Here is a 72,089-nt window from a genome sequence, read left to right on the forward strand (position 1 = left end):
AAAACAAAACAAACAAAAAGAAACAAAACATTTATTCAAAAAATGAATGAAATAAATTTTAAAAAAACCAAGAAACAAAACAAACAACTACAAAAAAACAAACACACAAAAGATGCCACACTTCGGCATAACATATTCAGACTGCAGAAAACCAAAGAAAACAGATACAAGTGGCATTTAAATAGCAAGAGATGAATAAGTTCACGTTTACATACTTACTTGCCAGTCAATCCATGACAGCAGTGAGGCTGGTGATAGAATCAAAACAAGGAGTTTGGGGATGAGTTTCACGTGAGCCACAGCATCCATGTTATTTCTGAATTCGTTGCACAGTGTGGGTGTGACCTCGATTCAGACAAATAAGCAGTTGCTAAGGACAACAGTATTAAAACTGCTTACCTTGTTATTTTTATTTATTTTTATTTATTTTTATTTTTATTTTTTTTTCAGTACGCGGGCCTCTCACTGTTGTGGCCTCTCCCATTGTGGAGCACAGGTTCCGGACGCGCAGGCTCAGTGGCCATGGCCCACGGGCCCAGCTGCTCCGCGGCATGTGGGATCCTCCCGGACCGGGGCACAAACCCGTGTCCCCTGCATCAGCAGGCGGACTCTCAACCACTGCGCCACCAGGGAAGCCCTACCTTGTTATTTTAAATAGTCTTTAATAGAACAAATTCAGAAGATTCAAAGGGAAGGTGTAGGAAGAAATTTTTGTCTCAAAGCTGAGTTGCTAAGTAGCCATTGCCGGGCGTAAACGAACACCTTTCCTGGATGGGAAGCTCCGTAAGGGGAGAAGTGGCTTTGCTTTACCCGCCAGGGCCAAGCACAGTGTCTTGAGTATGGCTGGTGCTTTAGCAATATTAGTTGTGGGTGTTAACGGCACAATGACCACTGGCCATGGTGAGATGATCTGCCTCGCTTCTAAGTGAGCATGGAACTCAGTAACAAACTGAGTGATGAACTTTTTGGTACGATGCCTGCAGGCCTGAATTCAAAGAGCAGCCCAGAGTGAGAACATTCCTCACCAGGAATGTGAATGGTGGTGGCATAACCCAGATGGAAATGGGTTAAGCTAGGAGCATGAGTGGGCATGTTTCAGGTCTTCAGTGGGTTAAATTATGGTGTAGATTATAGACCGATTGTTCTCATGAATATACATACAAAAATCCTAAACAAAAATATTGGCAAATCAATCCGATGATACACAGGAAGGATAGGTAATACATTACAACCAAGTGAAATTTATTCTGGGAATGCAAGGCTGGTTTAACATTTGAAAATCCATCAATGTAATTCACTATATTAAAATTAAAAAGGAGATTATTCATGTAATGCTGTCTATAGATGCAGAAAAAGCACTTGAAAAATTCCACGCCCATTCATGATAAAACTTTCAGCAAACTAGAAACAGAAGGGAATTTCCTTACCCAATAAAAGGTATATACGACAAATGTACAACATATAATTAATGGTGAGTTATTGAAAGTGTTCCCTTAGAATGCAAACAAGACCAGGATGTCCACTCTCACTGTTTTCAGTTGACAATGTACTGGCAGTCTCGGCCTTGCAAGGAAGCAATAAAAAGAAACAAATGGCATAAAGATTGGAACGCAAAAAATGACACCATCACTATAAATGACATGACTCTGAACATAGAAAAGCCAAATGAATCTACAAGTTATTAGAATTAACAAGGAATTTAAGTATGGTCATTGGAATCAAGGTCAATGTGTAAACGTAAATTATATTTCTATCACCAGCAACAAAGAAATTAAAAATGAAATTAAAAAATATCATTTTCTGGGTTTTTTTAAACATCTTTATTGGAGTATAATTGCTTTACAATGGTGTGTTAGTTTCTGCTTTATAACAAAGTGAATCAGTTATACATATACATATGTTCCCATATCTCTTCCCTCTTGCGTCTCCCTCCCTCCCACCCTCCCTATCCCACCCCTCTAGGTGGTCACAAAGCACCCAGCTGATCTCCCTGTGCTATGCGGCTGCTTCCTACTAGCTATCTATTTTACGTTTGGTAGTGTATATATGTCCATGCCACTCTCTCACTTTGTCACAGCTTACCCTTCCCCCTCCCCATATCCTCAAGTCCATTCTCTAGTAGGTCTGTGTCTTTATTCCCGTTTTACCCCTAGGTTCTTCATGCCCTTTATTTATTTGTTTGTTTGTTTGTTTGTTTGTTTTTGGCTGTGTTGGGTCTTCGTTTCTGTGCGTTGGCTTTCTCTAGTTGCAGGGAGCAGGGGCCACTCTTCATCGCGGTGTGCAGGCCTCTCACTGTCGCGGCCTCTCTTGTTGCAGACCACAAGCTCCAGACGGGCAGGCTCAGTAGTTGTGGCTCACGGGCCTAGTTGCTCCGTGGCATGTGGGATCTTCCCAGACCAGGGCTCGAACCCGTGTCCTCTGCATTGGCAGGCAGATTCTCAACCACTGCGCCAGCAGGGAAGCCCCATGACCTTTTTTATTAAAAAAAATACCACAGCAAAATATCAAAAAACCCGGAAGTCAATGGAAAGAAAGATGTGCAAGACCTCTATACCGAAAACTACTAAAATTACAGAGAGAAATCAAACAACTAAACAAGAGATAGGGATACACCACATACATGGACAGGAAGACTCAATATTGTTAGGTTGTCAATTCTTCCCATAGATTCAGTGCAATCCCAATCAGAATCCCAGTAGCTTTAAAGTCATTTTTGTGGGGAGTAGAGGATTGATAAACTGCTTCTCAAATTTTTATGGAAATGCAAAGAGCTGAGAATAGCAATAGCCAGGGCAATACTGAAGAACAAGAAAGTTGAAGGACTCACTATAAATGTACAGTAGTTAGGATAGCATTGCATTGACACAAAGATAGACAAGCAGATGGAACAAATGGAAATTCAGCATATGACATACTTGAGCGCATGGTGCTTAAAAAAATTATAATGGAAAATGTTTAAAGACATTTAATGCATTTTATTGGAATTGGAATTGAACAACTAGGGAACACTAACACAATTAGGAAACCACTGGTGTAGTCTGGTTCCTGAAGACAAACTGAGATGAAGAGACATGATCCGCTCAGGTCACAGAGGAAGTCAGACATCCAAGCAGGGAACAAAAGCCAGGACTCCGGATGCCGCAGCTGGTCGCTGTCTCCCCTTGACTGAGGAAAAGGCAGGTCTGGGGAAGAACCTTTCAGTAAATAAGCTCAGACAGGTGACCTCGTGGCATGACATCAAGCCCCAGGACAAAACTATGATCGCTGTCCTGTCCGCACCCAATCTTGATCGTCATCCTTCTCTTAAACACAGAGCTGCAGCTGCAAGCATCTGACCGCACCCCAGTGAAAGGAAGGTACGTGGACTTTGGGGGCTTGGTCTGAATGCAGCAGAGTGGCTGGCAGTGAGTGACAGCTGGGACAGGTGGGGGGCTCAGGTCCCTGCTCAGGGGCCAAGGTACCTGCTTCCCAGCAAAGTCAGGATTAGAGAATCTGATGCAAGAGGGAGAGACCAAAGGATCACATATTCCTTTTTGATGTGCTTGAAAAGGTTTTCCTTATTATTATTTTTAATTTTTTTGGCCGCGCCGTGCAGCTTGCGGGATCTTAGTTCCCCGACCAGAGATTGAACCCAGGCCTGGCAGTGGCACCGGCGAGTCGTAACCACTGGACCGCCAGGGAATTCCTGTAGAGGGTTTCCTTAAACAGCATCTTGTGGGCCAATACTGAGCAGCCTCGAATCACCGAACAACAGGCCCAAGCCGTCACCCACCCATCTGTGTGTTGGGGTCGGGGGTGGTCCTGGTCCTCATCTGCCCCTCGGGGGCAGCTCCTTCCTAATGGCCTAGCTGCCCGGACCTCAGGGGACCAGCGAGCTGGACCTGGGATCATGTGTCCTGGGGAGACCAAGAGAGCCCAGGAGAAGCTTAGAGGGTTCGTGCTGAGGCTGACATTTGTTTCAGATCACACAGTCTGTCCTGGTGCTCAGAGGGGAGCAGAAGAAGCCACCAAAGCAGTCAGAAGCCCTGGACTCAGTTACCAGTCTGAGCTGCCACTGTCTGAGAGCTTATGATAAGCCAGATGTCAAGGGCTTTACATACGTGTCATTCAATCCCACCTCAGCCCCGTGATCGGGGAGGTAGTTATTATTCCCGCTGCAGGTAAGGAGACTGTTGAGTGAGTAGTAGAGCTTGAGTTTGTACCTTTAAATCTTCCAGTCTGTGCCCCCGGTGGGCTGAACCTGTTAGGTCCCTCTAGAACCAACTTAGGTGTCCCTCGCATACGTGTCTGTCCCCGGAGTGGCAAAGTGGGCCGGTTTTGCAGTCTGACTGAGGTCTGAGCCCTGCTCTGTCGCCTCCATAGCCAGGACTCTGGCAAGAACCTGTTCAAACCTGTTTCCTCATCTCCCAGGTGGGCCCCCAGGGCCAAGAGGCTCTTACGGGAAAGTAAGGTATTGGCTGTTCTTGTTACTTGCAGTGTGATGCTCTATAAAGTTGCAGAGAAACTGGACCAGCGAATACTGAACCCTTGCTCCTCAGGGAAATACAGGCTCACCGCATTTTTTCACCAACCAACCAGCACAATAACTTTGCTTTATGTGTGTTTCTGTTTAAAGCCATCTTATTTAATATATATCGTCGATTCATGAACGTTGAACTCACAGCCAGCAGCACTATAACTCATGCTTGAGCAAAGCTTATCTAACACCTGTGTCTTCTCTGTAAAGGACATCATTAGACAGCACTTCGCTTAGGGGTCATTTTAAACGCAAAATAACCAAGGGAAAGCACAAAAATGCAAAATACACGGCACTGAAGAGACTGCCGGGAGGACCCTTGCTTGGAACAGGAGCCGGAACAGGAAGGCAGACTGTTTGCCTGGTTCATTTCAGCTGGGAACACGAGCAGCGGGCAACTCAATTTTTTTTTTTTTCTTTTCTGGGAATGACCACAAAAGTGTGGTGAGTGTTGATTTTAAGGTTATAAATAAATTTTAGTGAATAGGTGAATTTGCAAATACGGAATCAGAGGTGATGATTGACTGCAATGCAGTGACGGGGCCTGACCCGTGGTTGGCACACGGCACTAACTTTTAGGGCTGTGTCCTCATCCTATCAACTGTCTCACTTGGTGGTGATGGCCGTGTCCCCCTGCTTGACCATGAGCCCCCTGTGGGCAGTCGTGATGCTCTCTGTTGAAGGCCTAGGTAAAGGGCAGCACAGAACTTGGCCCAGAACCCCACGTACTTGTGTGGATAAGGGCAATTGACTTAGCTTTGGACTCTGAGCCCTCGTCTGTAAAACGGGAAGAACAGACCTGCCTACCACCCTAGGTGTGGAGAACCCCAGCAAAGGAGAAGCCTGGAAAGGGCCAGAACGTTCTTGGTAGATGCTACTAAAAGGCCCTCAAGACAAAGGCCAGTGAAGATTCCCATTGTTTCAGGGCTGTCTTCACTTGCCCTTCCACCCACCCAAGATGCGGACCCAGGACCAGCACGCCCCGCGGAATTGAGCGTCAACCCACTTTCTGGCCATTAATCTCGAAGAGTCTATCAGGGCCATTTGCATTAGCCCATCTTAAAAACCCCAGCTGGGCCCCAGTGGGCCAGAAGTGGGCTCGGGAAACAGTGCTGCTGTAGCCAGCTAGAGGCTGAGGCCCCCTGGCGTCCAAACTCCCTCTTGGACCAAAGCCCTGCAACACGCCATCTGTACCCCAGCCAACCTGACTGCGGGGGCTGCAGGAGGACATCGTGGATGGTCACCACTTGAGAGGGACACTGGGAAGACTGCACCTCCTACCTGAGACCAGGGTTAGTGATGGAGGCACACTGGCTGGCGGACTCCCTGCCCTCAGCCCAAACCCTTGGGTGGGTTGGGAACAGCCCAGCTGGGTCCTTGGATCCTGAGTTTGGGCAGAGCCCAAGCGTGCAAGTGTGCTGGAGTATGGGAGGTGGGGCGAGAGTCCTGCAGACAGACTGGGCACCCGCCCTCCTCCCCTGCCTCCCCCAACACACAGACTGTCCCTTCCGTGATGACCATGCAGCTTTCTTAATGGAACACAATCGCTGAACTTGGTACATTTCAAGCGCTTCAGCCTTCCAGGACACCAGACTGCTGATGAAAACCATCTTCCGTGGGCGCCATGTTAATGAGAGGCCAAATTTCATATGCTTGCAAACTTTCCCCCAGCCTCCTGCTGGACTGCACCCCGCCTCTCCTCCCCCGTGCCTCAATAAAAGGCTGCATCAGAGAAACAGAGAGAGAGAGAGAGACAGAGAGAGAGAGAGAGAGAGAGAGAGAGAGACAGAGAGAGAGAGAGAGATTTCCATAATTTATAGTATGGGCATTTCACTGGGGACAAGCGCTAATCTGTACTCACCGATACATTTAAGAAAATGCATCCTCCTGCAAGCCTGCACCATTTATGACTCTTGGCACAAACCGCAATGCTCAGTCTTCAATTAAGGGACACCTTAGGGTTCATTATCACACAATCACTCCCTGTGAACCATGCCAAATGCTGTTTTGGCACAGCGCTTGGAAGATGAATTAGAAGGAAGCCTTCTCTGTAATGCCCTCTCTCTAATTCCCTTTCCCATCATCAGCGTTTATGCCCTCCTCTGGCTCGACCCCTCCTTCCTTCCAAGTGGCTTTTACTATTCAATTTCTCAACGTCAAACTCGATTCTCTAGAGGTGTAGTTAAAGATGCCACATCTCCTTTTTGTCTTCCGGCTCTCAACAGGCCTCGGAATGGCTGCAGATGGGCTGCTCTCCATACCCCTTTTTGGCCTAAAGGAGCCACAGATGCTTTTTTTCCCCTCCTCTTAGAGCCTGGGGTAGAGAAGAGAAAAGGGACCAGAACTGCAAACACACACACACGAGAACGAGCCATCACGAGGGTTCTAACAGGATCCTCCTAGCAGCACTGTGTCTGAATGAAGAGATGCCCCCGTGTACAGCGAGCAGCAGAGGCAGGGCACGTTCACAGTCAAGGGGAGAGCTGTGCTCAAAGCCGGCTGCTTCCGTCAACGGGCAAGGAAGCAGGAAAACAGGGAGTCGAAGGCCGATCTCCTTTGCTCCTCAATAACCCTGCAGTGCAGGGCCCACACTGTCCCCGTGTGTCCTGAAACCACAGGACCCTCCATGGTGGTTTCAACCTATGGGTAAGGACACCCCCTTTTTGTTTCCTTAATGAAAACAGTGAAACAAAGTGCAGCTCTCTCAGCAGCTCAGGGTCCCACAGCCGGTCCAGGGCTGAGAGTAAACAGCACCCACACAGGGAGGGAGCAGGCCGCGGGCCAGACCGACCACTTCGGTCCCCACTTCTCAGGCACACGTGTGGGGAGGTGTGTGGAAGGCAGAGGGTGAGCCGCGCTGACCCCCTTCAACGAATCTTCCGGCTCCACCTGGGATGGCAGCACCTCTGCGCAAGGAACCTCGTGCTTGACTTCTTGGTGTCACACCCACGTCAAGAGATGAGCAGATGTGACAGGTAAGAGGGGCTGAGGTGACCAAGGCTCTCAAGTTAAACTGTTAGATTATACAAAGCCGTGAAGATAAAATTAGCTTAACGAAGTAGCTACCAACGTAGGCTGTGCACCAGCTAGGTCGGGCCGACGTAGCGCAAGACGATCGGCCAAGAGCGGCCAGAATCCTCGCCTTTATCTCAGGGGGCAGCGGGCAGGGGCAGCGGGAGGGACAAGCAAACAGAGAGCAAACAGACTAAAAATACTTTGCCCACAAGATGTCTTGTGGGAATTTTATTATGTAGAGTGTAAAATGAATTGTCAGTCCAATAAAAACAACACTTTTTTAAAAAAAACAACATGCATAACATTTTCCAATTGCCTTTTTTAATAGTTAGACATTTCAAGCATTATAAGGAAAATAAGGAGAAAAACCCCAGACACTGTAACTTCAGTGTATCTCAAACGGAATGTCCCCCAGGTCAATTGAAAAACGCAAGAAAAAATAGCTTCAATTCCGTTTTTCTTTCCTTTAAAAATACATGTTATCTGTACAAGATACACTACAGTAAACACTGGAAATCATATTATCCCTTTTATTAAATCAAAATTATTTAATTCATATTGTGGTTAATGCTAGATTTATTTATCCACCTAGTTAATTTGACAAATATTAAGAAAATATTTAAAAGAAAAAAGCAAAAAACACCTTGGAATTAAAAAATAGTCACTACATTTTTATGCGGTTTAATGTTCCACAGTGTTAAAAGTTATATTGAATTTATTTTTAATATTAAAAATAACAGTATTTATATTTCTGAGAGAATAGAGAAAGGTTTTTTTGTTTTGTTTTTAAAACAAGCTTGGAGGTCTTAGATACACAATTGCAATCGGTAGGTAATGGAGACATGAAAAAACGTCTGCTAAACACACAAACACATTTTTATATTATTACCCCTTTAGAACTCTAGAAATTATACAAACCCTATAAAATGCCCCCTCCCGAGCCCTGTTGGACAGCAATACAATTATCTGTCTCAATTCAGAATTCACATAATTAATTACAATACATAATAGTTCAGTTTTTTAAAAAATGCAATAAAACCAGACAGCCAAGATACAAGAAATTAGAAGTAAAACATTTAATGAATTTACACATTTAAGAATATTTAAATACTGTTTAAATTTTTTTTTAAAGAATTTGTTACAAGCCACCTAAGACTTCCAAGCCACTTTCTGTTGCAACAGAAAAAACTGTAAATAAAAAGACATGCAAACAAAACAAAACAAAAACACACCATGTTGAAATGTCACTGCTCTGTGGCACATTCTGGTGCCCGAATTTGCAGGTATTGCTCCAAAAAGAATCCCAGAGCTTACACATTTGAAGTAACAAACAAAAATAACAAAACAAAAATTATCAGCAATTTTTAGTAACTGATTCTCCCGATTTTTAGAAAAATTCTGTTAATCTAAATATAGTGTTTCACAGAACAAAACAAAGGTTCTTCATCAAAAGGTTTGCACATCTAAAAACCTCTGTTACAAATAGGTTTTGCTCACAATGGTTTGTGGGGGGTGCGGGGAAGGGAGCTGCAGGCCACTGTCCTACTGTTCCTGTGGAAGGAAGCGGGAGAGCAGTTAGTCTGACGGCGAGTTCTCAAGTGCTGGCCTGGGCTCGGGGGCTGTCTGCAGGGAGGTGACAGGAGCTGACACACGTGCACGCACGCCCGCGGGCACACGCCACCCTTCCGGGCCTCGTCATGGGATCTGGCCCAGACAGAACCTCTCTTGTACAGGAGGCCCCGGGGCACCTCCTTCCACAGGGGACGCTGGGCGGGGAGAGGGGAGAGAGCGAGTGATACTTCTCCTCAGTCACCTACCACCCTGACACCTGTTCCCACCAGGCCCAGGCCCAGAGGGCCATTCTGGCCGTGAGATGAACGACTGGCCTTGGGTCCAGGGCCTGTGGTAACTGACACACTGTCCACAGGGACCTGACTGGCATCGGGTCGCCTGAAAAATGCACCTGAAATGTGACCTGCGGGAGTAGTTGGTCCTCTTCCCTGCGTTTGTTAAGAAAAGCCTTTTGGGCCTCTGATGAGACAGAGCCTCCAGGCTTCCAGGCAGGGCCTGGCCTTCAGAGGGTGCGGACCAGCCCTGCTCCTGCTGGCCCTCACTGCCGACTGTGGACGAGCGTGACAGCCTGGCCACACCACCCTTGTCAAGAACAGGCCCGGGGAGTGACCCCAATGCTAGTCTTACTCCCTAGGCACAGTGCCACACTTGCCCAGGGTCAGCTAAGTTTGGCACGCTCCTTTATAGCTGGGGGACCTGGGGTCCAGAGGAAGAACTGAGTGCCACTCAGCACTGTGCTCTGGGTCTGGATCTGAGGGAAGATCAGGCCTGTCCTGGTAGGGCTGCCCAAACAATTCTTCCACTTGGCTCAAACCTGTCCTGTCTGGGGCGAGGAGGGGGCCAGGGAGGCGGCCGCGGGGCACTCTGCAGACGGCGGCCATGCTGAGCAGTGCCGGGGCCCAAGCGGTTCCTCCACAGCCCAGGGGCCCCGTGCTCTGGCCCCGGGGTCAGGCACACACAGAAGGCTTGGGAGGGGGGTCAGGGTTGGTCTGGGAAGTCTTGGCAGTGCTGGCGATCGGCTACAGACCTGGCTGTGGGCCTGAGCTTGCCCTAATGTTTGCCCGTAGAACGCGACCTGCTGTCTGTAATACTCCGCCCAGGCCATTGTGTAGTCCGGCGGGGAGCTGGCCTGAGGAGCGGCGCTGGCAGCGTGACCTGATCGACAAAGCAAAGCACGGGTTATTGGGGGCAGGGACGCACTTGTGGGAGGCAAGGACACCATGAGCCTGGAGGGATCCCTTCCCCAAGCCTCAGGGGCGTCCGGAACAAGTGCCCGACGCTCACGCTCTCCCTCCAGACCCCTCAGCGAGCTGCACCAGGACTGGTCTGCCCGAGCACTGCTGCAGAAAGTGCGGTTATCAGCCTCTCCTCGCCCGGTCCCCGCTCCAATCCTACAAGACCTTCCTGTCTGTCTTCTCTCTCCAGAATCACATTCTCTGCATCTGTCTGCCTGTCCTGCCAGCTCCCAGTCAGTGCCCCAGGCCGGAGGGGGAGGAGGGAGGGCGAGAAAGCGGGTGCCCCAGCACGGGGGTGTGTGCACCTGCGCAGGGCATCCCGGCCCATGCGTGTCTGGGAATCTGGATGGGGGGCTCTGGGAAGACTTTCACCAGGGGCTCCAGGTGACGGTGACCTCCCTGACCCCCACTCTGGCCCCCAGAAGGGTGCTGACCTTGTAATGATCCCAAACACAGGGTGAACATTTCTTTGACGGCCTATGACCTGAGCTCTTCCAACTAGCAAGTAAGTAACACCCTTCAGACTCAAGATACGTGAGACACCTCCTTCCAACAATACCCGAACATTCTGCTTCAGCAGTTTTGGGATTCACACCAGAGACCTTAGTACTAATTTTAAATGATTCACTTAGGGTATTTTTTTGTTTGCTTTTGGTTGTTGTTACTAGGTTTCCTCCTCCTCTTTTTAAAAAGACTGGCTTAATTAAGCAAACTGGCACAGTTAGGAAAAGAGCTTACTTTGGAAGAAAAACAACTGAGCACCCGTTCCGACCCTGGACCCCCTGCTCTGAGCCTCACCGTCCCCTTCCTCTTCACCTGTCCTGAAACGGCCAGAAGGAGCCGGGCGGTGGCAAGACCGCAAGGCAGTCAGGAAACGGCTCGTGGCTGGCCTGAGTCCTAACCAAGTGGTTCTCAAGTGGACGGCCAAGGCCGGGACTGTCCCTGAGGGGAGGTGCCATGCCCTTCGGGCCCTTTGGAGTCCAGAAGAGAAGCACGAGGAGGAGGAGTGGAGGACGGCAAAGGACGACTGCGCATCTCCCCTGACAGGCACACGTGGGGAGAGGGCGGCAAAGGTAGACGCGCAGATCCGACTCACACAGGGAAAGCGGGAAAGAGAAAAAGGGGTCAGGGAACCACGGACTCTGAAGTCTACAGTCTTGGGGGCTCTGTGGCTGGGGAGCTGCTTGTTAAGAAGGCCAACGCACTCACTCTGTTTTTTGTAATAGTCTTCCCAGGCCTTGCTGTAGTCGGGCTGGCTGCTCTGCGGCTGGCTCTGCTGGCCTGGGCGAAGAACACAAAAGCAGTCAGGCCTTCGGGCTCCCGGGGCCGAGGCCCCCAGCCCGCAGGCTCCAGGCCCTGCTCTCTGCACTCACTCCCTTGCCCCTGTGGCCCGGGGTGGGGGTGGGGGAGGAGCCAGGCAGACCCCCAAGAGGGCCTCCACCTAGGCCAGCAAGGCTGGGGCTGGCAGACAGCTGCCCCGCAAGGGCGACCAGTAGGCAGGGCCTCAACTCCCTTTAGTCGGGGACCCTGGGCTGCCACGAGCAGAGCCCCCGGGGCCAGAGTGCTATCTGCGGCTCCCTGGATTGGCCTGCAAACCGACAAAGAATCCAAATGGCGCTGACCACTCCCTTTCCCTGACCCTTCTGTTCAAGGACTGATGGCTTTGCCTTTGCACGAGGAGAGGTATAGGGGACACACAGGGAAGTGTCCAGAGACTGCGCTCAAGGTGACGACAGAAGACGGGGTACACACCTGACCCCCAGCCTCGCACCTGTCCGGGGTGAGGGCGAGGATGTGTTGGGGGTCGTCCCCGCCCTCCTCTCCACATCACTGGGGGCAGAAAGGCTGGGCTGGGGGGAGCACAGCAGCAGCCTGCCCAGGGGCACGGGGGGCGGGTAGTGTTTAAAAGACTTGACCACAGCTGCAAGTCGGGACCCTCTGTCTGCCGAGGGCCGCCCCCCACCCCCCAAGTCCTTTCTTGGGTTAGAATCACAGCCTGCAGCAGGCAGGAAGGACGTGCTCAAAAACACATCTCATGGCACAATGCTTTCCCCAAGAGTTAATTTCCTCAAGGCTGAGGAGGGGCGCAGGCACGAGGACACTCGGTGTGTGTGTGGGGGACCCCTCCTCCCCGCACTGCGGCAGGATGGGACTCGGACCTGGACGCTGGCGCCAGGAGAAGGCAAGGCCTGGGCAACAGGCAGCAGGAACTGCCCCCTCAGACACGGAGACTGTGGGCAAGTGGGATTTTTCTTCTGACCAAAGCCAATTCTCCATTCCCCTGAACGAACCAAGCGACACCACAGGTGAAGGCTGGTGCACGGTGCAAGGGGCAGGCGCTAGCTGTGTTTTCTCTCGCTCAGCCCATGTGCCTTTACCAACTCCCCGCCCGCCTAGCCTGAGGAGGCAGCGGGGCGGGCTCTGTGGGAACCGCCCCCCGCACGGAGGTGGACGTGTCCCCTGCAGCTTCAACGCAAAGCCTCCCCACAGTCTAGGACTTCTCCCAGGTCCTCTGTCCTGGTCGATGGGCACTGGGGAACCCCATCTGGGTCGCCTCCCACCCTGGGGGTGCCCTCTGATGGAACAGGAGGAAACAAAACACGCCCGGGCTGCGGGATAAGTGAGCACAGTGAAATGCGGAGGGTAGAATCTGGGTGGTGTGTAGGTGTTTGTGGTGAAGTTCTTTAAGATATTCTGCACGTTTAAGGTATTTCGTAAGAAAGTATGAAAGGGCGAAGAGAGGGAACAAACACAACCATGCAATTTCAGAGCTCACAAGTACTTTAGAAATCAAATCCAAACCCTTCATTTCACAGATTGCAGAACTGGAGCCCCAGAGAAGCGGGGACATGCCTCAGGCTGCCCAGCACTGCTCCAGACGCGTGGGGGGGCTTCTCCAGCTGTGAACCTGACCAGGCGCCCCGGGGCAGGGTCTCACACCCAGCACTCTGCTCAAGGGGAAAGGGGTGGAACTCCGGGACCAGCCCCTTGTGGGCAAAGCTGCCTGGCGCTCCGAGGAGAGCCTGCAGACATGCTGAAGAGCGCTTTCCAAACACCACCAGGCTGGCCCTTCAGACGTCAAAAGAACCTAAGGTAAGGTTTTTGTTTTGTTTTTTTGTTTGGAAGGCTGTGCAAGATGGGCTCTACCAGCAGTAGAACTCAAGAATGACTCCTGAAGTGGACGTGGGGGCCGGAGAGTGGGAGGGGGTTTAATTCCAAGGAGAAGCACCTTCTCTTTACAATCAGTTTTCTTAGAGAGCAAATTCTCGAATCGTGCGCTTTCTGGACGTTCAGGAGATAGAGAGTCCCCTTCTAAGATGGTGCTGGGGAGGAGAGGGAGAAGGCCACCTTGAGGCCAGAGGAGGGGAGCAGGCGCAGCACCCATTAGGCACGGCTGCTTGAAGAGGCTGCGGCGGTGGGAGGGGCCGAGGGGCGGGAGGGGCTCAGGTCAAACCACACTCGCGGGGCCCACAGGCCTTTCGGACCCGTTTCTGGGGGACCAGAGTGACGGAAGGCTGCAGCTCTGAGAAGGACGGAGTAGGTGGGAAAGAAAGGCCTGAGAAGGTGGGCCAGGAGAGAGGCGGGCCCCGTCCCCGCCCAGCTGGAGATGCGCCTCCTCCCGAGTCACTTACTTGGAACCTGCTGTGTGGGCTGCTGCCACGCCTGGTAGGTGCTGCCCCAGCCCTGGGTCAGGAAGGCCGGAGGACCACTGCGGAGGACAAGAGGGCTCATTCCAGGGCAGGCCGCCGCCCCCCGCGCCCGCGCCCGCCCCCGGGGCAAGCACAGCGCCCTCTGCTGGAGAGGCGGCAGGGCGGAGTAAAGGCGGCCCACCCACCTCACAGGCGCGCTGTGAGGGCTTCCGTTCACTTTAGCGGCCATGTTTGGGAAGCACCCTGAGCTCCTTGGAGGAAAGGTGCTGAAAGAAAGTGGAAAACAAATAAAGACAATACAACGGCTTTTGCAAAAACGAACACCCCTCCCGCCACCCAGCCCCAGGGCGGTGAGCTCTCCTTGGGGATGCTGGCGGGACCAGAAGACCCTCCGCCCTCTGGGAAGGCTCTCGCCCAAGCACTGGTCACTGAGCAACAGACAGGCCAGAGGGACCACCAGTGAGAGAGAAGGAGAGGAGTCCTGCCCACGCCCAGAACTTGCGGCTTTCGGCTGGCACTGCCTGGAAGTAGCTGGAAAGGGAGGACCCCTTGGGGGCAGTGAGTTCTTCCAGTCAAGAAAAGACTCACTTCTGATGCGGCGCGGCAGGTGGCTGGCTGAAGGGGCCCTGTGCGAAGGCTCCGGGCGCTCCGAGACTGGCACCCTGTCAGGGCACAGAGGGAACTCTCACCTCCTGTCGGCTGCGCCCGCACCCTCTGCCCAGGCCCGCCCCGAGGCAAACCACAGCTTTCGGGGAGAGAGACAAGTGAAGTGAAGATACCCTACGGCACTCGCGCTAGCCTTCCTTGCCCACAGTGGGCTTTATCTGCAGAAACAGCTCCTGCCCCTTGAGCGACCGATAGCACCACACAGCCAATACTGGCACCGCCACAACTGCCCTGGCATGTCACCCTGGGGGTAGGGACCAACCTGCTGACTCTCCCGTCAATTCAGGCTGCCCACAGCTTCCTGCCATTCTATGGCCCCTCTGAGGTGAGCAGTGGCCAATCTGTCCTCCAACACTCCCTTTCTTTATCTGCTTTGAGGTGCCTGAAACTAAAGCCAGAGTCAATGAACGCTGCCTGCAGGGCCAACGGCTCGGGGCCTGAGCTGCGGTGGCCTGGGCGAGCTCTGCGCGTCTGGGCCTGGCCCTGGTGTCCCTGCGCCCCGACCTTCCCCCTCAGTGAAGTGGGAGGGGGCTGTTGCCCTCACATCACGTGAGGACCGAGAGCCACAGGAAGTACAAGGTTCTGGGGAGAAACAGGTGCCTTGGACATCCAAATGAAAACCCAGCTACTATCAGGCCAGGTGGGGAAAGGACCTTGTACGTACGCCAACTTTCTCATCTATGAGATGTCTGGCCAGCTCAATCTGCTGAGGAACGCCCCTGATGGTGAATATCCGCAGGTTGGGGTCCGTGTTGGGAGGGGGGTTCCGCTGAAGCTCCACGTGTGCTCCTGACTGCTGGTTTATGCTTTTGATGTTCTCACCCCCTGTGGGCAGGAGGACACAGAAGAATAAGTGGCTACAGTTCTCTCCTCCAGAGGAGGAATGGGTATTTCCTGCACACCAGTGCTCGTCCTAAGAGTAGACAAGTACTTTCCATCTATTCTTTAAAACGGCACTTGTAAGAACTAGAGCTGTCTCATTTGTGAAGCCAGACTTGTGAAGCAAAGCTGAGGCGCAATGACACCACGTGGCACCAGCTGGTCTCCATCTCAGTGTCCTATGCACTGAGAAACGGCCCAGAAACCAGGTCTGGGCCTTGGCCCACAGATTTGCACACAATGAGCTCAGCTCTGGAGAAGGCACTCCATCCTTCTCAGCGTGAGAATGGTGACCTGATGGCCCCTCCATGGCACAATGCGGGCCTTCAGCCCCGGTGTGGGCCACCACACTGCTGTCTCCCGCCCTCCACAGGTCAAACAGACGGCCACAGGCCCCAACAATACCCAGAGCCCACTCAGGCCTTTAATATCCCATCCTGTCTCTTCTCAAGTCTCTGCTTCCTCCGTGGGTGGGGGACAGGTCTAGACAGAGCGTCAGCCCGAGAATGGAGGTCACAGAGGCCTGGGTGGAGCGGGGCTAATGAAAATGTAGTTGGACTCTTTGAAAAACCTGTGAGAGTCCCAGTCTCTTAATGAAATTTGCGTAACAAAAGCTCCACCAGTGTAACAATGGTTTGATTCTTCTCTTCAAATTTCACAGAACTTACAGATCAGCTCTGCTCAATTGGGGTGGCGGAGCCAGAATTCAAGGAAAACTTCGAGCACAGAGCTTTGCAGAACTGGAAAAAGACGATGCGTATAAAATCTGATGCAGGGTACCAGGGAGCCCCAAAGGGTCAAAGCGAAGACTGAAGGCCACTCTCTGTGTCACCCCTCCCCACCCAGAGCCGAAACAAGCTGCAGTGACATTTCTCGATTCATTGTAACACGTCCACAATCCTTCAAACTCCCAACCTGCCCTCCACCGGCCCTGCTGGAAAGCCACGTCTGAACAAAAGCATCGAGGAGTAGGTAAGTAAGGGACACCAACAGCAGGCACGGCTCATCTCATCCAGAAAGCATGACAGGATTCTAGGAGGGTCAGGATGCCAAGATGGAGCCTGGGTCCGGCCACTCTTCCTGAAGGCAGTGTGAGCGGCCCTTACACCGCAGTAAGGAAACCAGGAGACCGTCGGCATTCAAGAAAGCTTGGTTCAAATGTTAGTCTGGGGAGGATGTTAGCTTGGTTTAGGGTAGTTTTAAATTTAAAAGCAAATTAAAAAAAAGAAAAGCCCAGCAGACCAAAGTGTTGCATGCATGGTTTTCTTAAAGATCTGCTGCAGTTTAAGGGAGGTGTCCCTATGTTTTCGACCTTGAGCAAACACGTGGGCTCAGGGGCAGCACCAACCAAGGCAAGAGAGTCGCAGAAAGTCTTAAGCAGCTTCACTTTGCTTCCAGGTACGTGCAAGCCCCTCCCAGCCCCACAACTACCGACCTTTCCTCAGGTCATGAATTTTACCTCCTCTGTATCATGAAAAGTAAGCAGCTTCGCTCCTAGGCAAGAGTGTCCTTAGGGAGTGCCAAAGAGCTAAGAACAGGCGGAGACCTGCCCACCGCACAGCCAGCACGTGAAGGGACCCCCACCCCACCCTCTGCCCAGACCACTCGGTCCCGGAGACAAAAGCACAGAAGGGCGAGCGTGTCTGGAACGCAGAAGCCCACGGGCCCAGACCGGCTCTCCTCCATCAGGCACTTGGGCCAGCAGCCCCAGACTCCTCCCTGAGGCCTCAGGCCCATGCTAATAAGGCGAGGAGGCACCGCAAAGCTGCACGGGGCCGGAAGGAGTTAATTTAAGTTCATCTTCCTTTAAGAGGAGGTCGCCAGCTTGGCACATGGTGGCCGTCTACAGGCTCATTCAGCAGCCTGCTCCATTCTTCCACCTGACGGGGGGCAGAAGCGACCCACCAGTGGCCCCCGGCTGGATGTGAAATCGTAAAGCAATTAATCAAACCTGCTAAAAGGCTTGGCTGACAAGAGCAGGGCTGGCCACACTATCTGTCACCATTGCTGTATTTATCATGGAAATCCAGCAGGGGCCCAGGGAGGCGCAGCGTCTGTCCAAGGGCTGCAGGGCCTGCCTGCGTGTGGCTCCCCTCACCCCGCGCCTTTCCCAAGAAACAGGAAGACCCCATACCCAGCCCCGGGGCGGGGAGTTACAGGAAGACCCCTGCTCCTGCCTACGCGAAACTTAGCCTGGCTTCCCAAGGCTGCTACCGGAGCACCAGGACGAAGCATCGGTTACTGCTACGTTCTGCTGTCTCTTCCCTCTGGGGATCGCTCAGGATGACTCTGTGGAGGACAAACTATGAGCGACTGTCCTGTGAGCCCCGAGGTTTCACTGACTAGGAGGAACCGTCACAGTGACGACAGCAAGGCTCTGCCAGGTCTAGAGAAGACACTTCCCGTGAAAACCTCGTTGACAAAACGGTTCTCAAAAAGCACAGAAAAACCTAGATCTGATTCCTGAACTCCAGGTATCAGCTGGATTTAACCTCACGGCAGCAGGCCAGCTGATGGTCTGGGCAGCACGTGTGACTTATCACAGCATTTGGGCAGCCAACAATGTCCATTAAACACCTCCCAGCACGTACACCCTGCCAGAAAATTAAAACAGACCTAGGTCGTTCCTACCACCTCTGAGAGGTTAACCACCCAAGAGACAACACAGATACAGGAGATAAACGTGTTAAAAGAGCATAGAACGCACACTGTCCAGGAGTGGGACCCAGTGCCGATTCTGGGAGGTGAATGAGGGGGACAGGAGGGATTCCAGCCCTGTGCCAGCTCGTGAGGACGCGCCACGGCAGCCTCAGCTTTCTGCTGGTGAAGACGTTCCCAAGGCAGGTTCCACGGGATGCTAGCACCCCTCCAATAGCTAAGAGATGTCTGGTGATCACAGAAACTGGGGAAACTCTAGGGAGAAAACTGTATTTATTTCTTCCATATGTTGTCAAACACATACAAAGGGAATAAATAGGCAAATACAAAACCCAATGCTGATCATGAGCTTCCCGCCAGGTCAAGGGCTTTGCTTAGAGAGCAGAGAAGCCGGGCCCACTGCTCCGGGAGCCCCAGGCCTGCTCTCAGCAGCCTTTCTTGGTCAAGGCCAGCCCAGGTGAGCCAGCAACAACGGCCTAGAAACCGGCCTGCTCTCTCCCTCGCTCTTCGCTGAAGGACAGGAAGGAGCCACATCAGCCAGTAATGAGGGTTTCTACCTAACGTCCTCTAAAATGCCTAGAAACAACTAACAGATCAATTTTTATTTCCCTCCACAGGGTGCCTGATACTCATGGTAAATATGTTGAAAAGATAAAAACCACTTTCACACGCTGTGTCAACAGAGAACAAATACCTAAATCCAGTAAGGAAAAAAGTGACGCACTCGCTTGAGGAAATTATCTTAACGGTTCCTCTAAGCTCCCCGGAGGTGAGTTAATCACCAATCCGACGATCGACAGACAGTCAAAGGCCGCTCTGAAATGTTTCAGGGTGCCTCTTCAACAACCTGAGCTGCTTCCATAGGCAGCGGGTCTTCCTGACCATCTGTTTACATGCTGTAATGAAGTAATGGCTTTGCCCCATTCATGAGAAGGCCCATGCAGAGGACGGTTCCTGCAGAAGGCAGCTGATGCCTCGGACCTGGCCCCTCAGTCAACTGCAGCAAACAGAAGGAACTTTGTGCTTCAAAGGTATTGGACGTGGCCTGTCTGCTCTCAGGTCAAACACCCGGAAGGGGAACGCCGACCTCCAGCAACCGCCTCTTACCTTTGCCTATGACGAGGCCGCACTTATCTGCTGGCACTGTGTAGGTTATCTCCTGGATGCCACCAGGGGTTCCCACGCTCCAGTCCCCGCGGCCACGGCCTCTTCCTCTGGCTACCGCCAGGCCTCCGAAGCCATCTCTTTCCTGGGAAGGAAGCAAAGCTCAGGTGACATTTCTGTCACTGCCACCAGCACTATTTTTCATCTCCGGGGAGGAGGTTAAGTGACAGGATGTAATCAACGCCACACATTAGAACCTGAGCACCTTCCCACATTTCAGATTCTGAAGTGGTCTTTACAAGTAGAATTAACACACATCACAGACGCATTCAAGAAGATGCGTGCGGATAAATCATGTGGTTACATAAACAGCACAAACACACACAACTAAAACAGGCAGTCAGATATAAATTCCTAAGTCTGAAGCCCAATGCCCTTATCCCTAGAGTTTTAATTACTGGGCCTTAATCTACAGGCATCAGGAGCTGGTTTTCTTCTCAATGCTGGGCCTACCAGAAACCAGATATTAGATGCTGAAGAGCTACGAGCTTTTGAAAGTGACACATGAGTAGCAAGGATGACTTCTGACCCTCCCCCGACAAAATTGCTACAGAGAACAATTCAGACACCGCTCTAAGAGTCAGAATACCCTGCAGTTCACCAGCAAAAAGAATAAAAGGGTTTTAAAGAAAAACTGGTTGTCTCGCTCCCCAAGACAGGGAGGAACAAGCCAGGCCCATCCGCCCATGGTCCGGGGCTGGAGAAGTCTCCCGACTTATTCTCAGTTTCCCCACCAGAGAGTGAAACCCACATCCAACACCTAAGTGAGGAAAACTCCTTTCACTCGAGGGCGACACACCTCATTCCAGCCTTCGTCCTTTGAGTCACTTTGGAGCAGCAACATTTAAAATCTTGGAAAGGTTGAGGGCGAACCCGGCCAAGCTGAGAGCCCCTTCACGGAAGGGAGAAGCTGGGCAGGCGTCCGGCACAGCCCGCTCCTGTCGGTGAAGGGTGAACTGAATGTCTACCCAGAACCGAAACCAGCACAAAGCCGAGCTCACTGGAGTGCTTTCTGCTGCACTCTGCTTTCACGAGCGACAAACGACAAGTAAACAAGGTGATTTCAGGGATTTATGTCAGAACACAAACACGTGGCCAACTTTCTGGGTACGCCACAGATTCTCAAAGACAAGCTGTCCCCTCATCATCTCACAGCCTTTGCAGTCCTGGGATCATCATCAGTTCTTACTACTAAAAAGGATGTCAGAGATGAATTAGTGACACTTCTCTGAACTTGTCTCATCCTAAGAACTGCCTGGCGCTGTGGGTGAGATCCAAGCCACCCTCTTGGATACTCTGATTCAGGAGATCTGGGGCAGGTGGTGGGGTCTATAACCCTGTAACCTCAGCAGGTGCCCCCAGATGACTTAGGGGATCATGTGGGGTGCATCACCTGGTACAAACCCCTTGGTTTGCTGCTGAAAAAACTACGCCAAGAGGAGTTCAAAGGCTCGCTGAAGGTCACACGAAAAATGGCAGAGCTGGGATGGTGATTTCTAATCTCTGGCTTCTTTCTTCAGCTCCTATTATTCTCAGACTTTTCCTACAAACCTGGGGGACATGATGTGCCAATCTGCCACTAGCTACAGTAGTTCTTCAGAGCAATTTACAACGGGGGCAGGTGTATCCTAACAGCATCACACAAGCCCGCTCACATTTCAGAGAAAGACGTGCATGGAATCAAGTGCATGAAGACAGCGTTAGGATTTTGGTAGATCATGAAGTGCCTTCTAAAGCCGAGATTAGACTTCACCTGTAGTTTTATACTAGGTACACTGAACTGTTTGAAACCTGGCAATCTGCACTGTTACATCCCACAGTTTAAACAGTCAGGAACTTTGTAAAAAAAAATCTAGATTCTGAGACAATAAAGGCAGAAGAGTAATAAGCTAGCAGGAAAACAAAAACAAAAATGAAAGCGGGAAAGAGACAGATGTAGAGAAGCCCATGGCTATAATCCTGGAGGGAGGTAACTGACAAGAGTACTGGTTTCCAAAACCGTGACTTGAGAGGGGGTGACTGCTCCAGGGTGCTGCCCCGAGAGCCCCAGGTGGCACTTGCTGCTCCTGCCGGTGAGATATTGAAGCTCCAGAGAGCCAGACCCACCTGGGCTGTAAGAATAAGCTCGTTGATGACATGTGCTGCATGCTGGCATCGCTCTGGGGGGCCCATGACCTGTGCAGCTCTCTCTGGACTAATACCATCATCTGTGGAACAAGGTGAGAGATGGGATTAGGAAAAGCCCAACTTCAGAAGGAAACAAACGTCAATCTGATTTGCAATCAATGTTCCTACCAGTGCCAAAGGGGTAATAAGAACATCACCATATCAGGGAATCTTTTGGATAGGGAAGCGTGTACGGCTACATCTTTCTGCATGATCCACGTCAATACTCATTTCTTATGCAATTACAGCCATTTAAAAAAGATATCACTATAGAAACTAAATTAAACTTAAAAAAAAAAGTGCCACGGAAAACAGAGCTGAGCGACAGCAGTATTTTCCCAGAAGTAGTCCATCATGATGTCTTCCCATCTTCAGAGAAATGAGGGAAATAAAGACACTGTAGATGGTTTTGCTCATAAAGGTAAATTTATAAAATTTAAAGAACGGTCCTTGATTTTACGATTTTTTTAAATGGTTTTAAGTTGTCTTTAATTTTATGAAATCAAAATAACAGTTATTCTTTTTTTTTTAAGTCTTTACTTGGCAAAATTAAAAACTGGAAATGCTATGTTGATTCCCCCCAATTTTTACTAGTCCAAGGAAAAAAAGACTGGACACCCCTGGGCTAGAGTGTCCTGGCACAAGAAGGGTGACCCGGCCAGCAAATCCACAGAAAGAAATGAGGGACCAGAGGACAAACCTAAATTGGAAATTTGGTAACAGAATGTTGCAAAAGAGAGAGAGGGTGAGGGAGAGCAAAGAACACACAGTGGGCTAATGACAAAGTCCTTGTTTTGTGAGGTGTTCTTTAATTCTTCATAATGCTGAGGACTTTTGAGAACCATCAAAACCTACCTGGTTTGAACTGAATTCTCACACCGGCATCATTCTGGATCTTTTTGATCATTTCCCCATTTCTTCCTATTACAATCCCAACTGCAAACCTAGGCACAGACACCTAAGCACAGAGAAACAAAACATCAGAGTTTTTCTGCAAACCTGGTGTGTGTGTGTGTGCGTGCGTGCGCGCGCATACAATGATTTTTATCACAGTGCATTTCTGGAAATGATACAATAAAGCATTTTTTTTTCCTCTTAGGAAAAATACTGTGGTTGATGACTGCATTCCTGTCCATTAAATGCATCCAATAGGTCTGATCAAAAATAGTTATAAAGATGAAGTAAAGTAAGAATAAACCTCATAGATGAAAGATTTAAAAAAAATTTTAAGATTAAAAATTTATCTTCCAAATTCTATGAAATAAACATAAATGTACCATACACACTGATTATACTATGGTCCTATAAAATGTTTTTCTTTTCCTTCACTCTTTTATTGTAGTAAAATATATATAACATAGTATTCATCATTTTAACCATTTGTAGATACACACTTCAGTGGCATTAAACACACTCACAATGTTGCGTAACCACCACAGATGTCCACAGCCCAAAGCTTTTCATCATCCCCAATAAGAACTCCTGTGAAACCACAGTGCTTCCTTCTCCAGCCCCTGCTAACCTCTACGTGACTTTCCGTCTCTCTGAGTTTGCCTATTCTAGGTGCCTCATGTAAGTGGAATCATAACAATGTTCATCCTTCTGTACCTGGCTTATTGTACCAAGCGTAACGTTTGCAAGGTCCACCCATGCTGTAGCGGACATCAAGGATACGTTTCGATCCCATTCCACCTCATCAGTAAAACAGGCTTAGGATTTTGGTACTATCACAACATAGATCACCACGAAAACCCGGACTTCGGTCTTCACCTGGGCAGTGGGGTACGCTCTGAAGCACACCCCCCGGGCAGGGGGAACGGCCCCATCCCCTGAAGTGCATGCAGCTGGCGCCCCACTCCCTCCTCACACCCACCCCGGGAAGCGAGCGCACTCGGAGGGTTCTGCAGGTGAGGTAAGAGTTAAGTAACTTGCTCGAGGTTAAAGAGCTAACGGAAGCGTGCCCTACAACCTTAAACCTACCTGCTAACCTGTAACTCAAGCTTACCTCTATACTGCCTCCTCCCATCCGGGAGCTGAAATCACCGCGTACACCTCGAAAATCAGCTTGGTCTTTTTCTCGGATGATCTCTAACACCATTTCTCTTGCTTGCTGCATAAACACACATAAAAGGTATTAAGGAAAACAAAATCCTGAAAAAAGACACGACACCAGATGAAAGATCAAACTCTCTTAAATTGGGCTTAAAGCCTCAGGAGGTGCTCAGCGGTGGGAGAACTCACTATGTTATCACTGTTACATGGGACACGGGCAGGCTGCTACTGAGTATATCATGTACATCACATCTTAAATGACGTTTTCTTTACACTGTCCAAAATGTCCACACAGATAAGGGTTCACAGTCTTCTAAGCCACAGCTGGGTCAGCACATTGGTGCTGGGTCAGAACTTGACGATGGTCGCTCCACCGTATTTCTGACGTGCCGTTTCTTTCTAGTGGGGTCTGAGAGCTCTGACAGTGGGCAGTTTCCATGGGAAGGAAGACATTAACAATGCATCCCATGGCAGAGGAGCTCCAGGGAGGAAAAGGGAAAAGGCCAGCCTGGGAGCCCGAAAATACCTTCTGGCACTCAGAGCTCGAACATCTCACCAACTGGCAAGACCATCCCTCACACCTGACTGTCTCTAAGGTGCACTCAGTGTCCTCACCCCCAAGAATGCACTTGAGTCAGTCCATCCCTCCCATGCCAGCACTGGCCCCGCAGGAGCCGTGCTAAGGAGCAACCGTGCACAACTCAAGGTCATGTGAGAACTGAAACTGAGTTCCAGTTCTGGAAAAATCAAACCAAACGAAAGCAAGAAAACCCAAAACACAACATCTCACGACATCTGGAGAAATCGGAACATGGACTGACTATAATATGATGTTATGGGATTACCGTTACTTTCTTAGGCCTGGTTTTATAGAAGCAAGTTTTATTCTTAGGAGATACATACTGCAGGATCTGGAGGTAAAAAGTCACAGTATCTGACATTTACTTACAAATGGTAAAGCAAAAAATAAAACATAAACACAAACAAAACAGTAAGCAGGTTGAGGGTATTCAGATGTTTGCTACACTATCTTTTCAACTCTTCTATATATTTGAAGTTTTTCAAAATAAAAAGTTGGGAAGAGGGGGAAAAAAAAAAGAAACCCAAAGAACAATATACCCTAAATACAGCAGACAGCTTCTTCATAATAAAAAATATGGAATACACAGTTTTAAAATAAAAAAAAATACTGAAAACCTTTCTTTATAGTAATTTTCCTGCAAATTCATGAAACATCAATGAAATAAGCTCTTTGCCCAGGTATTTTTTCTACAAAAGATAAAGCCAAATGTTCCACTGGAGCAGGCAAGAGTGGAGGGCTTCTGGGAGGCAGGCTTTCTGGGTCCAGCCGGCTCTCCCCTCCGTGCAAAGAGCTCTACGACGCACAGCACAGGAGTCCCAGGCTGGACTGCATGAGCCGAGTGAGCAAGATTAGGTGCAGTCTGTTTTTTTTATTAACGCCCACCTGTTCACATCTAAAGGGGACCTGACGGGGCAGCAGATAGTGAAGGGCTGCATTGCTGACGGGAACCTAAGCAAAGCAGCCATTGTTATCACCAGCCCTCAAACCTGTTTTAAAATCATTACTTTACATATAGAAACCCTGATCAAAAAAAACTACCAGTGATATCATTTGAGTTCAGCTGAATGACAGCTTAAGAACTATGGGAATTCTTTTGCCAGAGACTGGTAACCTCTGCTGGATCAAAGCCCCACAGCCCCTGCAGAGGGACAGCTGTCGCTGATGGGCTGGCTCACCAAGGTGTGTCGCTCTGGAGCTACTCTAAATGCAGCGAAGGTCAGGCAGGCTGCAGCGGGCAGAAAAAAGAGCGTTCGTGTCTCACGGGGACGGACACACGCCCACACCCACAGCACACACACATTCCTGCTAATAGCCCAGGTGCTGGAAGATGGAGCACCTGGGTGATTTAGACCTAAGCCCCTGCTTTCAGCACCTGCGGCTGTCCTCTAGGGCACACACGATGCTTGCTACGAGGGCACACACGTGCCTTGTCACCTTCGGTCACCTCCCACCTCAGCCAGTGATCTTGTAGAAACGGGTTGAGAGAACAAACAAATAAAAGCCAGAGGGAGCCTGCATCTGAGCTGACCGCAGCTCAACATCGAAACCTGCATCCGATCAGAGCTGTGCCAGCCAGTAAAACCTTCTGCGTTTATGGACAAGTTCTGTACATGGGCTGCCCTGACGGCAGCCACCATCCACATGTGGCTCTGAGCACTCTGAGTGCTGAAACACAGCCGGTATAAAAGAGGAAGTCACTTTTTATTTAATCTGAACGAATTCCAACAGCCACGTGGCCAGCAGCTCTGGTACTGGGCAGCACAGCCCCGTTCTTTGCATCACCAAACTTGGTTTGCGAAAACAGCTCAAGGAACATCCAGTTTTATAATTTCTCTAATGACATAAAAGCTCCATAAGTACTACCAAGTGATACTGCCACACCCAGGACCTGCCTGATCCATGGTTTCTCTCCTACCTGTACTTTAAATGGGTCTCCAGTGATGCGAAGAGGCTTGTCTGCTCCCGTGGGCAATGGGCCGTCCTGGATCATGACCATCTTCACACCTGTCCGCTCCTGTGAGGGTACACACACCGGTACAGCCCTCATTGTCAGGAAGAGGCACGCAGGATGGCACAAGCTGCACGGGTCGGGTCGTGTCCGCAGTAAGACATGCCCCACTACCAAAGGCACTGCTCTCTGATCCGGCCCGTGAGGCTGGCCTCCGAGAATGCTGATGTACACGCCGTGCTTGAGGGCATCCCAGCCTGACAGAGAAAACCGTTTCCCAAAACTCTCCTCCCTTTCCGGTCCCTGGAATATCTAAGTATGAATGAGCTACTTCTACAAAATACTAAGCACTGAGCTTGACAGTCTATGTAACGTCACGTGGTCAGAGCTCACGCACAGCAGTGGGAGGGAAGAGCCACCACTTCCCTACCTCACAGAGGAGAGCTCTGAGTAAGCTCCCGAAGGCTCCAGAGCCGATGAGCGCAGCACCGAAATTTGGATTCCGGGATTCCAAAGTCTGAACTCTTAGGAGTCCACAGTAGAATGCCTTCCACATCCGAGGACTGGGCTGTACGAGAGCACACAGGCAGGCCGCAACCTTGAAAGCCCAGAGCTCGGAAAGAAGAGTTTGCTCCGACTAAATCTGGCAGCAAAACCAACCTGAACTCCCGTGAGCGAACTTCCAGCCCACCTCTCGTGGAGTGTGATGTTAGGTTTAGCCATGGAAACCTGCACTTGGTTACAGGATGCAGCCCCAAAACGTGCTGGGGGTATTAAATTCAACAACACGTTTGGCCCGTGTCTCACGCGAGGGAGTCTGGAGCTCAGAGCAGCAAATGTGCACGGAGCCTTTACTCAGCGGTGGGCTCTGCACTAAGGGTCTCATGTAAATCAAAATAACGGGTATTATTTCAGCTCGTTACAACAGCAAGGCCGGCACCTCCCTGCTCTTATAGACGAGGACCCTGAGCCTTAGAAAAGTACATGAACATAACTCTGATCTCACAACTAATGAGCAAGAGTGCTCCTGGCTCAGGGCCCCTGGCTCTGGACACAGGATTTTTATCTGAGAGTCCTAACAGGGCTTCATCGCCACAGTGGATGCTGCCAGTTCACGGGGGCCCCAGGCCTTGGCATCACAGCTGGCATCAAGCCTGGCCACAGAAAATGTTCAGAACCGCAGAGGCACTCGGGCAGAGGTTTCGAGGGGAGCTCTGCACCGTGGTGCACAGCCAGCCCAGCTCGGACAGAACCTCCCAACCCGGGAAGACGGAGGAGGCGGAGGGCTGTCGAGCGCTGCTCTGCCAAGGGTCACGCACCTGCAACTGCTTTATTGTCTCCCCTCCCTTGCCGATGACCAGCCCCACTTTAGACGCAGGGATGAGAATCTCCTGGATCGTGCTGTTGCCGTCTATGTCATTATGAAAGCCAGGTCCATTCCGACAGCGGTCCACAATCTGTCCCAGGAGCCGTTTGGCTTGTCTTTGGGAGGGAAAAGAACCACAAGAGAGCCAGCATTAAATGAATGCTCTAGGCGCCCAGGAAGGGGAGACAGCACCGGGGGAACACGCGAAGGAGTCAAGGCAGCCCTCCATCCAGCTCCAGCTCCTGCCCTCACAACCCAGGAGGTCTCTGCCATCCGCCACGCTACTGGGCTGGAATTTAAAAGCAACGCACACCACAACAGCCACGTTCCAACACAGCCCCTCCATGTCTGCCCTCTGCTTGCACTTGTGTCTCGCGTGCACACCACAGACACGCCTGTCTCCGATTCAAATGTCAGCTGCTCTGGTGGCAGCTGTCTACCTTTGACCCCTCTGCATCTCTTGCCGCTCCCCGATCCAGCATAACCCCTCTCACAGAGCATACGCTCAACCGATATTTGTTAAATAAGGGCAGGAGAGAAAGCAATGAGAAAGACGGGAAGAGAGAAAGCAAGGGTTAGTAATCATCATTTGAATTCTCAAACTCCAAATTTCTTCTCCATAACCAACCAGACTGCTCGATGACTTCTAAGCTATGGCTACAAATCACCAGTATGATTTCAAGGGGTGGGAAAAAAAGGAGGCAGGGCCCTGGTGCAGCTGCACAGTCATATACACCTGCTTTGTGCTTTTCATGTCAGATTGTCAAGAGGCTGCATTTCACATGGGATTTTATGCTGATTTACCTGGAGACTGGGGAGGGAAATGGCAATGCTGAAATAGAACAACCCAGCCTACCAAGGTCATCTGTTGGGCCAATTTCCTTTTCTGCACCAGAATTTCCCCTGGCTGTTATTTGCAGTATTTATTCTTTAAATCACCACGTACAATCTATTTTGTGGTTCTTTTAACGGGGAAAAATTCAGCTACTCAACAGGCTGGCTGTGCTGCGCACTGAAGAAAAACTGTTTCCTCCTGAAGTTGTAATCCCATTGCCTCCACTGCTTGGGTAGAAGAGGAAGCAGGAATGTTTAGAAGAGCAGGAAGAAAGAAGCGAATGGCAGGAAATAGATGTTGCCTTCTGCAGTCTTGAGCCTTTGTGTATCTTCTCAGTTACGGCAGCTTTTTAATATTTTGCTTGTGTACCAGATTAACCTGTGTTGGAAGAAAAGTGCCTTGACTCCAGCAAAAGCATCCTGCTTGCCCTATAATGCACACCCGCCAGTGATATTTATTCTGGTTCACTGCTTGCAATGTTACAGCAGAACAAGAAAATTTAAACTCATCTAGACTCCCTGAGAAATGGAAACAATAAAACAGCCCTACCTACTGAGCCAGACATAATCTCAGCACCCCTGTCCCCAAATGCAACGCTACTCGGTAGACTGAAAGAGGAAGGAGAGCAGACTCTAAGTTAGTACCTCCCCTTTCCCCAGGGGCTTCTTGGATTTACGAGGCCTGCATCTGGTACAAGGCTCCAAGCATGCGTGTACCAGGAGAGCAATGCTCGTCTTAAGGCTGCAGTAAGGGCCCCAAAAGTCCAAACACCCTCTGGCCGGTCCATATGGCCCTCTGAGTGGAGCGATGGCCACAAAGAGTAGATTCATTTGGTTCACAAACATCAGAAGGGCAACGGGATGAGCCCCAGGCAAAAGACCTGATGCCAGGATTCTCAATGCTTCACAAAGTGAGAGGCTTACTGATCCAGACCTGCTCAGGTAAAGGAGATATTAACACGGAAGAAGCGAGTTAATGAGGGCATTCAGACAGGGTGAAAGTACACTCTCGAGGACCTGGTTTATGAAGCAGATGTTATGACAGCTGTGAGAAATTCTGTGGGGTTTGAAAAAAAGGTGATACCTTATGTGTTTAAGGTAACAGAACAACTCCCCTGGCGTGGCAACCTCCCAGATCCTTCTCTAAGGGAGCACCTGCTTTCGTGGCCAGATTGCCGCACAGATGGACAGTGCTCAGTAACGGTTCTGCCCTTCCATTTCTCCCCATCTGGGGAAGGAGGAAGAAGAGTGAAAGGAAAAAGTAAATAAAATAAACTTACTCAATACTTTCTGGGGTTCCGGTAAGTACACAGGGCCTCTCTGGAATCCCAGAACTCTCTATAAGAAGAATCAAGAAGATGAGGTGTGTTGGTGGGCATCAGGCAACCGTGCACCTTCGCCTCTGTGTACAGACTGTCTCTCTGGGCTGGTTCCTACACCAGCCCCACAGAAGGCCCGGCTCCCAGAAAAAGACAGCTTGCTTCCACTTGTGGAGAGAATATCAAGCTGGTAGCTCCACCCTAGATTCTCCAAATGAAAACAAGGCCTGCACGGGAAGCTGGGAGGACGCAGCAGAGGTCTCTGAGTTGGTCCTGATTACCAGCCTCAGCTTCACATCTGACCCGCTTGCACGCTAGTAAGTGCCAGAGTCACTTAACCCGCTGTTCCTCAGTTTGTCCATTTGCAGTGTAGTTTAATGGTTATCTGTTTGCAGCTCTGAGGCACACTCGTAAGGAATTTAATGGCATGCACATCAGAGTTATGACCAGTAATTGCATGAACACTTCAAGAGAACAGTGACATCCATGTGGAACTGGTTCCAGGTCATTTGACAAGAGAGCAAAAAAATCTTACTTTCCAACACCACACACGACGCTTTATTTTGTTCCTAAAAACAATTGCCTCTGAAAACTCATATTCAAAAAAAATTAAAGAGAAATAGCTAACAGCAGTGACTGCCTTCAAGACACTGTACTAAGTATCTTTTACAATGACAAACGTTTCTGTGGTCGAATGTCCTCCAAATCCCATCCTCTGCTGTGGAAAGAGGTCAGACTCAGATGATGAAACTTATATAAACGAAAAGTAAAAACTCTCCTTCCTCAGTTTGTCTCTCTCCGTATCACATGGTCAAAATGCACCAGGCTGGGAAAGGTCCTGAGCTGTGTTTAACATGTGCTAATTTAGCCAGAACCTTCAGCTGGCCTCTTTCCACAAAGGGCAGGACGGTCTAATTCAGGGGAGCTGGCGGGCAGTCCCCAGGCGTGAGCCCAGAGCCCCAGGACTCGTCCACGCCCCACTATGTCTGGCATAACATTCTGGTGCAGAAAACAGAGGTCCTAGACCAGCAGGTGTTTGGGAGGGGCCACACTGGGCCCAGAGCTGCAGAGGGTCTCCCCAGAGGCCAGACGGGCGGCATCACCTCTGGGCCCACTTCTGCTCTGGTTTTTCTGGTTCTCAACTGGGAGGTCAGCTCCAAAAGTGCAAGGAAAACAGCAATCACATATACTTACCCAAGCCCCTAAACTTCTAAGCAACAAGCAAAGGTACTAAATATGAAAAACTCTGTAAAAAAAGGACTGATTTCTACCAAACTGAGATCTATGAAAAAAAAAAGTAGCCCTTACCCGAGGCAATCTGAATTTTGCAACCAGACTCTGCTTGAATCCGTGAAATCTGCTCACCTCCCCGGCCGATAACTGAAACAAATTAAAACAGGGTGAGACCACGCCCCCTTCATTCCATATTTAACCACACACGTGTGACAATCAATTCAGCAAACATTCACGCTTGGCTCACAGCACAACACATCAGGTCGGCCTCAGCGAGCCCACAGGAATTGCATGTGAAACACAGCCGACGACACGGGGTTCTCTAGCTGAAGTGGGGGCGGGGGTGGGGGGACCCAGGGCCCAACCTTCCGGTCTCCCCCTCAGCCTGGTTCCGGGGCTCTAGAGAACACGATGTGCAGAGCATTCTACCACGGGTGACACTCACACCAAGAGATTAAAATGAAAATAAGGGACAGAAATGAGGGAAAAAGTAGATAATGTGGATACTTACTAAATCCAACCATTTTATCAGGCACTTTGAATTCTTCTGTTATTACTGCCCTAAAAACAAAGAACATTTTGGAAAAATACACAGAATAAAGAATTCTGCAGTCATTTTAGGTTCCCCGAATTTCCCATATTGGCAATGTTAGAAGATAAAGGCTTAAAAGAAATCATGCCAATTTGGCTAACAAGTCCACAACCATCCACAAGGACTGTCATCTAATGAACCCTTTGGTCCATCACTCCTTGAAGAGATCCAAGCCTCCCCTTTCCTTGTGTCAGAGGAGGAAACCTCTATTTTTTTCATTAAACCATCAACTGCACTAACAACTGCTTTTTCTTCCTACAGCTACCCTCAGCGTTGCTGAACACTTGAAGATCCTCTGGGGAGTGGGGAGTGTTTTAGACTTCTATTCAAGTCTCCCTAGATGAAGAGGGACAACTACTCTTCAATATTCCTTGCTTCCCAATCTTTTTATTGCTTTCTGGCCTCCCTCTAATTTATCTGCCTTTTAGTGTGAGACGTCCCAAATGGAACCGGTATCCAACCGAGGCCTAATCAGTGCTGACCAGTACAGAATAATTACCTTGCTTACTTGGCAACGTACTTCTGTTAAATGCTACCCCGTCCACTATGTGTTGTTTTTTAAAAAAAAAAAAAAAAAAACAACGATTGCACTGGCTCTTTCAAACAAATCTTCAAATTTGCTGTATATTGTGGACAATATCCAATTTGTCCAACACCCCAGAAAGCAATTAAATCTAAACATTTACCTTAGGAGGAAGCTAAATGCAAATAGTTAAAAAAAAAAAAAAGTAAGCATTTTTAAACATCTCTCACACAGCTGGAATTTTACCCATCATGGAAAGGAATGAATAAAGTGCATGTTTTCAGGGAAAGTGCAGCACTTAGAAGAAATGCAATATCATAAATAGCACTGCCACTGTATCATTCTGATGCGAGCAAACAGACTTCTTGTGTTTACATCCTCAGATTACATATGCACAGGGATTATCTCTACCTCTTGGGATATCCAAATTCACACCGAAATCAGGCAATTCCCGGCTTCCTGATCAGTAAGAGTGTGGCTGTTAATGCCAAGGCTCGGCTGGCCTCACAGTAGGTCGTACAATAGACGGGGGGTCCCTGTTGGGATGTTCCCTGATGGTGGTGAAGGGTAACAGTGCTCCTGTATGTGTAGCCACCAGGCTGCTGCTCACACGCAGCACAAGCTGTCTACTCTCAGGAAACAGTACTGGGGAATTTACTAGAAGGGGTTCAACACCAGCACAACTCAAAGCTCAGGCAGTTCCTCAGCCCGCAGGAACAATTTTAGCAGACTCTCTTTGAGGAAAAAACGTATTAGGATAAACTGCTTTGGGCTTCCTGGAAGACAAAGCTCTATTCTAAATGCAAGGCTGAAACTGGTCTAACACATAAAGTATAAACATTTTGGAAAGTAAAATCCTGATTAACTATGGCTTTATAGGAAAGTTACATTTGATACTGACACAACCTCATTTCAATTCATTAAAAAACAAAGCAAACAAAGAAACAATAACTAAAAAACCCCAGAATAGATCTTTTGGTTATCTGATGCCTGGTGATTTCTAGAAACTCCTAAACATTTGCATAGAACACAAGAGGACATAACTGTATCATTGCTGGTGAAGGTTAAGGATAACATGTTACAGTAACAAATACACAGCATAAAATTTCATCCCTTAGGGAAGAGAAGCCTTCCTGGCGGTTTCCTGTATATTTTATCCTTTTCTGAAGGACAACACTGTGACCACAAATACTCCATCTTACAGACTGGTCTTTTTAAAGCCCAGAGGTCTCTGTCTCTCTCTAAATCCTCAGTGTTTAAGGGAACTCTGTGAGGGGAAACTAAGGAAAGGAGTCAACCGGGCAGCCATCCAAGGTTCTGTGGCGAGGCCTCTCCCTACAGTGGGGGGACCCGGGCTCCCACCTCCCAGACCGTGATTACTGGAGCAACAAAAGCTCCATCTTGTGAAAGCCCAGCAAGTCACACATCTTCAGCACAGCTTTCCTCAAGCGAAGAGGTTAGGGTCCATAAAACAAATACTGGGAAAACCAGCCAACCAGGAGGACAATCCTCACATTCTCTACTTTTAAATTCAACGTATGTGGGCAGCAAGAGCAGTGCCAACATCCCAGAAGTCTTCTAAGTTTACAGAAGATAACGGCTGCTTTTTAATACCTTGTATTAGTTTATCCCTTCAGCTTACACTGTCTTGGAAAGGACTACAAAAAAAGTTGAGTCTTATGGAAATCGAGCCCATGTTTTTTCACACTCTCAACCTCTGACTTTCTAACACTCTAGTACAGATGGTGGATCAATAAACAATTAGAAATGATCAATAAATAATAAAACATAACCCACTGCTTACCTTTGATGTACCAAGGCCCCTAACTGGTTACCTACTGTGGCAAAGAGAAAGAGAAAAGAAAAATCAAAGCATTAGCACGGATAAACTAACTTCATCCTTACATGAGTTCTTACCATTTCAGGGGGGAAAAAAAAGAAAGGCAGAAAGAAAGCAAACAGTAATTTAGGCTCAGTGGCTGAAATGAATGTGTTATATGATATGAAACAGGAGGGGACGTCGTGATCAACACAGTCTCTAACCCAGTGTCCAGCTGAACGCAGGATAAGAAATTGATCTGTGTGTCCACATGCTGAGAGGCCTGGGAGAAAATCCTGCTTGCCTAAATCCCTCTCTCTTCCTACCTCCCTCCCGCTTGGGATCCAAACTCAATGTAAAGATGGCGAGGGTCCCTTCTTTCTCTTTTTAAAACAAATGAGAAGATTTAACCGCCTAGCTCGGAAGCATTGTTAAAGACTGCTCCGTGGCAGCTGCAGTCACTAAGAAAGTGCACATATGTTCCCGCCGGCCATGCCATGGGGCACCCCCTCCACTCTCCCTACCCTCTCCAGAGCACAAGCATCTCCTCCCTCCCCGGGCCTCTCGCTGAGCCACCACCGCCGTCTGTATACAGTGGACACTAAGAGTGAGCAACCGCCTTTCAAGCCCATTTCACAGAGACAACGGTGCCCAACAGGCTCTAATGATGAAAACCAACTCTGCAATCATAGCCCCACAACATTTCACCTACGCTTTTTGTTCGTTTCTCCTCTTTCAGCTATTGATGAGTGTCTCCACCAGCCATCAGCAAAAAATGATTCTGTGGTGTTTCCCTTTTGGAAAATGCAGCCCAGAAAACACGGTCAGCAGACAACAAAAAAGTATAAATCCTAACTGTCTTACAAAGAATTGAATGAATCTTATAATATGCTAACACGAGCATTCAAAAATATGTCTCTGGGGAAAGTTATAAGAAGGACAGATATGCGATAAGTGGGGAAGGATCAATTACATCAACCTCAGAACAAAGACTGGAATGCTTTGACATCCGAAATCTAGGCCTCCAATATAGCTCTCCTCTCTGCTTGAACTTAACCCTGTCATTCTCTGACTGGGGAGGAGCTGGTCATAAAACGACAAAGGAAAAGAAACCAGATCATGATGTTTTAGAAGAAGAATAAAAAGCACGGAGAAACACGCTAGCAAAAAGTACAAGAAGCCATTGAGTCAATACCATATTTCTCCCGGATCAACAGCAACATAATGGTCTACAGCCAAAATACTGACATTATATACTATTAACCTGCTTATCTCAGGGATAACAGAATTGTTTTTTTATTGCATCTTAAAATTTTCTTTTTGCATTTCCAGTTTGAATATGACAAACGCCCTCACCTGGGATAGGCAGTGTTCATGATTCCCATTCCACGTGAAAAGTGGACGTTGTGAGAGGGGAACGCCCACACCGAAGGCAGTGGGTATGAAAACAACACACTGAAGCAGAAGGTCCACGACAGAGTGTTGCTGAGTATGGCTGGCCCCCTGTTCCTATTTAAGGGTCAAGCTCAGCTTCCCTGCTTACTGTCAGAATTCTTCTCTTAGGGGTAAAGGATCCAGGCAAGACAGAGGAACTAAAATGTCCTGAAATGATGCAAACACAGAGGAGAGGTGCCCAGTTCCCAAACGCGGCAACGTGGCCGGACCTTGGCTCCTGGTCTCCTGTGCTATTTGGTAAGAGGTGTCAAAGGGCTGATGATTTTCTGATATTTCAGCCAGAAAAGCCGCAGAAACACAGTAAAGGGCTACACTACCATAAAGGACTTCATGAGATTCACAAGAACAGTCAGAGGGCAAGTGGTCAAAAGCCATTTGAAATTTTGTGCTCATCAGAAAAAGGAAATTCCTTTTTGTTGGCAAAGTACGTGTGACGGGTGTCATGCACACCGTATCATTTCTGACAGCCAACTGCTTTGCTGCCAAGTGGAGGCGCCTACAGAGATCGAAAATAAAAGTGCACACACCACCATCCCACAAATAGACAGACTGCTGAGAGCCACAGCACTGAAGAATGAAATCAAATTCAAATCCAGATCCAACTCTTTGAGCTGGTGGACTCTTAAGCAGGACAAATCGCCTCCCTCCTCCATGCAAATGCTGTAGCCTGAGGCTGCAACGCCATTTAAAGTTTCATTCCCTTCGGAAACATTCCCATTTGATGCCTAAAAATGAAAACCAGCAGTTAGATAAGGGGCACTGGGCACTCATACAGCAAACCGCTAACGTCCGACTCCACGAATAGGGGGCCTTCTCTGCGCCTTCAGGATGAAAAGGGGTCAGGAGAGGGAGGCACATGGGAACGCCTATCAAGCTCAATTTATGGTAACTACCGTCATTTTACTGTAAAAAAGGAAAAGTGCTGAATAAAATCAGTCCTATTTCCTGTTAATGGCACCTGCTGGTCGACCACGGCTCAGCCTGCCTCTGAAGCTCCCCTCGGCGCAAGCGCGCACAGGTGTGGTTCTCACGTATCCTGCGCGCTATGTAATGGGAGGCCGCCCGGGCGATGGGAAGGTGAGCTTCCTAGAGACAATATTCACGCTACAATATGAGAAATCCTTTCTGAAGAGTAACCCTCTGCCAGCTTCAATCATGATCTTTGAAAAAAAATAAGGCACTGGACACATTTTTTTTCCCCATTAGTGAGGAGGAAAAACGTCTCCATTTTCTTCCCCCCAAACAAATGCTATCAAGGTATCGCTGGGGGACACACCCAGCTTTATAATACACAACCATCTTAACGGTTACCCCTCCCACTCCCCTTCAGAAAAGCGCAAGGGACCAAAGCACCCGTCATCCCTCGTCACAGCGCAGACAACAGGCCGGCCTCCCGCACAGAGCAGCAGACCTGCAGCAGGTTGAGCAGGCAGGTCCGGAGAGGAAGCGCCGGCGGTTCTTATGTGACCCGTGACCAGCAGAACAAAGCAATAAACCAAACCTTCCTCTTCAGCCTCTGAACACAACCCTCCTGCGCCCGTGCTTGGATTCCAGTCTCCTCGACTCTGACCGATGCCTTTCCGAGCCCCAGTTAAGGGCAGTGAGACTTGCAGTTAGCTGCAGGGACGTCTGCAGTTTCCAAGGCATTTTAAAAAAGCTTTTCTGCTAAGGACAATAGGAAGGCTTCCTGTGTTCTAAGGCAGCAACCCCCATCCCAGAGTCACAACACACGACACGCTAAGTTCAGCTGCAAGTCCCTAGACACATAATCTGTAACTAATTTGGCCAATTATTTTTTTTAAAGGTGAGAGTAAATCCAAGTTTATCTCAATAATGTCACTTTCACTTGCAGCTGACATGCTCTGTGAGTGGAAAAAGACCACCAGTAGCTTCAAAGGGCGCTCCTGTAGGTGCCTCACCTGCACGAACCCACTGAGTCCTACAAGAGCCCTGCGAGGCAGATGCTGTTACTACCCATCCCATTTGACCGATGGAGGCGCGATCACACCCAAGCCCTCAGAAAAGGGCACAGGTGAGCGAGTGCCCGTGCCCACGTGACCTCTGAACCGTCACGCCTTTCAGGCGTTGGGCACTGTGCTGGGTCCTGGGCGTGAAATGGTGAAAGAGGTCATCTTTGCCTTCAAGGTGAGAATCTCATGGGGAAAGCAGACGGCTCTGGGATGAGCAGCAACCTACTCTGGTCTCCAGGAGAGCAGAGGTGTTAGGACCCCACCCGCACCCCTCCCCAGTTCCAGTGCCCACCCAAGGGTCTCGGGAGAAAAATTAAGAGGAAAAATAAAGGGTATGATACTTATTTACAGCACTATGCCTTATTTTCATTTCATCCAGCGGTTATGAAGTCAATTTAGGGGGTCATGACCAGCTTTATTAAAAAATGAAATAGAAAACAGAAGGGACCATGTATATTAAGGGTATGTATTTCATAAAGTTATAATTTCAATTACACATGTGATTTTAGTATGTGTGTAGTAACTAGTTCTGATGGAGATATGAGTATTTCTTACACTGTGAGTAGTATTTTAAAAATGTGAAAATAATTTCTTACAATCCTGATGATAATTTCATGAGGTAAATATTATCTCCATTTTACAGGCGAGGAAACAGACTTAGAGAAGTGAAGCAAGCTGCCCAAGGCCACACAGCTAATACCACGCAGAGCTGGGATTCAAACCCCAAACTCAGACTCTGGAGTCTCCATTCTCAAGCACTCCCTATTACAGCACATGAGACAGGGACCCAGGTTCAAGTCTTCCTCTGCCACTTATCAGGTACCCGCTCTTGCTCAAACCACTTCTCTAGACACCTCTACAATAAGGAGTTCAGGCTCCAGGGCTCCTTCCAGCCTCTTCTTATTCTGTACGGGCCCTCCCACCACTCCACCTCTAAACCCTGGTGATCGCTAATCTATTTTCTGTTCCAAAAATGTCATATAAGTGGGATCATACAGTATGTAACCTTTTGGGGTTGGCTTTTTTCACTCAGCGTAATTTCCTAGAGATCCATCCAGGTGGCTGCAGGTATCAACAGTCTGTTCCTTTATATTGCTGACTGGTATTCCATGGAGACCATGGAGGTACCAGGTTGTTAACCAGTCACCTGTTGAAGGACATCCGGCTTCAGTTTGGGGCTATTATGAATAAACCTGCTATGAAGATGTGTGGGCAAGTTTTTGTGTCAACACAAGTTTTCTTTTCTTGGGGATAAATGCCCAGGAGTGTAACTGTGGCCTGAATGGTAAGTGCATATTTAGTTTTGCAAAAAGCTCATCAGGGGGCTTCCCTGGTGGCGCAGTGGTTAAGAATCCGCCTGCCAATGCAGTGGACACAGGTTCGAGCCCTGGTCCAGAAGATCCCACATGCCGCGGAGCAACTAAACCAGTGTGCCACAACTACTGAGCCTGCGCTCTAGAGCCCGTGCTTCACAACAAGAGAAGCCACTGCAATAAGAAGCCTGCACACCGCAACGAAGAGTAGCCCCTGCTTGCTGCAACCAGAGAAAGCCCACACATAGCCATGAAGACCCAACGCAGCCAAAAATAAAAATAAAAAATAAAATTAAAAAAAAAAAGCGCTAATCAGGTGGTTTTCACATACAGCCAGGGTCAAGAACCACTCTGGGTCATATATTCCCTAAAAGAATTTTGAAAAACTATGAAACCCTTTTGATTTGACAATTAAGTTATTTTCCTAGGCTAATGGGTGCAAATAATACATCAGGGGGCTTCCCTGGTGGCGCAGTGGTCGAGAGTCCGCCTGCCGATGCAGGGGACACGGGTTCGTGCCCTGGTCCGGGAGGATGCCACATGCCGCGGAGCGGCTGGGCCCTTGAGCCATGGCCTCTGAGCCTGCATGCCCGGAGCCTGTGCTCCGCAACGGGAGAGGCCGCAACAGTGAGAGGCCCGCGTACCGCCAAAAAAAAAAAAAAAAAAAAAAAAAATCAGGTATTGTACGTGGCTTCAGTTATATCTCTGCTGCAACACTGATACTGCAGATTTAGCTCATTTATTTTCATGGAAGATGTCTATGATTTCATCTACTTGGCTAAGCCAACTGTCAAACCAACCAGTCAGATCATACTTTGCCAGGGAAAAAAAAGCTCACTTCCCTTTTCCAACTCACATATGTGTTAATATAAACTCACGTGACTACAACTCACTTCTGAATTATAATCCTAAACCGGATGGATCAGATGGAGGGGAGGAGGGGACGGCATGAGCCTCTGCCATGAGCTGCTACCTGGATAAAATAAAAATCAGATCCTGACCCCTTTAATATTTCTTACCAAGACTCTCATGCTTTTATCATCTTGGGATTCCCCACTCAGAATCCTGGACTCACCCCTTTTGAGGCATTTGAGGATTTTACCGCTCTTGGTGACGAACCGCCATAAACTAAAGAAGGGCGATGTGAAAAGGGGCACGGAAAGGAGAAGGCCCACGTGGCATCCCCAGCAGAGACACAATTCTCAGAGAGATTCATTTTAGGGGAGAGGGTGCACAGAAGTGTAAGAGCTGGAGAAGGATCCTGTGAACCTGTCCACACCCACCTAACCCTGGGAGGACATCATGCACCCCAGCTTGAAGACTACTGCTTGACAACACCCCTGATTTACTTTCCCTACTTTGTAAAAGGCAGATCTTCCCCCACTCCCTCCAACTCTCAGGGACCGGGTTTTAGTCTTGGCTCTTCCTCCCTGCAGCATCATTTTTACCCTCCACACAGGGAGAGTACGAGCATCTCTGAGATGCATTTTTCTCTCTTTCCAAAGCAGAGGCTCCTGCCTGAGGTGGTGCAGGCTCCGTGCCTGCAGCTGCACGGACGCCCCTGCCATGCAGCTGCAGGCACACTGGCCCTCGCCACTCCCGAGCACGGGCACCTCTCATCCCTCTTCTCTCTCTGAAAGTCTGGAATTTAAAACATTCTTTCCTCCTCACTCTTTTTTCCTCCTCGTCCTTGCCCTATGCCACAAGTGCTGAAATAAAACTTGGAAAGGACCATATTCTGTTCCGATCTTCCTGTACATCATTCATTTGGTAGCACCCCTAAAAATTCTCCCACCTTCATTCCACAAGAAGACCGGAAAGTGTGGTAAATCTAAGATGGTACTACGTAAGTATCACAGGTAAGTCTCTGGTAGAAAAGGCAGGCATATTTTCAAAGTCACTAGCATAACACTCCCCGCCCCCCAACCCCGACCCTTTGCAATGGCAGGAATGGTGCTTTATTCACCCCAAGTTCTGACTTTGGTGCCACTCTTTACAGAGAAGACAGGAAGAGAGTGTGGCCTATTGGAACTAAAAAAGCTCAAGGGGACGTGATTACCTAAAACTCTCCCAGAGTAAAAAAAACTGGAGAAGATGCTCTCATCGCCCCTCGAAATACGGCGGGGACAATGGGAAGAGTGCCTCTTCCATCTGTCAACCAGCTCGACATAAATAGTAGAAACCACTTGTTTTCTCCAGCAGTCAAGACAGAGAGTGGAACCTGAGACAAGGAGATTTGTTTAAGGAAATGAGGGGAGGGGGACCCTCTGTACACCCTCCTAACTGACGATTAGGCAAGTGTTAGAGTTAATCATTTGACAAGGCTGATTTGAGATCAGAGGTTGGCAAACTACGCCTGAGGGCCAGCTTTCCACTTCTGTAAACAACCAGTTATTGGGACACAGCCATGCTCATTTGTATACATACTGTCTAAGGCTACTTTCGAGTGCCAATGGCAGAGCTGAGTGGGTGGGACAGACACCATACGGCCTGAAAGCCTAAAATATTTACTACATGGCCCTTTAAGAAAAAGCCTGCCAACTTCTGATTCAGAGTAAAGTTAAACTTGCATTTCTAAATCAGTTAGCTAATACTATTCTCTTAAATTTGGAGCTTCCTTTTCACAAAATTTCCTCAATGCTATCATAGGATACACAGAGGGAGAACTTAGGTATCAAGCATTTATTCACTCACTGCATGAGGTAGGTAGGGAAATAAACTGCCTTTATGATGATGGCACGTGGAATCTGGTAGGAGAGGGACGTGACGTTCCCGTCACCTGCAGAATAAAGAAGATGAAATGTGCCCCAAGAAGGGGACAAGTGAACTGCTGTCCAAGTTTAGAGCGGAGTGCCATTTATTACTTCCCGATGAGGTGGGCGTGTGAGAACGGGAGGAAGAGGGGGAACAGGGAGGGAGGAAGGAGTATAGGGGGCGAAGGAAACGAAAGAAGGGAGGGGGCACCCTGAGGGGGCACGCGAGCGGGGCACTGAAGAGAGTCAACAGGTGAGGATGAGAACAGGTTTCCAGGAGGAAGTCACATCACATCCGAGACTGAGGGTGAGCAGGAGTCAGCCAGGTAAAGGGCTGGGATGGGGGAAGTGTTTCTGGAAGAGCAAAGAGAAGAAAGCTGATTAAGCCGCTGCAGAGTGCAGAACGGGGGAGCGAGACTAGAAGGGCAGGAGGCGGTGGCCAGGTTAGGAAGGGCTGGGCCCCCCTGGTTACCAGAAGCTGCCACAAGTCATAGAGCAGAGGGATGGAACTGGTTGGATGGGCTCCAGCAGAAGCATGAAGAAAGTACTGGATGGAACCACTGCCACGCCAAGAACAGCAGGCAGCTTCTTGCATCCGTAGGGCGCACCTCAAAAACGGTGAGAAGGCGCGGGTGCCAAGAAGGAAGATGCTGATAGTTAAAATGACCTGACCCAGAGCGGGAGGGCAGCCGAATGACTGCTCTTCCCAGATTAGGGACCAAGGCAGGCTCTGGAGGCTGGGTGCAAAGGTCTTGCTGGCTTCCAAGTGAGCTCATGAACTGGCAGTTTGACGGACAACTCACAACTGCCTTGGTACACAACTAACCCAAATTGCTTTCTACATCAGAACACAACGAACTCAAATCGCTTTCCTCCTGTTTTACCGCCTAGCACTTTAAAAAAAATCTTCCCATTCCTACACGTGTTTGCACATCTCAATGTCCTGAATAAGCCCTATGTTAAGGTTCTTTATGGTTGACTTAAGAGTTGAAGTACCTTTAAACAGACCCAAATAACACCTCCAAAAACTTCTAGGGGACTGAACTTTTAACCTCCCAGAGGTCAAAGAACCTGGCTTCCTGGGAAAGTCTGCAAGTTCATATTGCTAAAGAGGTGATCTGATGAACATCCGTCAAAAAATCCCAAAAGCCCAAACAAACAAAAAACCGCAAAGCCCTCGGAAATCTTTACTGCTAAGAAAAAAGTGCCGGCATTCCTGCTTGTTGTTCGTCTCTGCTTTTCTAAACTTTCATTTCACAAACAGCAAGACTGTGACCCTTAGAAAGCTGTCGGGTAAACAGGAACATCACCTTCCTTGACAGGATCTGTTTATCCACATATTTATTCAAGAGAACAGAACTGGCCCAGTGACCTCACCCCTGTCAGGAGACAACTGACAAGAGGCTGGGGCGATGCCCAGCTCTCCTTAAGGTCCACAGCAAATCTCAAACTCTACACAAAGAGACCAACTTGGAGAAAAACAAACAATTTGTGTAATTCTGTTATTTAAACAGAAGAGAGGATTAACTTTATCAAACCGTTATGTAGAACGTAAAAAGCCTGAGAGAAATTTCTCATACTTCAAATACAGTCTGTCGTCATGGTAAAACACAGGCCTGGGGATGACAGGAGACGCGGTTCAAGGCGCAAAGGGTCTCCCTCAGTTCTTTCCTACTAAAGGAGACTTAATATTTGGGGGGAGGAAAGAGAAGAATTGTATTTATTCTCTAATCACAAGAACTTAGTCCCCCAAAATGCAAAAAATTATGGTTCTCAAAAAAAAAAAAAAAAAGGTGACAATACACATATAATAATGAACTGGAGTTTCAAGTGAGATTCTGGACTTACTGGTGACTTAACGAGCCACATTCTTTCAAATGGGTGTGCAAAGGATTAATGAGAGAAAAGAAGTCTGCAAGATGCCAGAGGTTTCATTTGTAAATTTTCAGGCATTCATTATGCAAAGGACATAGTGATACTATTCTCTGTGGGCACAAGTTTTACACTTCAACTCCACGCAGTGGGTGAAAACAAGGCTAAGAGTTGTGGAATGTATTGATCTCAATTTCTGGAAATGGTGGGCCAGAGAGGCACACTGTCCATTAATGAGACATATGCTCAGAGCCAGACAACTTAGTGTTCTTTTTATATTGATGTCCCATAAGAGGAACTGAAACATGATTGCCCCGAAAAGGTAAAAAAGGTTGCTTTGCATGACAGCTTTTTGCTAAGGCAAAAATGGAGATAATGCAATCACTCATGTTTGGTCTAAGAAATCACTGATGCCAATCGAATATAAGATGATCACAAGATACCGTTTCAGAGTAGCAGTGTAAATGGTCACCTTAGTTCCAGTGGCCCTGCGGTAGATTTTCTGTGAGTGACCATAAACATTAATAATTTTTTTAAATAGACAAGAACTTTTACACCCAAATTGCGGGTTGTTCCATTAAAATCTGCACCGTGTGAGTCTATATAATTATTCCAAAAAGGTTCCCACTTACAAAAACGATGGTGATCTCTCTTTTAGAATCTCCAAAGAGACCAGAGCAATTAGTCATGCCAAATTACATTTTTTCTATGAACGTAAAAACATGCACTTTTTTGGGGAAAGGAGATTACAAAATATATACTGTTGTATACCTTGACTGTTTTTCACTTAATAATGTATCACAGAAATATGAACACGTACGTGGCTGGGTACATATGCAGATTAAGGACAGGAAGAGAAGACACTGGCCCACCCACTATGTGCATATTCACATGCAATCTAGTGTATTTCAGAATCCCTTTTACAGAGCTACTTTGTGGGAGATGAAATATGATAAAGGAAGTCCAAATTCTCTGCAGAAACACATCTGATACTCTTTGCCAAAGTGCTGGTAATGACGCGCTTCTAAGTGGTCTCAAATTCTTTTGGGGATGAGTAGGGTATATAAACAAACCAATGAAATAAACGAAGGAATGAATGAAAGAAAAATGGATGCTGCTAGAAAGAGCCTGTTATAAATGGGAATGGCGGGAAAAAACCAGCAGATAAACTGAAAAAAGGTCATCACTCCCCTTTCCTTTCTTTAAGGTCAGTATGTAGCCACAGCCTCCCCAGAGCCATGCACCAAATCTCAGCTTTTCTTTGGAGAAAAGTGGGAACTTCAATTCCCACGTGTGCACTGAGGAATAACTGAGGGCTAAATCAAGCAAAACTCTCGAATCAGTCAAATTACTTCCAAGCTGATGCTCGAAGACTGTCTTTTACCTTACAGCCCAGCCGAAAAGACTTCCTGTATTATCAAGGCAAGTAAGAACTCAAATGCCGTGGAACTGCTGAGGAAAATCATCTTAAATACTTCCCCGCAACCATTCTTCTTCAGAGAGTGACGCTGGAGAAAGCTGTTAAGGAAATGGCTGACACAGACTCCAACTTAACTGGCAGGTTCACTACCACCTGAAAGGCAAAGATATTTACAGCAACTTACCTCCATCATCCAAGGGCCGTTTTTGTACTCCATAGCCATACACTGAGGGGTCCACTAGAGGTGTGGAATTATTCAAGTGAGGAATTGAATCAATTTTAGCAGCAATCTACAGAGAGAATCAGATTTAAATGCTCAGTAACAAATCATGGCTCCATCGAGGGAGAAAGACAAGAGTCTTCTTTAAAGGGCTGTTACCCCATTTCTCCCCCCGACGGACATTAGTGTAAAGCAATGTCATGACAGGACATGGACTGTGCACCATTAACTGAGTTCCCTTTTGGTCTTAGTAATAATGTGTCTTTAGAAATGATACTTCCAAAAATTTGTCTTCTACAAGCAAATTTTTAAGTCATCACTTAAAATACAGGTATACCACATTTTAAGGAAAAAAGCAGGCCAACAATATGAAGAGCTTTGTTCAAAAGGTTTTAGCACAGGATTCCCTTAAGGAACAAATTCCCCCAGCAATATTTAAAAGGCCATGTTTGCTCAGATGTTGACAGTTCTTTAGGAATATATTCGTCCTATTAACTTTAACCCCTATAAAGTGATGATGTGATCTACAGAAACATAAAACAACAAGCTGCTCTTCACTGGAAGTTCAAACAGCAGGCAGATGACCATCTGTCCAGACTAGTTTGGAAGGATTCCTGCACTGGAGAAATCGAGATAACCTCTGAGAGCTATTCTAACTTTCAACATTTATCATCAAAGAACAGAACATAGCTATTAAGTTTTTCCCCTAGAAACAAATGCTATGTAGAGCTTCCTACACTTATCTGCTTTGTTTCCATTAGGAATTAAACGTGATTTTCACAATAAATTAACTCTTTGATTTAATCAAAGGAATATTTACAACTGGTCTTGATGTTAGTCCCTCACTTAAGCCTAACAAGCAAGGGTGGATTAGGGGCAGCCGGCACAGATGTCCCAGACCTACGTCCTCAGTGGTAGTTTTCCTGAGGCTGTCCAAATGTGCCCAGAATTCTGAGACTTTCTGGGACCAACATAAATTAAACAAATAAACAACCAAAGACAATCACGATACTGAAAACCTAAGGCAGACTTTAAATGTCAGGCATCCTGGGTCAGGTCTCGTCCCTTCCATTTCCTAGTTCTGTGGTGTTGGGCAAGTCCCCTTCCTCTCTGCCGAAGATCCTCTGGGTATAATACCATCTGCTTCATAGTTTTCGAAAAGATAACAACGTTCTCTGAACACAAAGGAGCTCTGTACACGAGAAAGCACTTCACAAATACCAGGGCTGTGAAAGAAGGCAACTCACCCAACAAGTGCTGAGTGTCTACTATGTCCTGGGCCCTGCAGTGAACAAGAATAAGCAGGTCCTTACTCTCCCAGAGTCGGCAGTCAGTGGGGAGTCACAGGTACACAAGCTCATCAGTCAACTGATCATTTCAGCTGGTGATAAGCATGATGCTAATAAGAGAAGACAAGGACACACAGAGCCCTCAGGGGAGCTACTTTAAACAGGGTGATCAGGGAAGGCTGCTGGGAGGTGAGATGTGTGATCTGAGACCTAGATGATGAGGAAGAGCATTCTAGGCAGAGGGCACAGCTTGTACAAAGGCCCTAAGGCAGGAGAACGCTTGATAGGTAAGCTGACGTCACTAGAACAGAAGGAACTAGATGTGTTCCAAGGGGCGGGCAAGGGCAGTTCACATAGGGCTTCAGAGGTCACGGAAAGGGGCTTGGATTTCTTCACTTATTTATTTATATTTATGTATATATTTAGCTGCATCTCGCAGTTTGCAGGATCTTAGTTCCCCGAGCCTGTGCCCCCCTGCAGTGGAAGCATGGAGTCCTAACCACTGGACCGCCAGGGAATTCTGGGGCTCGGATTCTATATGAAGGGTGATGGAAAGCAACTACAAGGCTTAGTAAGGGGAGTAACCTGCTGATTTATGATTTTAAAAAATGCCCTGGACAAGGAAAATATCAATAGATTCTAAGGGGACAAGAGTAGCAGGACCATTTAGGAGGTATTCTAGGCCAGGAGTCAGCAAACTCCAGCTGGTGAACTACCTGCTTTGGTAAATAAAGTTTTATTAGAACACAGCCACACCCATTCACAGAGATCATATGGTGTGCAGAGCATATATAAATTTACTACCTGAACTTTTTTTTTTTTGGCCGCACCACACGGCTTGTGGGATCTCAGTTCCCCGCAAAGGGACTGAACCTGGGCCCTCGGCAGTGAAAGCACAGAGCCCTAACCACTGGACCACCAGGGAATTCCCACCATCTGGACTTTTGAAGAAAATGTTTGCCCTGTCTAGGCTACAGATGATGGTAGCCTGGACAGGTGCTCGTTGAAAAACACTATTTTAAGCTAAATAGTTAAAATACTAAGACTGCTGATAGAAACCCCATCTCTTAAATTCAAATTTCAAGGCAAGTGGGCATTTGCTCTAAAACAGAATACTGTATAAATCTCGCCTAACAGCATTCTACCAACAGCTTTCTACCTTGCTCTCCGTTATTTGTTTTGGATAAGCTTGTGGAGGTTGGCTACTTACTTAAGATGCAAAACTTATCTTTAAGGACTCAGCTCGGGAAGCAGGCAGATTAAAAGGTGAGGACACTGCAGTGGCTTGTGCCCCACCGAGACCCTTTCGTCTGCTCAATAAACTGAGCAGTAAATGGCCAATGTGAGGGTTTTCAAGATTACTGGCCCAGTTGTCTGATGACAGACCAAAACAGACAAGAGACAGTAAGGACGACCCCAAAACATGAGAGAAAAGGCTACGGTTATCAGTGGAGTCCCCCAGTAGTGTGCATGTCAGATCACCCTCAAAGACAGGACCCTAAATGTAAGCTCTACGTATCTGGCACTCTCTCGACCCTCTTCTGATGAGACCTCTTAGCTTCCAGACCTCTTCCTTTCCTTCCAAATTAGCTCAGATGTCATTCCTGAGTCCTTGGCGTTCCTTATAATTTATATGGTATGTTTCATATATTGCTGGCACGTAATTTTTTTCCCCAAAGCTGATATGCCAGAAGTGTTACAATAGTTTTCTATTCCTAATTTTGATTAAATCAACAAGCGACCTTCTAAAATGTGACTGAGGATTTCAGATTTGTTTTTAAATCATGTTTGCTTCAGGTTATCTATAATTTGGGAAATTTTCATTCAGAGAAAAGCAGTACAGGATCATGGTTAAGAGGTGTAGCTCTGAAGTCAACAACTGCATTTGAACTGCGGCTAAACAAATGTTAGATGTGAGTTTAACATTATAATATACAATTATACCATAACTTACATTGATATCACATTATATATTATATTACAATATGCTATAAAGAAACAATGTATTCCTTTATTGATACAAATGCAGCCTTGTTCTAAGACATGATTTTAAATGCCTACTAAAATAATGAGTTAAAATTCAATGAGTGCTTACCATGTGTAGGCACTCTGCTAAGAACACTGTAAAGATGCTACCCCATTTATTCCTCATGATGATTCCTCAGGAGGTTAGTATTATTATTTTCACTTCAGGACAAGAAAAAGTGAAGCTCAGAGAGGCTGAGTGACCTGCCCAAAGTCACACATCTTATAAATGGCAGAAACAGCATTGAAGCCCAGGCCTGCCTGACTCGAGTCCATGCTACTGACCACAGCACTAGGCTAACTCTCTTTCCTCCACCCAATACTTTCTTAGACACAGTCACTTCCCGAGGACTTAAAACCTAATGATTTCCAGTGCACAGAAGTCAAGTAATTCCTCACGTCCATAACTGACCATTCTGAACAGTAGCTGCTTAAGGGAAGTGAGGTACGTTTTCAGTTAATAATGGTGTAGGCCAGAAAATAGTCACAGAAGCCACGATATTCCAGGAAAACCAAGGCCACTCCAGTGCTTATCTGAAAGCAAGGCCTTGAGGGGACGCTGCTACCGATTTTCTACTACTTGATTCACTTTCCCCGCTTTCTGGGGGGAGGCGGCAAGAGTGGGTTACCTCACTACCCGTGCTATTTTAAGCACAGCTAATAGATGAAATATAAATCAACGTCATAGACATTTACCCTCCGCCGCCAGTAGTCAGTGGAAATGTGGAGGAGCGGAGTACTGGACCAGGAATCAGCCAGGAGTCCTGGTTTTCTAGCTGGCTCTTCCGGTGTACGACCTTGGGCAAGACCTTCAGTGGTCTTGCTCCCTGGAAAATGCAGGGATGAACTAAACCAGTGTTTTCTAAAGAGTACAAAGCAATTGGGGGAGGTGCATGGAGGAATGTTCAAAAATATTTTAAATAAATCTAAATTTAAAATGATTTTAAAATACAAAGTAAAGAGAATACTGAGGGTTCACTGCTAGGACAAAAATCATAATAAAGGTGGCACACGATTCACTGAAGTTAGGAAACATGGCAATTAATTATTCCCAGTGCACATCTGTAAGTTGTGTAATCAGAGTAGCTCACCCTATAAACCCAAACAGAAAGCTGTGAATATTTCCACAACTTCACATTTAATAAAACTTTACACTAAATGGAAACAGGCAAAGCTATCTGAATGGCGGCAAGTCATCCACACACTGATTGGGTCCATGTCATTCAACACAGTCACTGTCGATTCTCAAGTAGAGGTGACAGCTCACACCACCACTTAGGGAGGAGGAACCCGACCTGCTTCCCTGGAACCTCTGCTCTAAAGTCACCCAGGGTGGCCCCGCCCTGGCGAACGGACAGACTGGACTGAAAGTCTCTACTCCCCACAGCAGGAAGACACAGTATGTGGCCAGAGCGGTGGAGCCCAGTGGCTGAGAGTGAGCAAGTCTCAGAGGGCAGGTCTTGGAGCCATGGTGCACAGAGGCAAGTCCTCGCTCTGCACCCACTACCTAGGTTACCATGAAGACAGCAGTACATCAAATTTATTGTGCACTCACTAAGTGCCTGATGGTGCCCTCATTTCATCTTCATGGTGACCTCAGACAGTAGCTCAATTCTGTGGGATCTGGAGCCAGTCTGCCTGGAATGGTACCCATGGGGATACCAAGGTAACAATGTAAAGCACCCAGAACAACGCTGGGCACATCGTAAGGAATGAGAAATGTTTGCTATTTTTAACCTTCTATTGAAAAATAATAATAATACAAAAAAAGTACATGGGTGAGTTGATAGCTTGAATTTTCGTGCACTAAAATGCCTGTGCAACTAGCATCCAGATCAAGAAACAGAACAGAACCAGCACCCCCGAAGCTGGCCTCATGACCCCTTCAGTCACTACCCACCTCCACCTCCCAAGGGTAACCTCCTAACTTCTAATATTAGCTATTCCAAAAAAAAAAAATCTATCTATCTATATAGATATATATAGATAGATAGATATAGCCACCATCAATGATCTCCCTTTTACAGATGAGGAAACTGAGGTTTAAAGATGTTAGATAACTTATCCAAAGTCACTAAGCTAGTAATTGGCAGAACCAGAACTTGAGCTCATAGAGACTGAATCCAGAGCCTTAGTAACCACTTCACTATACTACCTCTTGGGTATTCTGCAACCATCAAATGAGAGAACTTATATGAAAGTCCTTGCCTGGCACCCAGCACAACACAAGCTCAATGAATGGTAGCTATTGTTGTCACTAGAGATGGGGCCCTGGCTGATTCTGCCCTATTAACTGACATTAACCAAAATAAGGAATTCTATATGTCAATCGAATAAGATATCAGCTCTTCTTAGTAGCTTTTGCTGACAACTTCATGCTACCCACATTTGGGGAGAATTAAATACTCCCTTATCTGTCTGCAAAGCACTTTACAAACTACCTTTAAGTAGCATGACCTCACTGAGAAAGTTGCTGGTTATACTGTCTCCCCATTACAGGGAGCTCTTTGAGGTGCGGACCTGTCTCAATCATCTTGGTACTCCCAGGACAAAGGTTCCTTGACTGGGAGCTCCAGGGATTAGCTTTAGAGAATTCATGAAACTCCTGAAATTACATACAAACTATTTAAATATTTCTGAGGAGTGGTTCAAAGTTCTCAAGAGTCTTAAAAAGGTCTGTGCTCCAAAAAGAGTTCAAGAACTTCCCTAATGCACAGCAATGTGTCTGGCACATAGAAAGTACTCATTAAACGTTTGCTAAAATTAAAGTGAATATGGAGAAGCCTGTCGGAAAAATGCTAAGATGACCAGCTGAGGCTCCAAGCTGAAATACTGTTCCAGCTAGGATCCCCCCTCCAAAGACCCTCAAGATGACATGACCATTAGTTTTCTCCCCTATGTCCCATCTAATTCCACCGGCATCCCCTTTGATGCTTTGAAGATTCTGCTGCAGAATTCTCATTGAGATGGAAAACTACCCAACTACTTCTGCAAAGGAACCGAGTCCCTCTTAGAATGCAGAAGACATGGGTCCAAGAACTACTGCATATACTAACTGTTTGTGTGCCTCCGAGAATACTGCTTTATCTCCCTTTGGCTTATTATTTCCAAATATAAAATGAAAATTATAACCCTTGTCCTGACTATTTCACTTGGTTGTTCTGAGGATCTCATTCCACAGTAAGATAAAACCAGCAACAAACTTGTCTTATTTATCTTTACACTGGCCCGGCATCCAGCAAGAAGCCTTGGACTCAGCAGATCCTCAAACAATAGCAGGCAATCCCCATCACATCGCAATTTCCATGAACACTACTCAGTCTTGCAAGTGATCTGCTATCATCTGATACTAGGATAAAAATGTAGTTCATGCCTCCAAAAGTATTGGCTATTCTTTCCCAAGTGTCTTTAAACAAAACTCTAAATGCAAAACATTTTCAAGAGGGATGATTAACAGAGTAAAAGGACTGCACAGCAAAGCTAGGGAGAGGGGAGCTTGAACAGACACCTAACACCACACACTAGAAAGTAAAGAACCAAGGTAATATGGCCAAAACGTCTTTCACATCTAGCTAGATGGAAGCTCTGCATGTTGGTGAGCTGGAAGGGACCATTGAGATTATCTAGCTTAATATTTCCTCAAGTTTGATCCACAGACGGTGATTTGGTTTTATGAAAAGAGGGTATGAAGTGACAGGACTTGGGTATATTGACAATGCACATCCCAAACCCTAGTAGGACTTAACGCACAGAAGCATGCTAAGGGCTCTGAGCAAGTCCTGCGGTAAAGAAGCCAATTCACCTTTATTTAACCCTGTATCCCCCAAACTTCTCTGTCCATGAGCCCTTTTCCATGGAAGATCTATGAACAGCTTGCAGATCAAATGCTGGGAAAGGCCAACCTAGCCCAAGGTCATGCAGCTACTTGCAGGAGACTCAGATCTCTTAACTCTCCACCAGAGCTCTTTCCATTAGAAATTTAAATTATTGTATGGGCTCACAATTTGGAAAAAGGATGAGGATGCCGATGGGCAGTGCAGAACAAAAGCCAAGTGGTGAGAACAAAGGCGACTCGGAGAGTCCGTGCCCCGTGCAGAGGGGCAGCTGCTGCCCAGCTCCTGCCAGATAAAGTCACTGCAGAACGCGGGAGCATTACGGCCAAGTATTAGATAAAAATCTCACTTTTTACGTGCAACTGTTCTAGTTTCTAAGTGTTGGCACTGTGTGGTCAAACAAAGTACGCCTGCAGGCCCGCTCTGAGCCTTCTCCAGCCCACAAGCCACCAGTCTGAAAACGCTGGTCTAGGCAAATTTGTATTTGGGACTTAAGAAACCTTACTTTGATGATACACATGGGTTATCAGATTTTAAAAGAAAGATAAAGAAGTCCCAGCTGAATATCAGAAAGGCGTTAGAGGCATACAGTGGAATGTACTGTTCACTTACCATCTACTTTTCAAAACCAAATATGAAGTCCAGTGCTTCCACTAAAGGGCGGTGACCCAAATGGGCTCAGTCACATCATGAAAACCCTTAAACAAGAACTCGCTCTCTGTAGGGTACTCTACAGGGTCCCATCAAAGCAAAGACACAGAGCGACCCACACATGTCCTGCAGACACTGCTTTTCTTCAAGTGTCTGAGAAAGCTCAAATGAATGTACATGCAGGAGTTAGTCCCTTGTGAAATGATGATCTGAGCTACTCAACCACTGGGCACGTCTAAGACAGTCTCAGTGGAGTAAACTTAAAGCCACTGAGCATTCAGCACACGTGACTCTGCCATGAGGCACAAACATCACATACGAGGTGAGCAGAGGCAGTATCTCTCAAGGAGTGCCCAAGAGTCAATGAACACAGGCCTTTCCTTTAAATGGTGGAGGCACATTCTTTTAAAGGAAATTTAGTGTTTCTATACAACACACGTGCCAAATCATCTACTGCTCAGGCTCGAAGTGTGAGACAGCAGCACTGGGAAGCATTTTCTGCAGGACTGTGGAACTTCTGAGGCCCCACACCAACCAACAGTTCCAAAAAACAGTGCTAGTAGAGAATAGGCTCTAGGCCTTAAAATCTGTCAAAGGTTACTTTCCACGGACTCTTCAGTGGCTTGGTCACAATCATTTGGGAGCAGAATCACCATGATGCCCAACTCCATGAGGTACCAATTAACACTGTATTTATGTGAATAGAACACTCTGGAATTATGCAGTGCAGAGGCAATGACTGGGTCTAGGTCAAAATAGGAGCTTAAAGTCCTAAGAAGCCCTAGCAGTTTGATAAGAGAATGTCTATTTGGGTGATGACTGGCAGGCGGTTGGTCCAGCTCGTGGAAGGAAGGCTGCTGGGAATGTGAAGTACACTGTGGTGTGACATCATCCTGTTAACATGCGAATGGGTGCAACTGGTGATGGATGCTACTGAACTATCAGCAGTGGGCTTTCCAGGAACTCTTTTATATTTTTAGAAAAGCTAAACAAAATAGAATTGTATCTACTCATCCATAATCTCCATGAGGTCCCCTTGAAAGCCTGACAGACAGTAGTCAGCTTAGAGGTGCAGTGTGGCCACAGAACAGGATAATCTGGCTTTAAGTCCATAGCCCATTCTTACTAGGGTCCTGCGCTCTCTAAACGACGAGTTGAAGAATTGAAGAAACACTTTATTTTTGCTAACCAGCCAATGATTTCAGAGAACTGGACATGATTTTTTTTTTTTTTAACACCCAGCAGTTTTAGATCTTCACCAGTGGGACTGAATCAGATCACATTTCTACATTTGTGTACTTCCTTACAAAATGACTCTGTTATCCCTCTGGCCAAACACTATCAGCTCACTGGACTTCGCACTGCTGCAGAACTCTTAAATTTTATATGACATCTTCAGAGACTCCCTTCAGATCTAGGAATACCATGCTTAGAGTGATCTAACAGCAACAATTGGTTCCCTTTGTTGGAAAGAGTCCAAAGGATACAAAAGGAGGCTTCAAGATGCCAGGAGGGAAGCTCAGTGGATTAGGTACTGGACTCTACATATCAGACTTAATAGAAACTGCAGGTTCAAATCCCATCAGGGGCAACTCAGACTCTACTGTGATATTCTGGATAAACTGAGCACCAGACAGCTTACCGCTCCCTGACAAACTTATGAGGGCCTTACAGACTGTCCCTGGTGTTTATGAGGACACCTAAGAGGAGAGAAAGCTTTCCAATCATTTAAATAAAGAAATGCACTGTCTTTTATCTCCAGTTACCGGGGGGAAAATCACATTTCTGCAACATGCTGTGTATACAATGGCGAGGTAGAACCACCATCATCAGATGCCCAAATGATATGAGACCCTTTGAGGTAAGCTTTACTATTGATACAAGCACACAATATTTTAGATTTCTAACATTCCATTCTTGCCCAATGCAAATCTATAATTAAACCTAAAATTACCCACAAACCTGTGTTTTCTTTAGTTTTTAAAGGCCATCAAATCCTTGGAGATAGGATCGCCCTCCAGCTGTTAATATTCGGAAGTAATACACTTACAGCACTGTCTCCATTGGGCTTACAACTGCTCCAGTCAATGGTGCATTTCGGAGCTGGGAAAATTTCCAGTGAAGTTTCCTCTGCTAGTAGTAAACACCACTGCTTCAACAATCCACATTAGGTCAGCATTTAACAGAGGGTCTCCCTCCCTCTTGAGCAGGTTGTCCAAGAATATGAGTTCAACCACTGGCTCAAGAGAAGCAGAAAGTCTTCTCAATGGTTCAAAATTCATTTTATGTTCAACTACAGGCCTTCTGCAAACTGAGGATCTGAGCTCTTTAGGGTAGTGATTATAATTCTTCCTGGATACAGAGGCCAACAAGGTGATTGTCACACATCAGCACAGAGTGAAAGCCATTACAAATTAGTAGCCAGTGAGAAACAAGGTTCAGGACCCTGTAACTGTAGAGGAGAGCAGTGTAACACGCCGGCAAGCAGAGTGCTGGAAGGGGAGCTGGATGGCACTGTTCATCCATTACAGCCACTGGTTGGCTCTGAAGTCTAAGTAAGATGGATACTCACTATATACTGGTTGGTGCCTAGGCAGTAAGTAACAAGTCATCGGATAAAATTTTAGGCGGAACCACAGGTTTGGAAACTTCTGGGATCCAATGTAATGTCTATAAGAGCATCAGTATTACAATGAAAAGTCAGTATCTGGAAAACTGATAGGGTAGGGTTCCCTCCCCTGGAATACTGGAAAGAGGTGTAAAGACCATATCTTCAAGCGACCGAGTGGAGGCTTTCTTCTAATACAATGAGTCCTGTAGCTTTCTGTTAGGAATCAAGCAGTAATTAGTGATAGCCCAACTTTTAAAGTATCCGTTAGTATGCCTACAATTAAATAGGAAGAGACGATGAGTATAAGACACTCAGCAGAAGAAATTTAAGTGTTAGAGCTAACACTTAAGTTCAGTAAGTTTCACACACAATACAAGGACATGTTCTGTTCTAAACATCATACCAGAAACCAAAGAGTATTTCTGGCAGGTCCCATATTCATTCTCCAGGGAAGCTTGCAACCTCTTAAAAATCAGTTTATTTAACTCTGACAAAATGCACGACATTGTCAGATGGTCAAGTTTCACTGTTGGAATGACTTCATATCACATGCTCCCTGAAAGAGGAAAAACTATTGCCCATAAGGAATTTCTACGTCTTATGGACCACCCACACCTATCTAACATCTTTCCTTCTCTCCTCTCCCAGAGCACCCTCAAAGGTAAAATACCCTCGAATTCCTTCCACTCCACCCTCGAAATATAAGTCTGAAGAGAATGTTTTCCAAATTTTAAAAAGCTACTGGGTCTGAGACAGCCCCCTTCTGTCTAGACCGGGTCCTTGCCGTGAGTTCCCCTAGCCCCCAACCCCCGTAAACCTCAGAACCCCACGCTGGCTGCCCTGCGGGTCCAGCCCCGGCGTGGGGACGCGATAGGGCCAGGCGTCCCGGACAAATCCTTTCCCAGCGGCTGCAGGCACCTGGGAGACCGGCCCGACAGGCTGGGCCTGGGCCTCCCAGTGGCGCCTCATCCCTCGGCTCCTCTCGGCTGCAGGAGCTACAAGGAACGGCCGAGCCCAGCTGGGGCGTCAGCCAGGTTACCTCCCGCCCCCAGGCCGGACCCCCTTCTCCCCATCAGGCCCGACCCAGCCCCGCCTCGGGCTCCCGTGCTCCTACCAGCCGGCCGCGCCCGTACCTGCCGGACCCGGTGCAGAGCGTCCACGAAGCCCTCGGCCTTCATCCCCACCGGAGCGCTCTGCCCTTGCACCAGCTCCGCCATTACCGCCCCCGCCGCCGCCGCCGCCGCCGCTCGGCTCCCCCGTCGGGCCTCCCGCTCCGCTTGGGGACCCGTAGCCGGAAAAGGAAAGTCGCCCCACTTCCGGCGGAAGGGGAGACGGGACGCTCGCCGACGCGAGAGGAGCCGCGTCTGCGGGGCGGGGTCAGAGCACGTGACCGCGGTCCGGCCGGAAGTGGGGGGCGGGCCCTGGGAGCGAGGCTGCCATCTGGTTTCGAGGGATAGGTTGCGATCCGGCCATTCCCAGACGCGATTTGATCCAGGGCCGTCGATGATGTCGTGACAGACCCTTGAGGCGTGTGTGTGTGTGTGTGTGTGTGTGTGTGTGTGTGTGTGTGTGTGTGTGTGTGTGTGTGTGTGTGTGTGTGTGTGTGTGTGTGTGTGTGTGTGTGTGTGTGTGTGTGTCGGTGTCGGTGTCCTGGCTTTCCCTAGACGGTTTCGAGGGATAGGTTGCGATCCGGCCATTCCCAGACGCGATTTGATCCAGGGCCGTCGATGATGTCGTGACAGACCCTTGAGGCGTGTGTGTGTGTGTGTGTGTGTGTGTGTGTGTGTCGGTGTCCTGGCTTTCCCTAGACGGCACCCTCGCTGCCCCTCTCATAAACGACCATCGATTAGGAATACTGGGACTGAGCGCTTTGAAATGGCACCGTGAGGACCCAGAGGGAGGCTGGAGGGCAAGGAACAGCACCACAAAATAATGCCCCACGTTTGCAGAGTCCTGGGCCCGAGTTCTTGCATCTTAATCAGTTTCCTCGAGGATGGGCTAATACCACACCTGGGGTTGCCTAGCGACACAGCTTAGGAAGGGCGCTTCTACTGGAAAGCCAGCGTGGTGTCCTCTTACACATTCCTTCACGAACTCTGGGACTCTGGGGATACAGGAAATACCACAGGACCATCATTGCTTCCCTGCCTGCTGAGTCAAAACAGTATTGCAAGAGGGCTTCTTGGAGTGCTTAAGTAACTTTTAAAAATGATGGTAACTAGATATAGATATTTCAAAGCAAGGGAAGGAATCTTAACGCTGGAACACACTTGAGCTTTTGAGGTGGATTTTACAAATGAGCAAACAGCTACCCCCCGCCCCCACCAAGAAACAAGACTTAGGGGCTTGACACACATTTTGTCAGTGGCAGATCCAAATAGAGGTGCCCCTCTTTGGATTAACAAGATTGCCCTCATGATTAATATTTCCAAGCTCTATGGTGCCAAGGAATCGAATTTAATGGAGAGTCACGTTGTCAACTACTTTATGCCCATCTTGAAGTTATGAAGGAAGATGAGCACTAAGAAAGGGGAAATAAAGAAGTAAAATCCAATGTGACTCTTGAGCTCTCGTGTCAGCATGATAGGAGAACTTTAGATTTGGGAAAGTAGTATGAGCAATAAATGGCCAATAATCAAAGAGCAGTTCTTCATTTGTTAATGACTTCACTACTAGACTGTGAGTTCCTTTAGAGCAGAGACTGAGTCTTATTTTTCCCTGTATCCCTAGGTGCTTAGGAAACTTATTTTGAATTGAATAAAGCCAAATCGGATTAATTCCTAGATTATGGTAAAGTAAAAGAATTTGGCAAAGTTGCAATATTGGAGAGTATTGCTTCTGGACAAAATGGTTCGAGCCATGTAGGAAAGCACATAATTGGTGGTGTTGCTATTGTTGAAGTGCTGTTGTGAGGCAGGACCAACACATGCCAACATATCTATCTGTGGTCCAGCTTGGGTGTGTTGAGTGTTAATTTGCTATCCTTGCAAAAATCAAGGATATGGCATCAGACTTCCCAAACAGGGATGGTTCTGCTGACCCAGTATCAGTGATACTTGAGTTTTGAATACTTTTAAAAATCTGAGGTGAGTATGTTGGTTCATCCAAATTCCAGCTGGCTCTCCCTATGAGTGAAAACAGGGTTATTGACCCAAATATAAGGCACAGTTCCAGGTTTGGTCCAAAGATCACAGAATGCCTAAGTAAGAGGATGAGGTTCTGGTTCTTCTCCCTTTTAGTTGTTGAGTAACTCTGGGCAACTCACTTATTTCTGGGGGCACCAAAGAGGAGGATGACCCAGACCCAGTCAGGTCCAGTGTTCTATGTTCTACTAACACTGTAGACTTCATCATCTTAGCATTTATCGTGACTGTTTTTAAATCACTGTGTAATTATTTGTTTATTGTCTGTCTTTTCCACTAGAATAAAACCTTTGTTGAGACAGGGACCTCACCTGCCTTGTTCATTGCTGTTCCCAGTACCTAACAAAATGCCTGGCATTTTGTTGGCTCTCAATATTTCTGAAATGAATGAATAAGGATGATTTTGCCCAAACTGGATAGGAAAAGATTCTCAGAGGTTAAAAAAAAATCCACATACTCTGGTTGTGACTCACTTTGCATATGAGACTGTCACCTAAATAAGCCATCCCATCCTGAGATTTAGGGGTACATTACTGATGACATTGAAATGCTTCCTTAGATATTACCAACTAGAAGCCACTCTAAAATGAAATTTTATCTGTAAGAGTCTAGGTTATGCTTCAGTAACAAACATCAAAATATCAGTGGCTAATAACAAGAAAGGTTATTTTTCACATGAGCACGAACATTCATGCTACATGATGAACATCGCTGGTAGGTTGTGCCTCTGCTACACATTGCCTTCACTCTTCAACCAAAGCTGATAGAACAGCCTGTCTCAAACATTAAACGTCATTGAGGCAAAGGGAAAAGAAAGTGTGGTAAAGCACGGACTGTCTTTTAAAGCTTCTGCCTCACCTCAGAAACGCTATGCATTACATTTGCTCACACTTCATTGACCAAAACAAGCCAGTGGTCAAGTATTGGCCAAATGGCAGAGAAATATAATCTACCTCCAGGGAGAAAAGGCGAATATTTCTGAACATTGGTATGATTTTCTAAAGAAATTAAGAGGAACAAAATATATATGGGGAATGTTGTATAGTAGACCCTTACCCTAAAGGATATAGTATGGGTATTTCCAGTATTCATTATGCTAAGGATCCTTGACATCTGGTCATTTGTAATTTGGGGAAGGCTTGCATTCCTATCACAGGATCTGCACTGTTTTTCTTTCTCTCTGAGGTAGAATGAATTCGTAGCAGTAACTCTTTGTGAGTGGGGTGTTCTCCATTTAGAGGTTTTCATAGACCCCCTTTTCTATTGTCAAACATCCACTGGAATTTCAAATGCAGACTAAAGAGCATGTCAGCATCAAATCTAAAAATAAAGGAGAGTTACTAAGAATCTCCAGCACTGATGAGGAATAAGGACATTCCTTAGAGCAATGTTAAGACACAGGTACCCTGTGTCTTACCATCAGAGTAAGAGTACCAGTCTTGCCCTCATACCACCCTACTCTTCATAGAGTAGTGCTACATCCTCAAGTAAGTTCCTATGAGGGTACATGCAGTAAATATTCTGGGGCCATGCTTGTCCAAAACAATATTTATTCTGCTGTCTCAATTAACAATTTAGATAGTTGTAGAATTTGGTATTGCAAATAATTCTCCTTTAGGACACTGAAGTCATCATACATTGTCTTCTAACATCCAGTATTTTTTTTACAACAGTGTTATTGATAAAATTTGATATATAATAAAGAACAAAAATTTTGGATATACAATAAACTGCACATATTTAATGTGTATACTTTGACACTGTTTTACATATACACCCAAGAAACCATCATTACTATCAAAGTCATGAACATGCACCCCACCAAAGTTTCCTCATGCCCCCTTGTAATTTTTCCATCCCACCCCTCCCCATTCTCCATCCTCCCCGCCTTTGGCCTCCTCATCCACAAATAACCACCAATCTATTTTCTGTCACTATAGATTAGTTTGTGTTTTCTGGAATTTTATATAAATAAAAGCACATGGTATGTACTCTTTTGTCAGAGTTCTTTCACGCAACATAATTATTTTGATATTCATCCGTGTGATGCTGTGTGTCAGTAGCTCATTCCTTTTGATTGCTGAATAGTGTTCAATTGAATGGGCATACCACAATTTGTTTATCCATTTACTTGTTGGTGGATATTTGGACAGTTTCCAATTTGGGGCTGTTATAAATACAGTTGAATATCAGTCTTTATTATGGACATATACTATTATTTCTCTTGGGTAAATACCTAGGCATAGCTGAATCATATGGTAAGTGTACATTTATGGTGAGTTAGTGTTTAATGGGTACTGTTTCAGTTTGGAATGATGAAAAAGTTCTGGAAATGGATGGTGGTGATGGTTGCACAACATTGTGAACATTCTTAATGCCGTTGAATTGTGCACTTAAAATGGTAAATTTTATGTTATATATATATTTTACTACAATAAAAAATTTAATCACCCTAGGAAATAAAATACTGAGGTGCCAAAAAAGGGGGGATCTGTTGGAGTGCTTCTGTGGGAAGCTTGTGAAATGCAGGCCATGAAAGGAATGGGTTTGGCAATGGAGCAAGGCTGCCAAGTCAGGAAGGGTTCTCTTTTCATCTCTCACCTTGGTAACTGTCTTGTGCCTTTTGTGGCTTCATCCTTTCTTGTGGCCAACTTGCTATTTCTGCTCCTCAGACTGGAAGGTGGAATATCGAAGCAAACAGCACTGGAGTCTACACAACATCATTGCCAGCCACCTGTAGAGAAACTGACTTCTTTATCTCCATTCCAGTTTAAGAATTCCAGGGTGGGGCTTCCCTCGTGGCTCAGTGGTTAAGAATCTGCCTGCCAATGCAGGGGACATGGGTTCAATCCCTGGTCCGGGAAGATGCCACATGCCACGGAGCAACTGAGCCTGTGTACCACAACTACTGATCCTGTGCTCTAGAGCTCACAAGCCACAACTACTGAGCCCACGTGCTGCAACTACTGAAGCCCATGTGCCTAGAGCCCATGCTCCACAACAAGAAAAGCCACCGCAATGAGAAGTCCATGGACGCAACGAAGAGTAGCTTGTGCTCGCCACAGCTAGAGAAAGCCCACGTGCAGCAACGAAGACCCAAAGCGGCCAAAATAAATAAATACAATAAATTTATATATATATATATAAAAAGAATTCCAGGGCAAGGTTCTGATTGGCTCAGAAAGGTTGGGTGTCCACCCTAAACCAATCGGCTGTGGCCAGGAGTGGAGTTCCCCATCAACTTTAGAATTGGAGTGGAAGGGAGGCACCCAGCTCTCCAAATACACTGTGTGCCTGGAGATGTTTGCTGGGCAGACAAAAGTCAGTGCTGATAACAGAGCTAAGCAGAGAAAGAACTGGATTCATATTTGTTCATATTTTCCTTTTGAGGAGCTGAAAGTACTCTCTCTCTCATACTCTTGTCTTTTCCATCATCTTTGTGAGGCAAAGCAGGTGAGCATCTGATCCATTCTAGTAGTGGAGAAAGTAAGGACATAGTGAAGTCAAGTGACATATCCAGATTCCTGATAGAAATTACACTGTGTTGTATGTCAGTATTCCCAACACCAAGTATCTGGTCCACAGAGACACTAAATTATGTTGAGTGGATGAATCCCAGTTTATCAAATCCCAGCATATTATCACTTGGATACAATTTCCCTCAGATGATCTGCTAGAATTTAAGTAGTAGAATCAATCCCACTCCTTGCTGACAGAAGGAAAATTACTCTAGATCGTTACTGATCACTCTCACTGTTGATGCATAGATTGGCTGGGTATAGAATTTTAGATTGAGGGAATAATTTCCAAGGCATTCCTTCATTATCTTCTAGCAAGCATTGTTGCTGTTGAGAAGATTGATGCTATTCTGATATATTATCCTTTTGGACTTTTTTCCCCTTTTCTTTGGAAATCTAATAGACTCTTCTTTTTTTCTCCAATGTTCTGAAATTCCATGGTGATGTATCTTTAAGTGGATCTTTTTTCATCCATTATGCTGGCCACTTAGTTACCCTTTTTTTTTTTTTTTTTTTTTTTTTTTTGTGGTACGCGGGCCTCTCACAGTCGTGGCCTCTCCCGCTGCGGAGCACAGGCTCCGGACGCGCAGGCTCAGCGGCCATGGCTCACGGGCCCAGCGGCTCCGCGGCATGTGGCATCCTCCTGGACCGGGGCACAAACCCGTGTCCCCTGCACCAGCAGGCGGACTCCCAACCACCGCGCCACCAGGGAAGCCCTAGTTACCCTTTTGATGTGGAAATTAATGTCCCTCAATTCTGGGATATTGTCCTGAACTATTTAATTGTGGATTTCCTCCATCATTTTCTCTATTTATCTCTCTAGAGCTTCTATTATTTGGATACTGGACCTCCTTTACTGGTCCTCTAATTGTCCTATCTTTTCTATTTCTCATCTCTTTGTCTTTTGCTTTTCTTTCTGGAGAAAAAAAGAGTATTCCCTCAATTTGATCTTCCAGTCTTTCTGTAGAGTTTTTCATTTATGCTGTCATGTTTTTAATTCCTAAGAAATCTCCTTTGCTCTCCCAACAGTCCTTTCTTTAAAAAGTAGCCTTCCATTCTTGTTTAGTGGATGGAATACCTTCCCTTATCTCTCTGAGGATGATAAACATAGTTTTTTGTTGTTTTTTTATTTTTTTTGCAGTACTCGGGCCTCTCACTGTTGTGGCCTCTCCCGTTGTGGAGCACAGGCTCCGGACGCACAGGCTCAGCGGCCATGGCTCACGGGCCCAGGCACTCCGCGGCATGTGGGATCTTCCCGGACCGGGGCACAAACCCGTGTCCCCTGCATCGGCAGGCAGACTCTCAACCACTGCACCACCAGGGAAGCCCTAAACATACTTTTTTAATAGAAGTTTTTTCTACCTGCACAGTTCATGTTGCAATGATCTCAGTTGTTTTATGTATGTATATATGTATGTATGTATCTAAGTAGGTAGGCTTTATGGTCCCTATCTTTCGTTTTACAGACTTTCCTCAGATGTTTGGGAATACATGGTGGCCTGTTCATGCTTCTGGGTGGGTGAGGGTTGTTGACTGTGGGTTTCAATGTAGAATGGTCCAGCTGGGCTGTTTGTTGGCCATCTCCCAATGTCAGCATCTTTAAGTTGTTTCTCTTGGACCAGTTAAACCCTTCCATAGAAAACTCCCAGTCTCCTTCCTGGAAGTCAGAGCACCTATTTTAGTTTAGGTTATACTTCATTCACCTGATTATCTGATTAAAACTTCTCTCCCCCACAAGATCATCAGCTTCAGAGACAGCAGCACTGTGTCCATGTTGTTTGCCATTGTGCAACAAAAATAAGATGGATTAATTGCTTGACGGAGGGACAGATAGATGGATAGACATGAGATAAAGCAAATGTAGTGAAATGTTCATAGTAGAAACTAGGGGGTGGGTTAATGGGTGTTCACTATTGAATTCTTTCAATTTTGCTCTGTTTGAAAATTTCATATTAATATGTTGGAAAAAAGATTACATAAGCCATCTTGGGAGGAGGAAGTTGAGTCATGGATCTCAGCCATAGAGCTCTGAGAGCTCAGAGATCTCAGAGCCATAGATATTGAGAGGGAATGAAGGGATGGAGGAAAATATAACTGTTACCAGAAGAAAAGTGGATACTATGGAAATAAACAACTCTTGTCCACTAAAAATGGTGACACAAAACCAGTTTGAGGGTGTAGGAGAAGAAACAGATTTGGTTGAAAGAGGATGCATTCAAATGGGTCATGCTCAGACAGCATTCAAAAATCTATGTGCCCTCAGGGAACTATATTCAACATCTTGTGATAAACCATAATGGAAAAGAATATGAAAAAGAATATATATATATATATATATATATATATATATATATATATATATATATATATATGGGAGTCACTTTGCTGTACAGCAGAAATTAACACAACATTGTAAATCAACTATACTTCAGTAAATTATATGTGCCCTGCTGGTCACATCCATCCTCCCTCATCCTTAGCTAAGACTTGGATGGACTTATCTTCTTTCCTGGCTAGACCAACACAAAATCATTTGATTGCCTATGAAACTGTTTCTTTTCCTTCTGCACAGAAAGTAAATAATGACTGCTAGGGATTGTTACATTAAGCTTTCTCCCTTCCAACCATCCATCTAACCATCTATCCATCCACCTGTCCATCCATCCATCCATCCATCCATCCTTCCTTCCATCAACCCATCCATCCATCCATACATACATACATCCACCATCCATCCATCCATCCATCACCCTCTGTCCATACAACCATCCATCCATCCATCCATCCATCCATACATACATACATACACCATCCATCAGTCTATCCACCATTCATCCATGCATGCATTCATCCATCCATCCATCCTTCCAACAAAGGCTTTTCCTGTGGATGGATTATTGAGGTATGGTCTCTGAAAGGCCCTTGTCTTCAATAATCATCCTCACCAAGATGGCATGATATCAGGAAAAAGATAGCTAGGATGGGGGCTGGAAATGAAATACAGGAAGGAGTTGCAAGGAGCACAAGATAATAACCAAACCATAAAGAAAACCTGCAATTGATATCTGTGACAGGAAAGAGGCCTGAGTCAGCAGACAGAAATGGGCTGGAGTGGTGGTGGTAGCAGTGACAAACACTGCAAAGAATAAACTAGGCGCGGAGGCTGAGTTGCTTGTTGTAAAGGAAAAGAACAGTTTCTATCAGAACATATGCTCTATTTGTTACACAGAGATTTCTAGAGATTCTCAAGCCTTTTGGTCCCACAAATTAGGGATAGAGTTAAAAGTGTGTGTGTGTGTGTGTGTGCGCGCGCGCGCACGTGTGTGTGTGTGAGTGTTGAATCTGGTTGAGCCTGGAAGTATCTGGAAAAGAGAGAGGCAGGTAGGCAGGCTTCTCTCTCGCAGTCACATAGGTGTCCTGCTTCTATTCTATGTCCATTTTAGGAACACCAGTTTTCTGCTCTGCGGCTTGGTTTTTTGTTTTTGTTTTTTTTAACTTTTTGTTGTTGTTGTTTGTTTTTTATTTATTTATTTATTTTTTAAATTAATTTTTAGTGAAGTATAGTTGCTTTCCAATGTTGTGTTAGTTTCTACTGTAAGCAAAATGAATCAGCTATACATATATCCCCTCTTTTTTGGATTTCCTTCCCAGTTAGTTCACCACAGTGCATCAAGTAGAGTTTCCTGTTCTGTACAGTAGGTTCTCATTAGTTGTCTATTTTATCTGTGGCTTGGTGCTTGACTCAGCTCTGGACCTGGAGGCCAGGGGGAGAAACAATGACTACTTCACTAGAACCAGGCTGCCATGAAGCAGGAAAAATGTGATGCTTCCAAAGAAAATTCTACCCCATGTGGAAGTAACCTGGCCGCATTTTCAACAAAATGTCACTCTTGGTTAAGGGCCTTTCATCCCTAAGACAAAATCAGTGGCTGGAATTGCCTCAAGGGTCAAAAAGTCTTAAAGGCCAGGTGGTGGGTTATCCTTTCTCACCCCAATGCCTGGGACAAGGTGTGATTCCAGGGTCAAATCACAGGCTGCTTTTGTAATATTCGGGTGTGTTTTCCATGCTTCGCAGTGACACATGTCTTTCTGGTTTTTCTTGTTGATGATCACAGCTTCCAAAAACTTGGGGCTCAAGAAAAGAGGCCTTGACAACAGACCTGGGCCTCGTAGCCGCAGACCCTGAGCTGTCTTTTCATAATCTTGTAAAGAAAGCCTCCCTCCCACTGGCTGGGTTTGATGGATACTCTTGTCCGACTGAGTGGAGAGAAAGATGTTATCATGTTTTAGAACCTGAGGCTTGCAGGTGATTCAGACAGAGAACAACTGTGGTTTGTTTGCAAAGATAAAACAGATAAGCCACAGGGAGAGCAAAGGTGAGCTCAGCAAATTCAAGTGTCCCAGTGGAATGACTAGTCTGTGAGTTGCAGTCTTTGGTCCTGAAGTTTCCAGACCTAGGATGCCCCTCCTTCTTCCTTTCTTACTGACATTAGTAAATCTAAAGAGGTGTTATTGAGTAAAGGTCTGATCCCTTTATGTAAAAAGCAAATCAAATGTACTACATACACATAAATTCATGTGCTGGCAAATGCACAGAAAAAAAAATGCCCAAGGCAGAGGCAGCAAATGATAATAGAGATTACCTTTGGAGAATGATGGGGAAGGATGGGGTGGGGAGGGAAGGGATGAGAAGATGGTGGAGCCTATAGGGCAGGCACTCAAAAGAGACTTTAGTCTTACCTAAAAGATGTGGCACATATATATACAATGGAATGTTACTCAGCCATGAAAAGGAACGAAATTGAGTTATTCATAGTGAGGTGGATGGACCTAGAGTCTGTCATACAGAGTGAAGTAAGTCAGAAAGAGAGAAACAAATACTGTATACTAACACATATATATGGAATCTAAAAAAAACCAGTACTGATGAACCTAGTGTCAGGGCAGGAATAAAGATGCAGATGTAGAGAACAGACTTGAGGACCCAGTGGGGGAAGGGGAAGCTGTGACGAAGTGAGAGAGTGGCATGGACATATATACACTACCAAACATAAAATAGATAGCTAGTGGGAAGCAGCTGCATAGCACAGGGAGATCAGCTCAGTGCTTTGTGACGACCTAGAGGGATGGGATAGGGAGGGTGGGAGGGAGGCACAAGAGGGAGGGGATATGGAGATATATGTATATATATAGCTGATTCACTTTGTTGTACAGCAGAAACTAATACAACAATGTAAAGCAATTATACTCCAATAAGGATTAAAAAAAAGACACTTTAGTCTTACCTATAATGGTAGTTTTTAAAAAACAAGTAGTATGTATTTGTGCATTGCTCATATAATTAACACTCAATTAAAATTTTTTCCTTTATTTTTTTAATTGAGGTATAGTTGATTTATAAGGTTGTGTTAGTTTCAGGTGTACAGCAAAGTGATTCCGTTTTATGTATATATAACTGAATATTATATATATAATTCTTTTTCAGATACTTTTCTATTGTAGGTTATTACAAGACATTGAATATAGTTCCCAATTAAAAATCAATTTTGGAAAAAGATCTTATTCTTTAGTGCATAGTGAGAATATCTAACCGGATGAAAAATATATTGTAGGTCAGATAAAGGAAGGATAGAAATGAACATTTGCCTGTCGTTTGCCCCTCATCATAACAAGTGACAATGGTGACGGTGGTGATGATGATGCCAAGTTTATTGAACTAGGGGCAGCTTTATCTAATTTAAGTTTTATGACCTATGAGTTGGGTACTGTTAATTATTCCCATGTTACAGATGAGGAATCTGAGACTCAGAAAGCTGAAGGGACCTGCCCAAGGTTAGTACACTGCAGAGCTAGATTTCAAGGCCATGTCTGCTGGACTTCACAGCCTCAAATTTTAACTACAATGTTACACTATCTGGTAAAAATTTTCCCCTGCTACTCAGACTCCCTTATCTTCTAAGAATGTTAGGAGAGCGATGAGAGTGGGGCAGAGAGGAAGAAGAAGGAAGAGAAAGAGACAGGGCAGAGAAAAGAGGTGCTGGGAGCCCTGTAGGGTGAAGCCTCAAGAATCCCGAGGGTCCTGAGCTGGTTGAAAACTGCCACCAGGTGCCACACCTGGGCGGAGGCAGGGTTGCCCAGTGGCTAGGAGCATAGGTTCTGGAGTCAGACCCAGCTCCAATCCCAGCTCTGCCACTTAGTAACTAAGTCACCTTGAACAAGTCCCTTAAGTCTCTGACTGAGCCGAGCCATCTCGCCTGGAAAATGGCCATGTCCCAAGGCTGTTCTAGGAGTGCACATGGGATGCACACAGAGCATTCCGGAAGACGATGGCAAGAGGATGCCCGGAAGTGCCCATTGTTAGTATTGGCATCACCGATGAGGCTGTGGGCTGGGTCCTAAGCAAGCACCGAGCCACCGAACTGTGAGCACTTCCACTCGGTAGCAGAGACCAAGGAGGATGGGGCCTGTAGCACAGCAGCAGGAAGGTACTCCCATCCCTACCAGGCCTGCCTCTGTTGCCTGAGGGTTCTGAGAATGGGAGCTTGAGGGCAGGGACTCTGTCTTTCTAGTTTGCACTGTAGCCATGTGCCTGGAACAGTGTCCAGCACACAGTAAGTACTCAGGGATTATTTTTAGCGGAGCAAGAAGGGTGGGCACTCAATTATGTTTCCCGTGTGAATAAATAAATGTATGAGTATATAAATGAAGACTTCTCTGCGACAACCCAGTCCACACAGCCTCCCCCTTCTCTGGGGAGGTCTCAGCATTTAACACCCACAAAAAGTCACGTCTCTAAGTCTTTCTGGTTTATCCTTGCAGCCTTGGTTTTATCTCTAAGCAGTAAGGGGTTCCCAGTAGCGCCTGTGTCTACAGGAGCTGAGCTATCACACAAACTTTATAGTTCACATTTTTATATCCCTCCCATGCTTTCTATATAAAAGCACTGAACATTCAAAAAAAATTTTTTTTTGTACAAATGAACCTACTTGCAAAACAGAAATAGAGTCACAGATGTAGAAAACAAACTTACAGTTACCAAGGGGGAAAGGGAGGGGGAGGGATAAATTGGGAGATTGAGATTGACAGATACACACGACTATATATAAAATAGATAATCAACAAGGACCTACTGTATAGCACAGGGAACTCTACTCAATACTCTGTAATGACTACAATACACAGGAAAAGAATCTAAAAAGGAGTTGATATATGTATATATATAACTGAATCACTTTGCTGTACAGCAGAAACTAACACAACATTGTAAATCAGCTATACTCCGATAAAAATAACTTAAAAAATTTTTGAAGATGAATTCCTGATTTACACACGTAACAAGTTATTAAAGGAAAGGTAGAAATGGCTGTTGCCAAATCCTGATTCTGTGACAATGATATATGGATGGATTAAAATTGCCAGAATTTAATTCATGACTTTTGCATCTGTATTTGTAAGACACATAGTCTGTGATTTTCTTTTTTTGTGTTGTGTTACCATTTGACAATGAAGTTAATGCAAATTTCATAAGATAAGTTGGGACGCTTCCATTCTTTTCTCTATTGTGGAAGAGTCTGAATCTTGGGATTACTTATTCCATGGATGTCTGAAATAATCCAGACATAAAACTATCAGGCCCTGGATACTTTCTTTGGGGAGGGAAGTCTTGGAGAAAATTGTCTACCTCTTCCATAGTTAATGTATTATTTGGTTTTCCACTTCTTTTAAAGTCAATTTTAGTAATTTTATAATGTCTTGGAAACTGTAAATTCCATCCAGATTTTCAATTTTACTAGCTAGATCTATACATGGAATCCCCAATCATTTTTGAAACCTCCTCCATCATTGTATTCCCTTTCCCATTCTTAATGTTTATATTTGTTGTTTTTCTCTTTTTTTCCTTTTTAGTTTTTTTTTAACGAAGCTGAGTTTTCTTTCTAATGTACAAAAAACTTAAATTGTAGTGATATATACATAACATTTACCATTGTAACCATTCTTAAGCACACAGTTCACTGGCATTAAGTACATTCATACTGTTGTACAACCATCATCACCATCCATCTCTAGAGTTTTGTCATCTTGCGAAACTGAAACTCTGACCCTTTAAACATTAATTCCCCATTCTTCTTTCCCCTCAGCCTCTGGCAACCACCATTCTACTTTCTGTCTATATTAATATTCAGCTTCTTTAGATACCTCATGTAAGTGGAATCATACAATATTTGTCTTTTTCTGTCTGGCTTATTTCACTTAGCATAATGTCCTCAAGATTCATCCATTTTGTAGCATGTGTCAGAATTTCCTTCCTTTTTAAGGCTGAATACTATCCCACTGTACGTATACCACATTTTGTTTACCCATTCATCTGTCAGTGGGCACTTGGGTTGTTTCTACCTTTTGGCCGCTGTGAATAATGCTGCTATGAACATGGGTGTGCAAATATAGAAGCTGACTTTTGAAGCCTTTGTCATGGCGGGTGGTGGGTGGAAAACCAAGAACTCCCCCTGCTGGTTCCTTGCTGGAGAAATCAGAATTAGGGGACCCCCTGGTGGCAAAGACCTCATCATTTCTTCCGCAGATGAAGAATTGAGGCTCAGAGGGGACAAGCAACGTTACTGAAGCCACACAGCCAGGAAGTTGAGGACTCAAGGTTTGGACCCAGAACTGCCGCAGGAAATGCTGCTTCCCAGCCAGCTGGTCTCTCTTGTCCATCCTTCTGGGCCATGATGGTGTCTGCTCAGTGATGGGCCCGGCCCAAATGTATCCTGGGGAGAGCTGCTTCTCAGCACTGGGCAAGCTGGCTGAGGGAGTCTGAAACTCATTTTGTTCATTACAAATGGAAAGCAGATGAGACTTTAAATGTTATGCTTTGGCTGCCAGTGCTGCGTGGAGCAGGGTCCCTGTGAGCTGTCACACCAAATAAACTTGTGTTGTGAGTCCCAGAACCCACTGGTGAGTAAACCAGGCCTGGCTCTGGAGCACGCGCTGAAGGGGAAGAGAAAGTAAGCGAGTGGGAGAAAAAAGATGTCTCACCCTCAGTGCTTTCTTTGTAACCAGGGTGTGCATTTAACAAAGTTCATCCCGAAATGCAAATGAAAACTACAATGAGGTACCACCTCCCACAGTCAGAATGGCCACCATGAAAAAGTCCACACATAACAAATGCTGGAGACGGTGTGGAGAAAAAGGAACCCTTCTACCCTGTTAGCGGGAATGTAAGTTGGTGCAGCCACTGTGGAAAACAGTATGGAGGTTCCTCAGAAAACTAAAAATAGAATTACTGTATGATCCAGCAATCCCCACTTCTGGGCACGTATCTGACAAAACTATAATTCAAAGAGATACATGCATCCCAATGTTTATAGTAGCACTATTTACAATAGCCAAGACATGGAAACAACCTAAATGTCCATCAGCTGTTGAATGGATAAAGAAGATGTGGTACATATATACAATGGAATACTACTCAGCCATAAAAAAGGAAATAATGCCATTTGCAGCAACATGGATGCAACTAGAGATTACCATACTAAGTGAAGTCAGTCAGAAAGAGAAATACAAATAACATAAGATATCACTTATATGTGGAATCTAAAATATGACACAAATGAACCTATCTACAACACAGAAACACAATCATGGACATAGAGAACAGACTGGTGGTTGCCAACGGGGAGAGGGTTGGGGGAGGGAGGGAGTGAGAGGTTGGGGTCAGCACATGTAAGCTTTTATATATAGAATGGATAAACAACAAGGTCCTACTGTATAGCACAGAGAACTATATTCAATATCCTGTGATAAACCATAATGGAAAAGAATATTTAAAAAAAAGAGAGGGGGCTTCCCTGGTGGCTCAGTGGTTGAGAATCCGCCTGCCGATTCAGGGGACACGGGTTCGTGCCCCGGTCCGGGAAGATCCCACATGCCGCGGAGCGGCTAGGCCCGTGAGCCATGGCCTCTGAGCCTGCGCGTCCAGAGCCTGTGCTCTGCAACGGGAGAGGCCACAACAGTGAGAGGCCCGCATACCGCAAAAAAAAATAATAATAATAAATAAAATAAAATAAAAAATAAAATAAAGAGGGACTTTCCTGGTGTTCCAGTGGTAAAAAATCTGCCCTACAATGCAGGGGATGTGGGTTTGATCCTAGTTAGGGAACAAAGATCCCACATACCGCGGGGCAACTGAGCCTATGCGCCACAACTACTGAGCTCGTGCACCTCGACTA

General features: G+C 46.6%; 1 protein-coding gene across 1 annotated transcript; it reads right to left on the minus strand.

The window, feature by feature from the left end:
* Positions 1-7,728: 7,728 nt before the first annotated feature.
* FUBP3 (far upstream element binding protein 3) lies at positions 7,729-56,419 on the minus strand (the record flags this gene model as incomplete). The annotated part of the gene is made up of 19 exons (XM_079707068.1): positions 7,729-9,082; positions 10,131-10,258; positions 11,548-11,619; positions 13,971-14,047; positions 14,174-14,254; positions 14,577-14,650; positions 15,319-15,479; positions 19,299-19,440; positions 21,462-21,562; positions 22,377-22,479; positions 23,527-23,631; positions 26,072-26,170; positions 27,424-27,586; positions 29,585-29,642; positions 30,932-31,003; positions 31,368-31,417; positions 33,776-33,809; positions 44,758-44,863; positions 56,336-56,419. The coding sequence occupies 19 exons, from the start codon at positions 56,417-56,419 to the stop codon at positions 9,074-9,076; spliced, it is 1,719 nt and encodes a 572-aa protein (XP_079563194.1). The 3' UTR covers positions 7,729-9,073.
* Between the last annotated feature and the right edge of the window lie 15,670 nt (positions 56,420-72,089).

This window comes from Hyperoodon ampullatus, assembly GCF_949752795.1.
Source record: "Hyperoodon ampullatus genome assembly, chromosome: 6".
Taxonomy (NCBI): Eukaryota; Metazoa; Chordata; class Mammalia; order Artiodactyla; family Ziphiidae; genus Hyperoodon; species Hyperoodon ampullatus.